Source organism: Papilio machaon, chromosome 1 (genome assembly GCF_912999745.1).
Source record: "Papilio machaon chromosome 1, ilPapMach1.1, whole genome shotgun sequence".
NCBI classification, from domain to species: domain Eukaryota; kingdom Metazoa; phylum Arthropoda; class Insecta; order Lepidoptera; family Papilionidae; genus Papilio; species Papilio machaon.
The window spans coordinates 8,308,952-8,369,899 of NC_059986.1; the positions used below are offsets into that span (position 1 = coordinate 8,308,952).

A 60,948-nucleotide genomic window follows, 5' to 3' on the forward strand; every position below is an offset into this window, starting at 1 on the left:
AGTTTGCAACAATGGACGCCGTGCAGTCGACGAGTAGACACTACTTTATACTACGTTTGCAAAAAGTTTTATTCAAAAACCCGTAAATTTAATTATAATCGTTATCACATAGCTTTGTTTTTACTTGACACCCACAAATTTTATGATAATGAGACGAAATTTGAAGAATATTCCTGTATCACAACACCTTCCTTCGCCGTAAGATGAACTTATATATTTTACGCTTAAGGAAAACATCGTGATGTAACCTGCACATATCTGCGAAGAAATTTTAAGATATATGAATTCAACCATCACTAAATAGGGTAGGCACCTCGGAGGGGACCTGTATGATGTGACAACGATGGCAGCTTCTGATAAGGTATCGTGAGATTCTAACAGTATCATCATCACCAGCTCACTATACGTCCCCACCGAGGGGCTCTGAGCCTACCCAAATTTAAGCGTGACTAGGCCATAGTCAACGACGCTGGCCCAGTGCGGGTTGGTTGACTTCTCACATATCTTTGAATTTCTTCTCAGCTATGTGCAGTTTGAATCATCGTAAGAACTTCGGATAAATGTACATATTTAAATCGAAACTCGAAAAACACATTCGTATATGGCGGGATTCGAACTCAAGACCTGCAGATTGCAAGTCAAGTGCTTAAACCCTGAGCCCCCGACGCTCCAGTATAAATGTATATTATGTTTTTCTAATTAATTTTTCTCAGAACATACTATTCGTTTACAAAGTATGTTACTGTTGTTGTCACGTATATTTCCTACTAAGCATGCGTAAGCAAAAACATATGGACATGATAGTTTGATTTCGGGAGCAACGCTTCGAAGCAAAATTGGTCTGTTCAATGCATTCAACGTGATGCCATTAGATGGATATTGCTGAGCTAAATGACAAACTCGTGTGGATGAGGTTATGCAACGTTGATGAATTGTTTACGTAAACACAAGAACATGAATCATAGAAGTAAGGTTTAGCTTTTAATTTTTTTTAAACCCTAGCGTTCTTATTACAAATTGTTGTTTTGTAATTCGTAAGGAAAGTAAGAAAGAGAAGTAGAAATTCCCTTTATGAAATAGGTATACAATTTAGTTCACGTCGTGTCGTCTGACCGGGTATCTCAAGTATGGGAATGTTATCAAAACACATGCATCACTGGCAATTAGTGATGTCAGTTTGTGGGTAGCAATTCAATTACCTACATCCTGCAATACAACGTAAAGCATCTAGCAAGCTGAACTTTGTGTTCTTACAGTTGCCCATAGTTCTGTAATTGGTGCAATTTGTTTCTTAGTCGAACCGATTATTCACTTACTGAAACACGGTGAAAAGTAAGTTTTGTTGTTTCAGAAACAATAATAATTAATAATGCCGACAGTACACGCTTACATAGATTGTCGCGTACACGGCGCGAGTGCACGTAGGCATAGATAAAGCCAGATTTCCTTTTCAGTGCATAACGCATGATTGGACAAAGGAAGGCGATAATTAGTCGTGGACGAAAATAGTAGCAGCGGGCCCTGGGCCAGGTGACGTCAGCGCGCCAGGGCCGCGGCGGGGCAAGACGGGCCCCGCGCCAGTGCCGCGCGCGCCGTCCGCCGGGCCGCACGCGACGTCTCCGATTCCGCGAGCCGCTGCCAGCTGCCACCGTCAGCCGCAACCGTCACACGAACCCTGCCCGCGTCAACCCTGCCGACGTAACGCTCTTGCACGAGCCGGACTCGCAAGCCCTAATTGTAAGTACCACAACCCCTTAACCTTTTATCGTATCCAGGACCACCAAAGTCTGCCGATTTCACTTTGTCCAGTGATGTTCCCGCGCTTTTGACAACTTATTGGTATTTATAGATTTCGTTTTTATAGTTGATTCCTTAAAGATATGGGATTATTTTTTGTGTGAGTACGAAGGAACGAAGCAACCTTGGCGCATCGTGCATTGCAGCGGGGACCTTGCAAGTCACGCGTCACAGTAACCTCGCCTCAAGCCGTGTTCAAACCGATATTACGACGTCTCTCAGCTCGGTGCCGTCACGAGCGGTCGTCTATATTATAATCCATTGCGCCTCGGTACGCGGCGTACGTTATCGCACACATGAATAACAAGCGATGGACATTAAACTTATACAAACGTTGTATTTCGTGATCAGACGGCACGTATAGGGATACGGAGATATGTTGATAGACGTGTTGTAGATCGAATACAAACAGCTGACCGAGCGTCGCAACCACGTATTTTTTACAGATAAAAAATACGAAGCGGTCACTCAAGGACGGTCAACAACTATCGTGTAGTATTTCCCGTTCAACTGAGAGTCAAAGTGACACGTTAGTGACGTGTAAGGTGCACTCGTCTACGTAAACCTCGATTTTTTTTTGCCGATGCATCGTTTATTACGGGCGAATATCACAGTAGTACACTCGCGCTCGCTACCCGAGGCCCTCTCGGTGTTCCCCGAGTTATCGCACTGGAAAAACACGCCATACTTTATCTGGTGTTTCGCCCACTATCAGCTGAGCAAGCTATGCGGTGTGTTCATGTTCAGTGACATGGTTAGTTTCCTCGCAAACCATTCGATTCTCTACTTTATTTCCTAAAGATTAAGATGTTTTCTTGTTTATTGATAATTGACAGTTGATAGAAAACAAGTCAGTTATAAGTAGAGTATATGTATATCTATAGTAGTGAAGAATATTCGCGTTTCGTTAATATAGATTAATTGATAAATACTACAAAATTAAGGATTATTTAGTTTTAATTGATTTTGTATGGCCAATGTTTTCTTTTCGTTCGTTTAATACCCTTCGCAAGTCGAATTTATTCGTATAACACGAAGCGTATTGTTTTTCAAAGAAATGAAAGGTCAGGGCTATGCATCTTACGTCAGTGAAACTTGGCGCTAAATCACTCTCGCTCGTTCCGTGGTATGCCTTATTTACATGTTTATAACATACAACTACGGCATAACATTGAGGATAGCCTCTAAACCGTCTGTAGACATATTTTTTTACCTCGCGCCGGCATTGAACGTGGTCCACAGAACCGGTAGCCGCGGTTACCCTTCGCCGAACATCAGCGATGTCAAGCCGCGCTCCTTTATTCAAATCAACCTCGGCTCCAATTAAACAAACTTTAAAATTACAAATTCCACTAATTTACAAATCGTTTTCTTTAATTCAAACTTTAATTATTGAGTCTCGAGCAAGTACTTATCCCTTTATACAATGAAAAGTGGAGCCGCAATTGACTTCTAAGTAAAGTCAAGATAATTACCGTCGTCATTAAACTCTTCGTGTTGTACAGCCGCATAATTGGATTCAATTTTAACATTGTACCATTTTACCTCTTTCAGCTCTCAATGGTCCGTAAATACGAAAGAATGAGCGGCCGTCAGTCCTGGAGCGAGGAGGACATGGCGAAAGCTGTCGCCGCCGTCGTCTCCGGTAAAATGGGCTATAAACTGGCGGCCAGGACGTATCACATCCCGCGCTCCACACTGCAGCGCCGTGCCAGTAAGGTACGCTACCAGCTACCCGACGACCCCAAGCCTCTCATGGGACACTACAGGCGCGTCTTCACCGACAACCAGGAGAAGGACCTCGTCGGTTACATAAAGAGCATGGAGAAGTACTTCATGGGCGTCTCCAGACGAGACATAAGGGAATTGGCGTTCCAATACGCAGAGGACAACAACTTAAATCATCCCTTTGACGTCAATAGCCGCATGGCCGGTGAGGACTGGGTCAGAAACTTCCTTAAAAGGAATCCAGAGCTACTGAACAGGTCAGAAAAAGAATACGAGCTGGAGCCCGTTAACTTCGACCAGTTTTATCACTTTATGTGTCAACTGTCATGATGACTAGTCGATTAGTTGCTACAACTAGATAATGATTTAATTAATTAGCCACAATGTTGTGATTCCAGCGTACCAACTTTCCTAACTCATTCCGAAACAATATTACCAACATCACAAAAGTTATGATTATGATATTCTGACGTAAGCATGTGTTTCCACCGCCGAAGGGCCATCTTTCTCAATCACTTAAAAAAAGATGGAAATATGTTTTTGTACAAAAGTACAATCTCATGGTAAAGGTTACTCGAATATGCTTGACGTCAGAAAAGATACGCCGGGTGGGAATAATTGCCAGGTATTTTATATTAACAGGAAAGTAGGAACACGGATTTTTGTTCTCAAAGGAGAATTAATTTTGGAGAAGTTTATTTTTAATAGAGAATTCTAAGAACGAGCTAAGCTCAAACATAGTACATTTATTATAGTTGATTTTTCCGTTATCTTTAAAAAGCCACATAGATATTTTGTTTGACTACTTATAACGTGTTAGTACTTACTTAAGTCTAATGCTTTCTAGTTGTTTATTTTATAGTTTAAAATTATGTTGGTTAATGGTTAATAAATAACTAAATTAAGGGCTGTGATTTCAGAGAAAATGTGTTGAAAACTTGGTGACATATTGATATGATATTAATAAAAAATTGTTCCGGTTTATTGTGATTGACAACCTTTTTATATTAATTAAAAATTCTAGTTTAGCTACCAAAGTAATTTTGGGCATTGTTCAAATAAATCTATAGAAATTGTTTTATGCCGTCCGCATTTGTCGGTAATAACCTAATGCAAGTTACCATTTGGTGTTGGATTTATATTTTTTAAAGGTTATGTTTCTTTAAAGAGTTTTAGGGTTACATTTTGCTTTTAATTGTATGTCGATTTTCATGAAAGTAAATTGTTGTGATAACGGTGATAGTAGTGATATTGCCCTTATATATTATATAGCCGGTTGGTACATAAATTTATATTTATTCTTAAAAAGATATATTGTGAGATATTTTTCTAATTTTTTTATTGTTAAGATTATATAAAATTATATAACTTATGCCCAAGTTCAAGTCGTTACCTGAAATAAGATTGATCTCTACTTAGTTTAATTGTGTTAGTAAAATGTCGGTGTTTTTGAGGTCAGTGGATATGAATCGTCGGTTGTAATGAAATTTTATTTTCGAAAACTTAAAAAAAAAAATTTGAATGCCAAACTTGTTATTATTTTGAGATTTATATTTAATTGGTATAAATAAGTATGTACTTAAGTTTCTTGCACTTAAATAAAAATTTACAAATACTTTTTGTTGTTGATTTTTTTTTTAAACCTACCCAATTTGATGGAACTTTTGAGGAGTAAAAGTCAAAAAACATATTTAAAGAAAACTCTTAAATCCCATATGCTCATAATGTTGATGAATACTTGGAAAAAGCGCTTTATAAGTAGCAGTAAATGTCAATAAAATCATAACAATAGTTAATTTAACAAACTTACCGTGGGTTTCTGATTAAAATCTCTATTTAAATCATATTATCTCTTCAATTTTATATAGAGGTTAGAGTCTCAGAAACCCACGGTAACAAACACAACAAAATTATCACAACCGCAAAGAGAAAAATCAAAATAGAAATGGATAAGTTAGGATCATCTAATGTTAAATTATTTTCTTCTTGTTAATTATTACAGCGCTTTGATTACTTTTTCTTTCATACCAAATTGTAAACTGAAGTGACAACACACGAAATATATTTGGCTCTTTGTTTCCTTCTTAAAAATAAAAGTCATGTTTCAGTATTGTGTTAAATCTCCATATAAAAATCAATATGAAATCAATAGCATAAAAACAAGTCTGTTTTTTGTTCGTATTTTTTTCTGTATACGTGACCAAACCACCTTAGTACTGTCCCTTGATAAATAATATGCGACGTACACTCGAAAGTTGCCTTGCACGTTATTATTTTTAGGGATTTATCAAAGGCCAGTGACGAAATATGTGACAATATTTCGTAAAGGCGAAATTTATACATACATCATATTATTATTTACTTATTCCTCGAAAGGACCCAGTATTCTTTTTTATCTGATCGCACTGATTATAAATGCGAATGTTTGGATGAATATATGGATGGATGTTTATTAGAAGGTATCTCAATGAGGTTTGATATAGATGTAGAACATAGTGTGGAAGAACACATAGACTACTATTTAAGTTTTTATCGTCATCAGCTGAGGGCTCGGAGCCTAGCTTAATTTAGGTGTGACTAGGCCATAGTCAACCACGCTGGCCCAGTGCGGGTGGACTTCACACGGTTAAGTATTTTTTATGACATTTGTCATGAATTCATTTGTTTTAAATTTAATTCATATAAAGTTCAGAATATCAATCGAAAAACCTTATCTATCGATTCAAAGAATCAATTATTGGGTTCGGATCTGATAAATTGCACCAAATTATCATACTTCAATAAAAATGACTCCAGCATATTCATACAGGCCTTAAATAATAGAAATATAATCATTTCGACACTTTGCTAATGGATTTTTAATAACACAACTTAACATTTCAGGAAATATAGAAATGTTATTGAAAATTACATAAAGTATTACATTTATTTTCCCAATCGTATATTTCGACCTATTTCTTGCAGCAGGCAATTTCAGGTCGCCTTTATTTATAGGTAGCCTTTATGAAAAGGTTAAAGCAAAGAAATAAAATTTTAAATTGAATTTGAAACATTTTAAACCCATTTGATGTGAAAATACTTCCACGAGATAAGAATTTAGTTTTTACTTCATCCAATTCTGTATTAAAGCTTTTCCAAAGATCCCGTATCAAGTATATTAAAACTTAAATAACTATTAAAAACATATCCAAATTAAGTGTAAACAGAATAAATAAGTTATGAATAGATTGCTTCTGTAGAAAATGTACTTTTCAGACATTTCCTTTTTCGTAGTAACTTTAATATTCTTAATAGAAAGCAATTTTTCCTCCAATAACGCACATAGTCACGTCTCCTAGAGACGCCATTTAATTTGATTCCAAGGAAAGCTTTCAAAGAACCTTTCAAGGCAAGACGGAATGTTTTTCTGCAAATTGCGATCCGCAGCGCTCTGTCTCAGATACTCATTAAAAATACTCTGTACACTTTAATTATTTACTTCGTTTCTTTAAAATTATTAGTACATATTAAAACACTTACATTTTTTATTTCAATTAATGAAAAATTAGCTTTAAATCAGTCATTTGGAAATTTCACCGAGATGAAAATCTATTTTGACATTCTGTCTCTATTTTTGGGAGATAGGAATAGATAAAGAAACTCGCTATTCTTCAGATTTAAGTGACATACACAACGAACACGAATGTGTTAACTATTGCTCTCTTTCACGTTATAAAAGGTAGAGAGAGATAGAAAGATATAGATGATAAAAAATACTGAGTCTTCTCCGAATAGTAATACAGTATTAACATTTATTGAACTAAATTATGAGTCAAAGAAAGGTACTCCTTGCATCAGTATTTTTATTTAAAAACAAAATCGAGAGAAAAAAAAAGAAATATCAAAAATCACGATACAAATATGAAAGGAAAAGAGATTTCTCGCAACTACACGGAATGCAGATTCAATCACTCGTCGTCTCTCGAGTTACATAGAACTACTCTATTTGTTTGCTTGGGTGGTTCGATGCGATCCAATTACAAGTGTGCTCCGTCAAAGGAAATGCTCAAAGCGTCTTGTCAACTCAACTGCTTCCACACCGCTGCACCGGAGCTTGGAAAGCCGTGATTGTTAGAACTCTAATGTAACTATACTGTAATGTATCTCAAAGTATACGGCACTTGTAAATAAAGCTAGAATTATTTGACTTACACTTATTTAATTTAATTAATTGTACAGTTTGTTTTACGATTTGATACCTACTGGAAGAATTGTGAATTAGGATAAAAATGATCGTAAGCTTCTACTGCAGTGGCAAAGTTTAATTTGTTATTTAATGGCTTAGGAATTGTTCTGCGATGAATTTCTTGATTCATATTCTTCCCAGAATTAGTCGTCGTTAGTGCTAAAGTTCCACTGATAATGACTTAGTATAATATGTCTACATCTTATTACATCACCCTATTTAATAGAATATTCCATGTAATACTTAAGCGCCCAAAAGTTATCCCTTCTAAGTCAGTCGGAGAATTAAATTACTGTTTGTTTTCTTGATGTATATTAAACAAAAAAAAAACATTTTAAATCGCAATAGTAAGCCGCCATCTTGGAAGTATATAATATACTTTCTTCGCTCGGAAGTACTGAAGTGGATTTACGGATAGCAATCTCAGGGATAAAGTAACGAAGACTTCATCCGCAAGAACTCGACCAAGTTCTCGAAACAATTCTCTGTATACTTTAAAAACATATAGAACTAAAGATTGCATAGACTGTGTATATATCACCTGTTTATTTATATATATATTTAGGTAAATATGTCAGGTATAAGATTAAAGGAGGCTTGTAATTAACGTAGCACTTATTGCAAAGAACAAAGTCGGTAAACAGCCAGGGATTTAGTGGAAACTTCATATGTGTTAACTACACTAAGGGAATGTTTAAGTTACCATAATTAACAAGTCCGGGTGAGGGTAAATAATTAAATTAATAATTGTGAGATTTGGAATCTCAAAAGTGTTCTAGTTGTGCTTTGTATCTTCTATATTTTGGTAAAAATGCTCGTGTCAAAAGAATCAACTTTCGTAATATAACATCTCCTTTTTTAATATCTGTTAAAAAAGTGTAAAATGATATATTCATAGTTTCGAATTAAAAATGTATATTAAAGTATGCTAATATTTTCTGTATATTTTACCACTGGCGCACCTAAAACATAGTATCAAAATGTAAATTTAATATCATCAAAGACGGGCGACGTGAAAGAAAATTGTAATGGCGGATGTTCCCATCCATTCTTCATAGCGTCTTTCCAGCATAATTTCGTTTGGTCCCTAGATGAAACAAAGAAAGTTATTGGCGTCGCGTCGCGTTCAAATTTATGTTACGCTGAAGGAAAATGTGTTACTAGAGTTATTTCTAGTATACTTGAATTTATTCAAGCGTTATATAATATGAAAGAAGAAGATAAGCGAAATTACATACGTGTTTGCTGTGTGTGTAAAATTAACAAACAAAACAGCATCGTTTCTCGAATACTGTCATCGTGGGTAAGTTATTAACAGCAACTTTTTGATAATATAGTCAAACAAGGATATCTGTCCCGATGAGAGATGCGCTGCTATCGCGGTTAGTTCTGACATAAAATATGTAAAATGAGGGCATAAAATTAAAAGCATGACATGACAGCTACAGTACGACAATACGACAAGGATCTTATGATATTGACACATATTTTTGACATTGAGAGGGGGGCGCTAGTGCGCTATTATAATTTAGTTTGACTTATGCCCACCGGATCAGATAGCTTTGTCAGTAAATTATAACTGAAAGTAAGGGGGTTTCTACTGCCTTAAAAAGATAACGAGAGAATGAAAACACATATTCTTCTAAATCATTGGTCTAAAAATTAAAAAGGTTTCATCCCAAATTTTCATCGAATTCAAATTTCGAACAAAGGAAATGTTTGATAAAGGATTCACGAGCGAACGATGTAGAAAGGATACGCTTGAAACAAAGGTTTTCAGCTACGTGCACAAAAAAAAAAAACATCGCGTCCGTCGGTCCACGTAAAAAACGGACTTTAAATGAAAAGCAAAAAAAAACTCCGGGTGTGTAAAAAGTTAAAAATATTTGAATGTGAATTCTATCATTGGATATTTAAATCTGGGAGTAGAGGTGCGGTCGGGAGGGCGAGAAGTTTCCACGGGCGGGGCGTGGCGCGGGGCGGCGGGCCGCGAGGGCTAAGGGGGTCTGCGCGGGGCGCGCGAGGGTAATTAGGCAGCCCGGCGGAGGCTGTATTGATCCGCGTCGCCTAGCAACGGCGCGTGAGATGGCACCAGAGCCTGCTCTCGCACAGACCGCCAGTTTTTTGTTCGCACTCGCTACCTAGGTGAGATCATTTTTTGTATAATTCAATTCGAATAGGTTCTGATAGCGTAGTAAGTGCATATTCTTAGTCAGATTGATTTGTGAACATCACAATCTTATGCATACATATGTTAGAATTAAAGGTGTTTTTTAATTTTAGTTTTAGATATTTGCTCACGTAAATTTTTTTCAGTTTCAATTTATCAAACTACTCAACAAATCCTAGTTATTAATTTTTGCTACAGCAATTTTCGTAATTTCTTGATCACGTCAAACTGCATCTTATTGATATAATCTGCCGAAGATGTAATCAAAAGATTTGTTAATAATAGTTTCTAAAGCGATATCCTTCAAAAATATTAACGAGAGTATTTCTACATTCTAAGTTTCGAAGGATGGTTACACATACCTACATATTTATTATCTAGAACAGTGATTCTCAAGCGGTGGATCGTGAACCTGATGTCCCGTATCTCTATAGGCGAAGATCCAAAGCATTCTTTGTGTTCGCAATTCGGTTCACAAATCGGTCGCTAAGGGAGTCGTGTCGTGGAAAGGTTGAGAACCACTGATCTAGAATATTTCCCCCGCGACCCAAATATTGCGGAGATTTTGTATATGTTCTTTGGTCTTGTTCGCTCAACTTTGACAGATGATGGGTAGACAGGACAGGGTAACGTTGATCTAGCTTACACCTCATTGCACTTTGTGAGGATTTTCTTGTCAGGATTTTTATCGTTTGAACTTAATTTTTTTTTTTTAATTTTTGATTAATACCGAATTTCTTAAGCTGATTAACAGTTCACCGTTCCAATAAAGCGTGCAGCGTGCCAATAAAGTAATTATTACAAAAACAAAACCACAACACGTTTCATTAAAGCGTAGCAGGGATAAAAACTATCTAAACGATAACAAATTCTGCATAACAATGTGTCAAATATCAATTTGACTCAAATATCATATTATGACTCAAATTCAGAACTTCTGATTGATAATGTCAATGGGTAACATAACATCAGGTGATCGTACTTATTTCCTTTGTACTAAAACATTGCCCTTTATAAAAATTAATCAAAAACGATATTGTAAGGGTGACAGTGCTCACATTTCATTTATATATTTCGTTCGGAGAATTTATGCCATTTTTAAATTGCCAATTTTTGGTGTCGTCTATTCTCTCGGAAAGCGAACAACGTAAAAGGTCGTAATTAAAAATCTCCCGCTTCTATCAATTTCCTTCGAAATAACAAAAAGCCAACAAAGCTAATTAGGGTATCTAGAATTGGTTTTTGCTACGAAACGAACCTCAGGCGGTTACATAAAGGTTTGATAATAAATATATAGAGGGACTTTTTAAATGCTATTCATTTATTACCAAACTAGCTTTTACCCGCGACTCCGTCCGCGCGGAATAAAAAATAGAACACGGGGTAAAAATTATCCTATGTCCGTTTCCTGGTTCTAAGCTACCTGCCCACCAATTTTCAGTCAAATCGATTCAGCCGTTCTTGAGTTATAAATAGTGTAACTAACACGACTTTCTTTTGTATATATAGATTATCTGGACAAAATCACAATGGACAAAGTAGACACTTTTATTGTAATTACCACAGGTGGGCACAGTTAATCGAAAAGTTAACTTCGTTAATCGTTAATCCGTTAATTAAAAAATTAACTTCGTTAATCGTTAAAGCGTTAAATTCTCGAAAATTTAACGCAAGTTAAAGTTAATCGTTAACAGTTAACCATACCAAAATTATACATACTAATTTCGCACTTATTGTGGCGACACTTGTTTAAAATAGTAATTTGACTATACATTCTATAACACATTAGTATTAGAGACAAGTATGAATGCATTATAGTATATTTCATTACGAGTGCGGAAAGCCTGTCATTGCAAAGAGTTCCGACAAATGTCTACCCAAGCCGAGGCGCAGCCGAAGGTGAGGGTTGACAGTAGGAACCAGTTGTAATGACAGTTCCGCACGTGTACTAAACAACTATTTTAATACGGTTGCGAAAAAATTAAGCAATTTATTAGAATAATAAAAAAAATACAGTCGAATTGATAACCTCCTTCTTTTTGAAGTCGGCTAAAAACACAATAAACTCAACTAACTAAAATGTTTGAAAAATGGCGCCAACCGTAAAAGAATACAAACAAAGATTTTTTTTGTTTTCTTCGCCCATTCTGGGTAGGCAAAGGGAACCATGCCCAAACAGCCAAGGTTTCAGTAGATTATTTTTATTGATATGAAATGAAAATGAAATTTAATGAGATGAAATAAAATGAAACCTAACCTAATTCATTGAATCAAATCATTAAATCTGATATTGTAACAAATTAGGAGCTTCTTTTTAGAAATATTTGCATGAATCATAAAAACTTCAATGATTTTTTTTTTGTAAAAACTTCGTGGTTGGTTTTTTCTTTTTAATAGACATCATTTTTACAGTTGGGAAAGAGAAGGCACGACTAAAAAGTGTTTTAATACAGTTGCTTAAAAAGTGGCGTATTGCAGGGGCGAAGAGCGTTCGGAATGTGGGCTATTACATACTCATGCTTTTATATACTCGTAATGAAATATACTATTTGGAACCTTCTTTTGTTTTGGTCCTGTTGGTCACGTCTTTCCCGGATGCTCTGATGCATCACACTTGCACGCGAACTTCACATATATCAATTATCAACTCGTTGGTTCACCATTCGAGTCGCCGACAGTCGCCCAACATAGTTGAACTTACGAGCGTGGCGTGGCACGTTATTTAAACAAAATGACAGCACGTCTCCAAGTTTCTAATTTAACGATTAACGGACTTTTATTAACGGAAGTTGAGTTTAACGGAAGTTAACAAAAGCGTTAACACTTTTTGAAGTTAACTTAAAAGTTAATCCGTTAAGAAAAATGTTAACTTCGTTAATTAACGATTAACGGATTAACGAGTTAATGCCCAGCTCTGGTAATTACGTATATTGCTTTGTGTTATGGCAGTGTTTACGTTTTAACGAAAATCATAATAATGCGTAGTAACAATAGTACAAACTGCTCCATAATACAAGAGAAGACCTTTACCTACAAGTTACGTATCACCATATATATCGCCTTTTCTGATACTGCACTCCCCATACATACCAGAATCAAAACAAAGAGCTGGCGTACACAACTCTGTATAGAGCTGTCATCGTATATTGAACAATTTCCCCGACATCGAAAAGTAATTACTACACATCAACGGTGTCGTGTGCAGCCGCCCAACATGGCCGAATGTACTCGCCTTCGCCTCGCACAAAGCGTACGCGACCAAACAGCCGGCGGGTACCTCTCCCCCCACGCACCGCACCAGCCAGCGGGAATCAGGTGGCACTGAGGTGATGCAATTGACATACAGAATTTATCCTAACCACCAAACAACCAATACACCATTCTGTACCTTATTCTAATACACGTAAATTCTAAATTAGATCACAAATAAAACTCTTTTCGACACAAGTCAAGCTCACGGTTGCCAATAGTTACATCCGGGCCGGTACACGAGCTCTGTATATACCTAAGTTAATGTATATACAATTTATATTATATACCATCCATCGCACTCAGACGTACAATCGATAATTTGATACTCAGTACATAACGCAGAATGCTTTAGTAATTACTGATACATGGGCTCTGATTGTACATGTGTAACGGAATAATTAATTTCAGTTGGGTAAACTGAAAGCATTAGTGTGTACAATGTACACTATACACTGTACACAGGTGCGCCGGTGTGCAACAGCTCGGCAGAGATTAATATAATTAATAATCATCCAGTCAGTAAATTAAATTAATATTATAGAAACTTTTGCTAATTAATCAAACGCCACGTTCACCTTTTACACGTTCTTTGATACTCTTGTATCTATCAAGAATACAAAAACTCGAAGGACGAACAAGAGGGCTAATAAAGATTTCGAAATAATGAACCCTTTTTAAAATGTATTCCAAATTGGATATGATGTTGTACTTTTCTTTTAGTAAAAGCTTAATTTTTAAGCTTATTTTTCGCATAATAAAAACGAGGGCGGATATTATCAGAGGGTTGTTTAACTTAACGTGCAGGGTAGTAAAACGACCTGAGGGAGTTTTGTATGGGTAAGATGTTCTTGAATTACGGTCGGCGAATGGGCCTTACTGAAGTACTCTAGCCAACGATATAAACTTGATTGAAAACTTTCTTTAATAATCATAAGAAATTTTATAACCTTATTATAGAAACTTTTTCATTAAAATCAAGGTGGTATGGAGAAATATTTTTTCATTCAGCATAATTACTTGAAAATTAAATGCTTAATAATATAAAAATTAAAAACATGTTTCAGTACTTTTGAAAATTATTCAATCTTACAATAAAAGAAATGTGTAAAGTTTACAAAAAAAAATTCCATCTAGAAAAATTATTTGAAATCCGACACTAAACTTTTCAATGATAACTAAGAACCTATTTGGGGGTAGATATCTTGAAAAATTCATCCAACACACGGGCGAAGTTGCTATATCTAGCTAGATGACAAAAGAGCTCCTCTATTCACTCATTGGTAAATTACAAATGCTTCCTACTCAATTCTGGGTCAGCACGAAGAGTCTTTACTAAAAGGGCGCAGAAGTCGTTTGGAAACGGAATAAATCATCCCTAAGATCCCGCGGTTTTTGTTCACAAACTGCGGATACAAGAGCTTTTCTTGATCCCGTAATTATTCTTAGTAAAATTATATTAAACATTTCCAATTAATTTGCAAATTCGAATAAATTGTAAAAGCAGATTCCAATATACAAAACGTTATTAATCCAGTTTGGAACACTTGGACTTAATTAAATTAATTTTTTTCTTTCAAATAAAACTAAAGCACACATAATGACACCTGGTAGTAAAACTGATAAAGCATGTCGGATAAATCACTCGCAACATTCACAGCCCTCCTGCTTGGTAAGGCGGCAAAGGATTGGGATCACTGCAATCCTGGCACATACGAGCTTTGTTAAAATTTAAAATCTATTTATAGCCCTTCGAGTTAAAAACGAAACGTTCTTTAATAATAACTTTACAAAAAATCTTGCAGTGTATACCTAATGAGTACCAAGCATTCAATCTCACATTCATACGACCATACAAACACTCATGTTTATAACATGACTTTTTTATACCCGTGAGCATGCTCTTCATAACAGCTCAAGTCTATTTTCCTACATTGAATTTTCGCTTCGTAAACATAAAAATCTCATAAGAACAAAGGCCCTTGCGTTACGCTGAAACTGGCATTAAAGGAAATAATTAAAAACCTTGTTAGTGAGCGCAATAAGACCGGCAAAGGAGCAAGCGCTTGCTGAAAATAAAACTCGACAGCCATGTTAGAACGTCGCCTGAACCTGTATAAATGCAGAACATTTTCTCTCGTCTACCCTCCTTTATTGCTTGTTCCAGACAAAAGAAGTAAAACACAGCCTCCGGAATATTAATAAGAATTTATCAAGCTCACTAGCGTTCACTATGTATGTAGTACTCAGCGCGTTCATTTTAAAATTGCAAAGCGTGCGATTTCAAGAGACTATTTTCATAAACGAACAGTAATAAAATATCATAGCCTACATACAGTTAATGCAGCATATTGCAATTATTGCATTTAATGCATAATTCCTACACTTTTCTTGTTGTTACAAAATTGCCGATGATTAGTAAAATGAAAACGTCACACGTCTCTTGTTTGGCCAGACAGAGCGAATATTTTAACAACGACATACAATTTCTGATAAATAATATTAAGATACCTATTTAATTTTCATAAACTACAGGTAACTGAACAAAGCATTTAAAAAGCAATTTTACTTAGAGTCATAGTTAACATTATCGTTGACAAAGAAGAACTGTTTGGCCGGGGTAAACAGGATTTTACGGAGAAAAAGTTTGCACACCCACGCTCCGAGGATAAACTAGTAGCCGGTGGTGGCCGGACACCGCCCAGGGAGGTAGCGCTGTGTACGTATTATACTATTTGTTTTAAGTCAGGTACACTAATGTACGAAACTTTACGATTTTTCAAAGATTTTTTTTTAATTTTTCGCCTGTGTTTTGCACAGGTAATACGAACTTGCCAGACAGATACATATTATTTTTGTTTTCTTACATATGTACGAGTATATGTGTATATATGTATGCATATCCGATGTATCAAGTGATTCTTAATCTTCTCCTGAGTGAGATTAAAACTTTTCTAACTCTATGCTTATCTTTCGTCATCTTTATGATCGGAAGACGGCATCGATGTTGTTGTAAATACAGCTTTCCGATGAAGACAGTGGAGCTTTGATTCACTGTAAATGTTTGGAATCAAATAAAAGTTATGTTGTTCACTCGACACCTACAATTTATTTATTGGACTTTATCGCGATTGAAAGAGATTAAAAAATATTTAAGCTTTTTATTTAAAGTGATATTGTGACAAGCTCAGCGTGAACGTATCCGGGGTGGGTCGACGGGTACGCTCCCGATTCGAAATGGCGCCACGCAGTCTGGAAAATGGCGACGTATTAAACAGGGAACAAACATTTTTATTGCTCACAGATAAAATAATTTAGGCTGCATTTTATTCATGAATTATTTTATATATCTGATACAAATTTTGAATAGAATGGATTTTATAATTGTTGAACAAAACTCATTTTCTTTGTTCAAATATTCCTTGTACAAAGTAAAGATATAAAGAAGTAAGTGTACAAACACTTTTAATGGCGAAATCTTTTTATAGGGTACAGCAGAGTAACATAAAACCATTAATAAGCCTCTTACCCGATCCGTCTAAGTCAACATTGGAGGATGGGGTAGGGGGAGGAGAGCGTTGCCATGACGCCCGGGGGCGCGGACCCGAATTTTATCGATTGATACAGCAGCCGGGTACAGGGAGAGCTCTGAGCCAAGCTAACACGATTCAACGCCCGTGTTTGCGTATTCCGACGGTTTAGGAGGGCTTTGACATACAGTAACACGTAGGATCCTATTTAAATAGCTATTTGCAAACTCCCGCTCACCAAATTGCTTCTTACGTAGTGTGTAATTTTCATAATGAAGTCTGATTATGTAAATTATATAATCTAAAATTTTACTTCTTTAGATCTCAATTTTAGTTAGACAACAAAGTTAAATTTTGTAAAAAGAGCACAAGTTAAATATCATAAAAGTAACTTGGTGTCCGACATCGTATTTTATCATTATTTTTAGATGTTTAATGCCATTCAACAATGCCATTAGCTTATTAAAAATAAAAAATAAGCATAATAAACAAAATCCTAAAACAAAACGTTCGATTTAAAAAAAAAAACAAAAAAGCAAACTCATATTAAAAATGTAAAAGAGCTTATAACCCAAAAGCGTAAATGGCAAATAAAAAATGGAGCAGTAGTTACAGCACATCGAAAACATAACTCTCCGAGCGATTTTTGACTGGAGATAAAGGGAGCATGGGGTCGCAAGGGTTGCCACGACTCTCTGCAACGATTCGACCCCCGCCTTTCAAAACCTCCCCATGTGAATTGTTACCAGTTGCGCATATTTTTACTCGCAAAACAATCCTTTGTGTTCGCAGCACTAACTCATGTCCGATCATAAATAAATGTGTATTAATTTATTTATGTCTTTTACCAAAGTTTCAACTATGATATATTAAAAAAAATATCATCCATCTCTAAAGATTATATATTAGGTCCTTACATATGAAATTGGCGTTTTGTATGGGAGGAACAAAAAGTCGAATATTTTTTAATATAATATATTTAATTAATCAAAGTATGAACCATTATTTTCTATGCACTTTTGCCATCTCATAGGTAGTTCATTGATCCCTTTACTAAAAAAACCAGTCGGACGGGAATCAATAAAATCTTTGAAGGCGATTTGGACTGCCCCATCGGAGTTGAATTTTTTCCCTTGCAAGAAGTTATCCAAATTTCGAAAAAAATGGTAATCTGTTGGAGCAAGGTCCGGGGAGTACGGAGGATGTCTTAGACTTTCCAATTGAAGCTCTTCTAATTTAGTAGCCGTCTGTTGCGCAGTGTGTGGTCTAGCGTTGTCGTGAAGCAGCAGTGGCGTGGAGCGATTGTCCAGCCTAGGTTGTTTAGCCGCTAGCTTTTCCATCATGGTTTGCAATTGCTGACAATAGACATCAGCCGTAATAGTCTGGCCAGATTTGAGAAAACTGTAATGAACAATACCGGCACTAGTCCACCAAACGCTTACAAGTAACTTTTTTGGGTTTAATTTTCGCTTGGGGCAGGATTTGGCTGGCTGGCCAGGATCCAACCATTGCGCTGAGCGCTTCCGATTATCGTAAAGAACCCATTTTTCATCACAGGTAATGATTCGATTTAAAATACCTTCATTATTGTGCCGGTTTAGTAATGTAACGCAACAGTCGACGCGCGTTTGCCGGTTTGCTTCAGTCAATTCGTGAGGTACCCACCTTTCAAGCTTTTTAATCTTCCCAATTTGCTTCAAGTGAATTAAAACAGTTTTATCACTAACATCGCAGCCTGCAGCTAACTCGGACGTGGTTTGCGATGGATCCGCTTCCACAATAGCCTTCAACTCTTCATTACCAACTTGAGTCTCAGGCCGTCCACGGGGCTTGTTCTGCAGATCGAAATTTCCAGAACGAAAACGTTGGAACCAAAAACGAACTGTGTTTTCTTTTGCAACACGACCGCCATACACATCATTCACCCTTCGAGTCGTTTCCGCAGCACTAGTGCCACGGCGGAACTCGTACTCGTAAATAATGCGATATTTTAAGTTTTCCATTTTGTAAAATGAGTGACGCAAACAGAAAAAAACAGAAGAAAAAAGCAAATGAATGACGGTCATCGAACCACAAATACATGAGTCTATAGCTGTACAAATTTGAATTTGAAATTCCTTACCAAAGAGGAGAAATTCGTGATTGAAGTGGCCAGTACGAAAAACGCCAATTTCATATGTAAGGACCTAATATTATATAGCTGTCGTTCGCGACTATATCCGCGCGAAATTAAAAAAAACAACGTATTATTAGCCTATGTGTTCTTCCAAAATCATACATCTGTGCCAATTTCCATCAAAATCTGTTTAGCCGTTCCGAAGATACCTTCTAACAAACATCCATCCATTTAAATTTTCGCATTTATAATGTTAGTAAGATTAAGAGTAATAAATAAGAATGAACGTAACAAAATAGGTTGTATATAATTTTCCTTATAGGTAAATTTTGTAATGTTAATAACAACATTGGGAATATTTATCAAAAAAAAAAAAGACAGCCAGATGCCGTTTTTCTCGTCTCACTATTGTACTCCGGATTAGGTATCTATAGATATGAATTAGTATCTATATCAATCTCATTTTCTCTTTGCAATTATAATAATATGTTTATTACAGTGAAAGTGCAACTTAAAATCCATAAAGATAAAATTACACGAAACAATAGAATCGAAATAAAGAACAACCACAAATAAAACGGGCAGATATAATTTTTTTCCAAACGACGCCGAAAAAATTCGTAAAAAGTATCACGGAGTCCGATTAACACAATATCCTTGAAGATGTCCCTCACAAAAAGGGGCACGAGGGGACAAAAGTCCGGGATACGGTTCCCATTGAGGCGTGGGGGCAAGGGGTGACCACCCTCTCCCCGAACGAAATAACGCTCTCGCTCCATAGTGTTCATAATGTATACTTGAGAGTGGACCGTGAAAAGAAATGAGCTTCAGGGAAGATAGTAATTTTTTAACAGGAATATTATAAAACAATCTCCATACAATAGTTGTAAAAACTATTTTAATCACTACTTTATAATATGTTTAACGAATCTAATACAAGGGTAAGACTATGTTGATGTTATTACCCCTTGATCAAGATAATATTTATGGAGTAGTTATGGATAAGATGCCAACCTTACGATTTCATACGATTTCATTTGCTAGACCATTTAATAATTTCACTTATAAGCTTAGAACGAATATTAAATTCATCAGTCGGTATCGACTTACTACTTGTTTAAAAAAAATAGATTGTATACCACACTGAGTAGATAGGGCGGACCCCGCACCTTTTAACTTGTAATTGGGGTCCTGAATGACTCGCGATTATTTTGATTGCATGTTTCCTTTTATGACTACTTTTAAATGAATTAAAGAATTGGTTGTTTTTTCAGCTTTATATTTAAACATTTTTATAGCGTAGACTTAGTCCGTGGAATTAAAAACACTGAGCCTAAGGGCTTTTTCAGACTGTAATCTAGCTTTGCCATTCTGGAGTTAGGTAATAACCAAGATCCATACATGAATCCATTCAAACTTTAGTATTTATAATCTTCGTAAGATTAATTGTGAGGAAAAGACGTGTTTACAAAAATATTAAACAGGCTTGAAATTGTCAGTGTAACAACAGCTTTAGAACTTTTAGACTTAGCACGATAGAAGCGTAGGTATTAGGTATATATTATTCTGTAGTAATCAGCTTAACACGTCACCGTGTTAAACCGAAGTGAATGCACTTAGGTTGCCTTTCAAGCCGATTATAATGAATTAGAAATGTTTTGCTGAACTCTAATATAAATAATCTTACTAATATTATAAATGCGAATGTTTCTATGAAGGTATCTTCGGAACAGCTCAACCGATCTTGACGAAATTTGGCATAGATATAGAGCGTCGTCTGGAAGAACACATAGGCTACTTATCAAGTATTTTTTCTTTAATTTCTCGCGGACAGAGTAGCGGGCGACAATTAGTATTGCTATAAGAAATATTTGAACTAAATCCAAAATAATTAACAGCTGACTGTATGACTTATGAAGCTCTGAGAAAGAATACAAATCAAAGATACTCACTCTTCAAAACCAGTCAGAATGTATTTGTATACAGGTAGTCATAATAAAGAACAGTTACCAAAGTAATTTATCTCTGATATAAATAACTAGCAGTTGCACGCGACTTCGGGCGGAATTAAAAAATCTAGTACTAAACATAACCTATGGCACCCGATGTTTATGTAGTTTTCCAACATTAAAAGAATTTTTCAAAGTGTAAACTCTTTATAACGAAACTCAAGGAACTGAGCATTTTTTGTCGTTATAGAGAGTTATCGTTATATGGAGTGAACAAAAAAACAACCAAATTAGCAAGATAACATAACAAACAATAATACCGATTATAAATATTTACTTTGTAGACAGTAAATATTTATTATCGGTATTATATTATGAACACATTACTTCGTAATAGAGAATGGCGTATCGCTATAAAGAGTGTTTCAATTTGTGGGTTTTAACGCAAACCAGCCAAGTTGGGCTCACTTCAACGTTACAGGGAGTTTATTGTTATAAAGGATAACGTTATAAAGAGTTTACACTGTAGTTTCAGTAGTTTCAGAGCCTATTCAATGACAAACAAACAAACAAATCCTACCTCTTTTTAATATTAATAAAGAAAATAATAAAACACGATAAATTCAAAATTAATATTTTAATTAATATTATATTACAAGATGTGAAATATTTGGACACTGCATGTGCAACCAACATCTTCAGAACAAAGCATTTAAAAAATAATAAAGATAAAATGAAAATTCTAGTCATAATTTTACTAAGTCTTTCTGACAAAAAGAGACCACATCATGTTTTAATACAAATATTGCAACAGTGGAAATCTACGGTTATTACTGCAATTTGTATTACAACTGACAAATAAGTCTTAATGCTAAGTACATAATGCAAACAGAAAAACCATTCTTTTCTGAAGAAAAAAATATATAAAGTAATTTTTTGTATTTTTAGCCGACTTCAAAAAATAAGGTTATCAATTCGACTGTGTTTTTTTATGTTTTTTTTTTTATATCATAAGGTGGCAAACGAGCAAACGGCCACCTGGATTCGCCGCAATAGCGAAGCTCCGTCTCAGGTGCTCAGATTTTGATAAAAAATATTTTTAAACGAAAGGTAGTGCTTCCAGATGGGTCCCATTTTTTTTTAAATAACTAGAAGACTACTAGATTTTGAGTTTAACTTCAAAATGTGTTGCGAAATTTAGGGACTTTGGACTACTACATATTATGGTTTAAATCGATTGTATAAATTATTTATGATTACTTTTTTTTGTTTAGTAATATTTTTGTACTTTCTAGGCGTTTATATTTATCAATGGTCCTTAATAGTAATTACTTTTATTTCAGACAACAACACAAATTATCAAGACAGACAAAATCCAGTTAAGCAACATGTGACGTCATACACGAAACAAACACATGAGACTTGAGACCGATGACGTCATGAAAACATACTTTTTATTTTACAGAGGAAGGGGTAAAGAAAAGGGGGGAAAGAATCACACTTCGCAAGTTTCATCTAACATATCAAAGTGAATTGAAAATTTTCTGTCTAGACAACAGTCTAACTAATTAATTGTGGTGTTGTCATAATTAACAACTTGCACAAACTAGGGAACTGTTTGTCGATGGCGTATTTGAACCAAATTGAGTTGTCTGTGGTCTCGGCTTGTGAACCTTCAATTTGTAAATAAGTGTACGGAGCAAATGCTAAATGATTCCTCAGACTTAGTTTAGAATCAGCGTTAGGGATGACTTTGTTCAGCATTGTTACAGTCTGCATGTTCAGTTTGCTGAACACATAACCTTCCTGGCGGTTGCTGAGGAAGTTTTCTTGATACAGACAAGATATAATGTCTGATGTATACGCCTTTAGTAACTGTCGATGTTCAAATTCGTGGGTATTTCGTACGCCATCGTTCTTATTTTTTAACTTTGAGAATATCTTCCTGTACCTATAAAATTAAATTAAAATAAATTAATTTACATACATTTCATCTAAAGCAATTTAAAGTTAAAATAATATTTTTTTTAAGAATTCACAGATAATTTTAGCTAATATAAATAATTTCAGCTTAGGTTAGCCCTCATTTAAAACTATTTAGTGAATTCTGCCTTAAAATTAAAAAAAAGAGAAAAGAATATCCTAAAGTGGAGTGTATCACCCTGTATACAAAAGAAATGTATGTATGATTGTACTGACGTAAGTATGAGATGTACGAGGTGGTCGAGGGTGGCGGCAGAGGGCGCCAGCAGCGGCAGCGCCAGCAGCAGCGCGGCCGGCACACTGCACGCAGCGCCCAGGCATACATCTGCGCGTGCGCAGCGCGACGCAGCGCTCAGGCAACTCGCCAGAACTAGCGCGTTGTCTACATACAACGAATACATTCAAATACAGCAAAGTCATTTAACTAAAAGATTCTTTCATTCATCATCAGCTCACTATACATCCCCACTGCAGGGCTCGGAGCCTAACCTAAGTTAGGGGTGACTAGGATATAGTCAACCACAGTCAAGTGCAATTTGACTTCACACATATCTTTGAATTTCTTCTCAGATATGTGCAGCATCACAGTTTTCCTTCATCGTAAATCGGATAAACGTACATATGTAAATCAAAAAACACATTGGTACATGGCGGGATTCAAACCCAGGACCTGTCGATTGCAAGTCAAGTGCTTAACCCCTGAGCCATCGACGCTCCCAAATATTTAAAGAAAAAATTAAATAAAAGATTAAGTTTGTAAAAACGCCTAAAATAAGTTTTCATTCATTTCTTATGTCAAATATTACAGAGTTGAATTTAATTTTTATCTTATATACTAAAATATATTTAAATATATATATATTTACCTGGATTTATTTGTAAGCCTTTGCTATACAATTGTGTTAACAATTTTGCTACTCCACATAAAATCTGTGTGTATTCTATCTGTGGTGAATTTGTACTCATGAATAATCTGCAATTTCGAACACTGGTGTACACCTAAAAAAAAAAATTGTTTCCAATGTGCAAACTGATGTTAACAACAACACTATCACGCTCGAAAACATACAAGGGTAGGCAGAGACCATGGACTTTTAAATGTCACCTCTATTAGTACTTTTATTTACTATTTAGCAGATTGAAGACTACATTTTACTAGAATAAAAAAAAACTTGTGAGCCGTCATGGGACGCCTGGCAGATGTGAAACATCGTGTGTGTACAAGTAATATGCACAAAATATTAAATATTATAATTAAATAAATAATAATGATAAAAATGATAATAATGATGAAAATGATAATAATAACGATAATACTGATAATAATGACAATAACGATGCTAATAACGATAATAATGAGTTTATTATTAATAATAATAATAATAATGATAATGTATACCTCAGCGTACACTCTACTACACATAAAATATATATATGTATACCTAAGTATAGTGTGGCGACCCGTCGCCACGGCAAGCGTCGCCACGCCAACAATTCGGTTTACAAGTGATCCTATAGATGTTTCACATCAAAACATAAAGAATATAAAATAACTCACTAAATTAGCATACATAGCTGACAAACTCCTGAGTATAACACATTGGTCCATTGAATTTGCTCTGCAGTATATCTTTGTGAGTGAAGTCATTATTGACTCAATGTATTCATAACAATCCGCACTCAACCATTCCACCAGGTCCATTATCTGTAAATTAATATAAAAAATAATCTTTAAACCAATATTATACAAAGTTTAACCTGGATAAGGAAGAAACTTGGGTTAGAGAGAAACCTCTATAAGAGAGAAAAATATCCTTTTGGGCTTTTGCTTATTTATTAAAGACTGTATATTATTAAATAATATATTTTATTGTTTCTAAGGAAATTAGGCGGAAATATGTATTCATTTTTCTACACAATGCCTACCTTATATGAATTTTGATCTATTTTTGCTTACCCAATTTTACCAGTTGTCCAGTTAATAATTTTTATCTAATTTTTGTATCTTCCCATATAATATAAACTAGCTTTTACCCGCAACTTCGTCCGCGCGGAATAAAAAAAAATGCACACAAGATAAAAAAAGTTCCTATGTCCGTCTCCTAGTTCTAAGCTACCTCCCCATCAATTTTCAGCTAAATCAGTTCGACCAATCTTGAGTTATAAAAAGTGTAACTAACACGACTTTCTTTTATATATATAGATAAAATAATTATCGGATCAATCTCAATAATCAATTATTACGCTCGGGTGTTAGAATCCAGACTTAAACTAGAAGAAACATGAGTTAAATTTGTGCAAAAAAAAGTATAAAAAGGAATGTGACATTATGAAATTACCTCACCAAAGAAGTCAGTTTCATTCCAGAACACTATAAATTGTGCAAGGAATCTGGTCACAACGGGAATTCCTTGCAGTATTGTGCGCTGGAATATTGCCAGTCTGTGCAGCAGGTATCGCTTCTCCTCGTAACTGTATGGTGATTTGTCAAAGAAACCTGAAAACAGAAATTATTGACAAAACTTAATCAATGTCAATTTAAATCATACTAATATTTTAAATGCGAATGTTTAGATGGATTGATGTTTGTTTGTAGGTATCTCCGGAACAGTTCAACAGATCTTTATGAAATTTGGCACAGATGTAGAACATAGTCTGAAAGAACACATAGGCTACTTATTAAGTTTTTTTTTAAATTCTGCGCGGTCGGAGTTGCGGGCGACATCTAGTAGTCTATATTAGCGCATTTTATAAAGTACTAGCTTTTACCCGCGACTCCGTCCGCGCGGAACAAAAAATAGAAAACGAGGTAAAATTATCCTATGTCCGTTTCCTGGTTCTAAGCTACCTGCCCACCAATTTTCAGTCAAATCGATTCAGCCGTTCTTGAGTTATAAATGTGTAACTAACACGACTTTCTTTTATATATATAGATTAGGCAATAGAGTATTTCACACTATACAGTAGTCAGGGCTACAGTGACTGGGTATAAATCCTAGTCGCGTTTTCTTAATAAAAACATCGATCACTCTTATTGTTTATTTGAAACAGGCGGAGTTTTTTTTATATTGAATAAGCCTGCATTTTAAGTTTGTTGTGTCAGGGTAATTTTTTAGTAACTGGAATACCGCGAACGAAGTTGAATCTAATAGCATTGTGAGCATGAAATCACATGTTACCGGAACGACTTCCAAAAGCGATGAAGTAGAGTAAGAGAGAAACCTTTATAAGCTAGAAATATATCGTGATCCCTTGGACTCCTACTTGACAGGTTTGACTGTATATCATCAGCTCACTATTCTACCCCAAGTTAGGGTTGACTAGGCCATAGTCAACACTGGCCGGCTGCGGGTTGGTTGACTTCACACATATCATTGAATTTCTTCCCAGATATGTGCAGGTAGCATCTCAATGTTTTCATTGACAAATGTACATATGTAAATCGAAAATCGAAAAAACACATTGGTACATGGCGGGATTCGAACCTAGGACCTGCAGATTGCAAGTCAAGTGCTTAACCCCTGAGCCACCGACGCTCTTGACTGTATATTTGAATGAAATCCAACACTTACAATGATTGAGTATATGATGCAGGTCATGTGAGAAGAAAGCCTGTTCGTTGTCGCTGGCCAGTGCCAGCAGAGTGGTGCCAGTGTCGTTGCAGAGCAGAGCGCGCAGTCGCGCTGGCCGACTGCTGGACCGGCTAACACTGTGCTTCAGCAGAGATACTGGGCTGAGGAAGAGACATAAATACCAACATCTGATCGACTAAATGTGGATTTATACTTTAAAAACAATCACAGAAAAGCTGACTTATTCTTTTCATTCTTTAATATCATCTGAAATTCTTATAATCCTTTTGGCCATGGAGAAATAGTAAAAAATTTCTTAAGAATGTTTTAATACAGTTAAAAAAATACTAGTACATTCGAACCCTGATAAACGAGAAACCTCTGTAAGCGAGAATCATTGTGGTCCCTTGAAAACTTATCTAGATTTGGTTGTGATTTTCATGTTTTTATACTTTAATTATATATATTATTATATAAAAAAATATATATGTCACTCATTGATTTATATGTTTTAAGGAAATATAAATATCTTACCTAGAAAAATCAAGATATGTTTTTTGTGTAACTTGTTCAGTATACTGCATTGAACCAAGCTTTAAAAATTCCATGTTTGGTATCAGTGGGTCTTTCTTATTTCTTCCAGAGTCCTGAAAAAACAAGCATAATATGTTATATTCTTTTATAAATTGATTTAATTTGTAATTTAGAAATGTTTATAAAATTACTTACACAATTAATTGGATTCGTCCACAATAAATACTGTTTTGTAATGCACAACAAATTTCTTTTGCTCTGAAATTAAAAAAAAAACTTAATTCAACATGTGAATGTGAGTAAAAAAAACATTGAAAGTATGTTTTGAGGCTGCCAGAGAAAGATCATGGCCTAAAAAAAGTAAAAAAAAATAAATAATAATAACATACCTGACTTATTGTGAATCGATTCAAAAGGTTTGCATTTATCTTTCTAAAAGATGTATGTATGGATATGGATGGTATATCTTCAGGTACACATTCAGGTCTATATGACTTGAACAATCCCAATAGAACTTGAATCTGACGGTATAAGTTCTGAAAATATATCACAGACATTGTTTAGAATCTTTAAATCGGTAATTATTTAAGTTGTAAAGTTTATCATTTATATTTAGACCATTTTTTATACATGTTTTATTCTGTGCAGACAATTTAATTGTGCAGACAATTAAATTTAATTTTATAATTACTAACAAATGACAAAGAATCAGATTAATACAAGTGAAACTGAATTAAAAATATACCTTTTTTGCTTCCCTTTTCTTTGCGCAGTCTAAAAGTTCTACAACTCTTCTTCTTGTGACATCACTTGGTTTAGTCAGATTGTACACCAATTTAATTGAATGAGGTGCCTAAAAATATAACAAATAGCTATAAGTAGTTGTAGTTAAATTGTTTTCTTTTCATCCCAAAATAGTTCTAAAATACCTTGAGTAAAACTATCTAAAAATCATACTAACCAGTGCTTCATATGTCAATGTTGAATAAAAGACTTCATATCCAATATTAAGTGCATCTAATTCAACAGAATTGCTGTCCATAGCAGCTATAACAAGAAAATTGAGTTAATGTATATTAAAAACATGAAAATTATCAGGACAAATGCTGTAAAAAGCAACTTTTACTTACTTACTTGATAATTAACACACAAATTAAGACAGAGGCGATGGAATAAAACTAGGTATGCCACAAACATTTTTTCTACCAATTTTTAGTAGAAATAACTTGTAAATTTCCACTTACCTGTTAACCAGTCAAGTAAAAAGCTTATATTTGAAAAGTTTGATTGATTATCATGTTTAGCGAGAAGCCAACGTAGAGCGTAGTCAATAGTAAGCTTGCCGATTTTTTCATTAGGAACTAAACACGCTCCCAGACTTGTCCATTTCGTTATAGCTATAAAAGAAATAGGCTTAACAATTAGCCTCTGGAATAGCAAGAAAGACACAAAAACATTACGCAGCATTTATTACTTACGTATTGATAAATTTAACCAAACTTTGAATAACGTTTGGAAATCATTATACTCCAAGCCTTCATTTTCCACAATATAAGCAAGTTCATCGATTTTACTTTGAAACAAATCCTTATCAAAACCCTTTCTTAATGATTTAATATAATGTATAATATCTTCTACATCTGTCATTTTGTTTGCAGTTTTGATTGAAAACTTTTGAATTGTATAAAAAACACAAATACAGAAGTTACAGCATACAATCACAATGCAAAGAAGAATAACAAATTTTGAAATAAAAATACGTTATTATTTGACATCAGTCGCCCGATCAAAGTAAAGCTGGACATAGATTAAAGATTTGTTAAAGCGTCCTGATTAGTCCCGATACATTTTTTGGCAAAATTTTACTTTCGTGAAGGAAAATTAAAATGAATTAATATATATTATTATGATATAAATCTTTTTAGAGTTCCACATTTTACATATATGTAAAATGAGTAACTTTTAAAAGATATGTCTTTGAATCTTTCCCGTTGGTAACAAGTTTGCGAAGAATGTGATTTCAATTATTTTTTGTAAATAGAAAAAAAAGTTCAATTTTTAAAACGTTTTTTTCACTGTGTACAATAGAGGCATAATATTAAGATGGGTATTTTAGCGCTAAAGAAATCTTCAATTTTATTGAAAAAAATCGTTTAAATTTTTAACTTTTTTTACTGCGTACAATGAAGGCACAATATTTTGACGGGTATTTTAGCGCTAAAGTAATCTTCAATTTTAATGAAAAAAAGAGAGACCGATTTTTATATTTGATTATATTTATAAATTAGGAGAATAAACAACAACTTCAGCCCTTAAAATACTTAATTAATTTCAAATAATTATTAAAAAAAATACTCTACATACCTTATAAATGCAAGGCTCTTGAAAAACTGCGACAGCTAAGTTCACGGGGTAACCATAATATTATTTTTTCTTATAAATAAGCAAACCAAGTTAATTTTCACATTGAGATTTTTTGTTTCTATAAGACTCAAAATACTATTAGGTACAATTCCAGGATATCTAAATGGCTTCAAGTACTTAAAAATAAAGATTAATTACAAAATCCACCTAGTTGTCCACCTCCATGACTCAATAGCCAATAACCAAAATTGGTTTGATCGTGTGGGCTACAGAAAGTCACAAGTGGAACGGGTGCTCGGTGCATACAAACTGTTATCTTCTCAATAGCATTTTCAGCTGGTTAACTTTGTCAGTGATACGGCTTTTTGTGATAACTTTCAGCTTTCACGAAGTTTCAGGGTAAAATGTAAACTATTCTGGCAAGAATGAAACCATAGACAAAATTAAAGCCATCCGTTATTTTTTGCATCTTTACTTGAAATGTCAAAATGAACGAATTGTCGTTTGAAGTAAACACAGTATGGATATTTGCCAGTATAGTATTCAATTAAAAATGGTCAAATTTATTTAGTCAAATAATTTCTAATTAGTGTATAATTTAAAGGCTTCAAAATGTGGCCCATGTTGTTAAATATGACACGGGAAGAATGTCGCCAGACGCTTAGGAGACTTGGTATATATTTAGTACTATGGCATTATTTTTCCCTCCTATGATTTTATTATACTAAGAATACTCAATAAAGTTGATTTAAAGTTTGAAAATATGTTAAGAAGTATTACTAAGTTAAATGTCGTGCATTTATTTGTAGAATTGGAAGCCTACTCGAAAATGATGAGTGTGTTAAGAGCACAAGGGGCATTGGAAGAGAATAGAAAAAAGTTGCTTGAGGAGCTCCGTGCGGTTTTACATATAGGCAACGATCGTCATAGTGCCGAGGCGCGTCGCGTGTCTAATGACGAGTTATTAGCAACGATTGCAGACCAGTAAGTTAATATTTTCCACATTTGTTTGGGCCTCTTGATTTATTTTTAAAACAGTGATCCACAAAGTCAAAGATGGCAGATATCCACAGTTCTAAAGGTGATGTTGCCTTACAATTTTTAGCATACCTTTTCTTCATTTATAGTGAGATTTCTAATAAGATTTGGAATAATTATTACATTCAATTTCTTTTTCTTTTTGCCCTGATGCATTTGATAACTTGATAATATGGTCACTCATGAAACTATGAAATCAACATTTGTTTTATATTTCTTTGAAATTAAAGTGTTGAAGCAAGTTAATGGTTGATTATATCAAAATAATTTATTTTTTATTTTGACAGATAACCTATAAGAAAGTGATTTATTATATTTTATGTATTCATTTCACTTGTTTTGTTTAATAAACTATCTTTTTAAGTAAAAATAAATATTGTTAATAATTTCACTATATTTATATACATATTTTAGAACAAAATTAATTGAATTGGATGTGTATTTAAATTATAAAGGTAATTTTTACCATTTGAAATTAATATTATGTAAAACCTTCTAGTAACAAAAAAATATGAATAAATAAACGAAATCTATGTCTTTTTAAAGAAAAAAAAAAGAAACCATTCTTTGAATTTAGAAAGCAAATACTTTTAAAAAGTGAAGTTGCGGTACCTATTGTAATGTAATACATAAGCATTTAACAATAAATATTTGCAAATTAATTTAAAATATAGATATATAGTTAAACTGAGGATATGTTAATCCGCAAATAATTAATATGTTATTAAATATTTTACATATAATTCGGAAAAGAAGAATAACAAAAAAAAATTTGAATGAACAACAATTTTAATATTTTGACCCATTTGATGAATAATTTTACATGGAGATGCTATAAAAGATTTAATATATTTAAATTGAGTATCATAATTCTGTCAGTCTTTTTCCTTACCTTATGGCTGATTGAATGTGTTAACTCTGTCAATCAATATAGATTAAAAATAATTTCCAGATTAGCAGGACCCAATACAGGTATAGGATGGATTTGCGAAGGCAGAAGACGAATACCACTCCTGCCTCGGAGTATCCCGCAAACTGCATACACAGAGATTGCGGATAAAGCCGCAGATGCTGCTGCGGCTGAGAACAAGGAGCTACAGAAGAAACTCGAAGCTGAAAAATTGATTGCACCAAAATCCAGTGAAGAGCAACATCCGGACCCTGAAAGTCAAACAGCCGAAGGAGCATCCACAAATGAAGATATGGACGAGTTATTTCATCCACCTATTGCCATGGAAGATGAAACTTTAAAAGTAATTTATTGTTTCAACTAAAGCACCCTTTTTTTTAAAGTCAGTAAATGCATTTGCGCACCCCTACGCCGGGCTGTGCAATGGCGTAGGGAGTGTGGGACTCGCCGGCCGCAGAAGGCGACCGGAATACCCACTAAAACCTGACTGCCCTCTGACGCATTAACTAAAGTACCCTGTAAATGATCAAATTTTTTTATGTTTTTAAAATTTTTGGATAAGGCTTTGTTTGATAGTTTTGTTTGATGAATATCTTGATCTAAAAAATTTGATTGTTTACTAATACTTAATTTTTTTAATACAGCAATATAACTGTTATTTAGTATGTGTCAGTGTTTATTTTTTTTACAGATGTGGGAAACAGAATTGATCTGTAGAAAAAGGAAAGTTCCCGAAGGCGGTGCAATACCAGAGGAAGGGACGACGCCTGTTAAAAACATGAGAAATATACAAACCAATGCAAATCAGAAACATGTCAATTTATCTCAAATATACTCAAAATACTCACAACCAGCTTCAAGTTAGTATAAGTAACTTTAAGTCAATAACTAAGCTTTTTCAGTTTCTTTTTTTAAATCATAAAAAAAAATTAAAAATACATTTTTTTATAATCTTATATGTATGGCTAAAATTAAGTATGAAACAATTATACTTAACTACATTGTAAAATATTTTCAGGTAAATCTTCAAGTCAATCAAAACACTCATATAATCAAGTAAGCAAAGTATCAACAAGTAAATCAAATCAACCCAACACATCTAGATCATCCCACAAGCACAGATCACACAAACAAAATGCAAAGAGTACACACGCCAAGTCAAATCAACGGAAATCACAAGACCTGCCCATGTCACCTAACAAACAGTACAATTCTAATGCGTTGCAGTCAGACTACAACGTAACTCCCAACTCATTTCAAGCCAGTTATGCTCAAACAGTGTTATCTAATAAAACCAAATCGGAATATGTAGATGAAATCAAAACCAAAGTGTTGTCATCACCCGGAATGGTCACCGATTCCCCAACAATGCAACTTCTCACGCAACCGGCGACCGTCCCCCACGAACTTGGCGTGTCTGACAACGTCCACCCTGACGACCCCGCCACCCTACAGGCGCAAAGCACGCCAGTATCCAAAACCACCAGCGGGAAACCTTGCCATCTTATCATCAAAAAACGTGGCGATACGACCACAGATAAAGTACAAATGTCTGAATTTAAAATATTGCAAAACGCCTCCGAAGGTGTTAAGGTCCTTTCAAATCGGCAAGTCGTCGTCGCGCCCACCTCGACGCAAAAGGCCTTAAACTCCGGTAAACTCGTCACCACCAAAGTTATAGGGTCCGCTGCTAAACCCAGAACGCCGAGCACAGCGGTCCCCACTGACAAAATGATCGTCGTATCTAAACCGACCTTGGAAAACAAAATTATGACAAATTCGAAAATTATTTTAACCTCCTCTGTCCAGAGCACGCCAAATAAAGAACCTTCTATGGTCGCAGTCAGTGCTAATAACATATCCAAACCTTCCGAAACTTTCACTCCTAAAGGTATCCCCGCTACGGACCTAAAAGTATCTGCCAAAACCTTTGTATTAAATCCGAAATCGGGTCACAAAATGGTCGTTGTGCCTGCCAAGAGTCGAACTAATCAAATCGGGGAAGTCCCATTGTTACATTTCAAAGGTATACCCACCGGTATGAAATTCGTAGCCGTCAGTTCACAGTCAAACAGTCAAGTTAATAAATCGACTGCGATGACGGTAGTATCAAAAGCCGGTGTCAATATCGTCAATACGATTCCTTCCAATGCAAAAATCTTAGGCGTCGAGCCAATTAAGACTGCCAACCTCGCCGATATAGTCCCAGTTAAAGGTCTCGCGCCCGTCTCCACACCGAAAATAAGCAACCCCATTGTGCGGCCGACTGTCACGACAAAAGGTAACGTGATAGTGGTGCAGAAAGGCAGTGCCATAGGCAAAGCAATTACGTTCACTAAAAACGGTAACGATGTATCAAAAATAATAATGGGTAAAAATGTCAATCAACTTCTACAAGCTACGAAACCGGATCAAGTCGATGTCGAAAAATGTCCAGGAAATGTTATCGTACTGGAATTAAACAACGAGCAGACCGCCAGACCGACCACCATGTCGGAGATACTCGACAGCCGCTCCAGCACTCCGCGGGCATCCGATCACTTTAAGAAAGTAACCCCACAAATCACACAAGACACCCCGGTACTTTTCGAGAGTCAAATAACCGAGGAATCTTGCAATCCAAACAGCTTAGACTCGTCAGCTGAAAGTATAGGAGACATCGTCCCGCTGGAACAAACGGATTCACCGACGATGCACAAAGACGAAAGCAAAGATTTCGAGAAAGGCACAGAAAGAGTCAAAGAGTCAACGAGAGTCGCGGACTGGGAAATGGAACTTGAGACCGCGTCCAAGGACAAGGACGAGGACGACAAGCTGAACTCGCTGCACCTGGACCTCGGGATGTCCAGCGACAGCGAGGGTGAGTACATGGTGGAGCCGCGGAAGGGCAAGAGCAAACGCGGCGCGCCGGAGACCTCCCGCCGGCCGACACCCAGCGGTAAGTTTTGCTCATAGTACAAGGTGTCGATTTCGCATTACGGGTGATGCTAATATTCATGCACATTTTTAGGGGAGGGCCACGAACTGTACATCGGGTCGGGGACGCTGTCGCTCGCCACGCGGACTCTGTTGAGTCAGTTGCAGGAAGAGGGCTCGTCGAGCAATGACTCTTCGTTCGCGCTGCGCTCCAAGCTCGACAAGGCGAAGGACTGCGACATAAAGCTCGACAAGTCGGAGTCGGATGCGCTGACTAAAGCGAAGGAGAAGCTCAGCGAGAAGGTGGCGGAGTCGCAGCAGAAGAGGATAGACATCTATAGTACGGCGATCACCAGCTCCGAGATCAACCTCGACTCGTTTTCGTATCTGGACGAGGGTATGCTGGTGGGTGACGACGTGTTCTCGTCGGCGGAGGGCAAACGCGAGCGGCGCGGAGACGCGCTGGACGACCAGCTCAGCCGACTGCTCGCAGACGACTCCGCCAACTCCACGGACTCACAGACCGTAAGTGAAAGTTTGCCTTCAAACAAACCATGAGCAATAATTTAGTGTTTAAATATACGGTGCGGTGTTTTAAAGTGACATAACATTGTAAGAACGTTGAATAGTGAGTTTGAAAACGGTGCGATGGCGAAGGTTGACAGACATGCAGCAAGAGGCTAAGAGAAAACTACGTCTGCGTTAGTTAAGGAAGCGATCGAATGTGAAAAGTAAAATCAAGATAAGTCTTACATTAAATTTCTAACAAAACGCAAAAATGTACATAAGTTAATAACAAATAAAAAAAATTCAAGCATCAATTAAAATTTCTTTAATTGTCCAAAGTTCACTTAATGAGGTCGGCTTTATGTCTCACGATTCTCTAAATATATTGCGATGGCAATTTATTGTTGTATGATAATTGTGTGGCTTAATGTACTAAATTTCTTATTTTGATAATTTTTTTACATGCTTTTAAATCCGGATTTGTGATAGTTAAAAAAAGATGTCAAGTTTTTAAAATTATATGTATAGACGAATAAATTAAAAACTCAATTTATACAATTGATTGATAAGCAATATAACATATATATGTACTTGTATGTATATATAAAATTATATACCTCACATAATTACTAATTGTAATATTTAGTATCATATACAATAAAATTTACAGCACTTTAATGGAAAATAATCAAATATATGTTAATAAAATTTCAAATGTAAATATAAATTCCCATAATAATAATAAGTTTTGTGTATATATTTTGTTTAATTACTCATTACAAATAAGAACCTATTTACTGCATACTAACATAATTTATAGTTTATTCCAATTGAAGATCTAAACTTTGTTACAATATTATAGCAAATAAACATTAAATTATCTTTTTTATATGTCACCGACAAATCTATGTGCCTAGACGACTTACAAACGGGCGGGATTAGTGATGGGTCGTTGATGACTTAGGTACCAAGGACACGTTAATTTCTTTTCTTAACTAGTCCATTTAACAAGTTGAATTTGTTGAAAAGTGGTCAATAGTTGATTCAACTAATTTAAACCACACCCATAGTTACATAGAAAATGTAATTTTGCACAAATTATGAGATAAGTGAAGTACATATATCTATCTTATATCTTTATATATATAAAAGAAAGTAGTGTTAGTTACACTATTTATAACTCAAGAACGGCTGAATCGATTTGACTGAAAATTGGTGGGCAGGTAGCTTAGAACCAGGAAACGGACATAGGATAATTTTTACCCCGTTTTCTATTTTTTATTCCGCGCGGACAGAGTCGCGGGTAAAATCTAGTAATTATATAAAATGGACAAAATGTTGGTTTGGATAAATATTTTGAAATTTAGTTAACAAACTTTAAGTCTTGAGTTGAAATACACTGTATACTCGTTACATCATAGATTTACGTTGCGTCGCACAAACTGACAAAATAATTGAATCATTACATTGTGTTTATGAATTACTTTGTTAATAGATTAAGACTTGTATTTTTGCTTAAAATATATAGTTAAATTATGTTATATAGTTTTTTATATATTTAGCAAAAGAAACATATATATATATATATATTGTTATTTACTAGAGAAATATTGCATAATACGATGCTTGAATCGTAAAGAAATTTGACGTATTAACTCCTTGATTTACGAATGGAACTGAAAAAAAATATGAATGAAACATAAGTCCCTGTCTAAATGCGAACGTATCTATAGAACCGTGGGTTCCTGATACCGAAATCATCGTTTAAAACGTGTTGTTATCTCTATTCTGTCAAAGATAATGACAGAGATGACGATATGTTTTAAACAGAGATTTTCGTCTCAGAAACCAACGGTTAGTTATTCATAAAACATGTTTCCAACAACTTCAAGGTTTTTTCCAGTAATTTTCGTTCTACCATTCTCCAGTACATTTATAATTGCTTGAATGTGTTCATATTTTTTAAAGTAATAAAACGTATTCAATGACAAATTAAGTATCTAAAGTTGTCATTGGATTATCTTTTTATATAACTAACTTTGTATATTAATACAATTTTTTAAACTGTAATGGTTTCGGGAGTATTTTGACGCTTTTGTCCAAATTTTCATTATAAAAACTATTAAAAAGAATTTGCTGTTAACATTTACAACAAGATGTTAATCTTTTTGTGACAAATTTGTCCTGTGATATATGGCAATATATTAAATTTTAAAGTTACCTTAAAAGTAATTTTTTTATATGTAACTTTAACATTAATAAATAATTTCTTTCGGATAATAACTAAATTTTGTTCTGATACAAATTATCTAAACGTAAAAAATTATAAAATTGCTTTGTTCAAATAGCAGAAAATATGTATGTATTACTTAACCAAGAATATAAAAATGCTAGCGTGAGGGCGCTACCATCGCCTGTCACTTAACTTTCTAATATTATATATATCTATAAAACCATAGTTCCATATTTTTCCGTAATATGAATGTTTACATATAGCTGTCAGGGTTCATTAATTAAATCTGATTAGAGTCAGTTTCACTTTACATCTAATATATAAAATTCTCGTGTCACAGTTTTCGTTCCCGTACTCCTCCGAAACGGCTTGACCGATTCTCATGAAATTTTGTGAGCATATTCAGTAGGTCTGAGAATCGGCCAACATCTATTTTTCATACCCCCCCCCCCCCCATTTTTTAACTGCGCGCGGACGGAGTCGCGGGCGACAGGTAGTTAGTATATAAAATGGTTACTTTTTTTAAAAAAATAAAATTGAAAATTTATTTGCCAAGTTTGACTGTAGTGGTAAATTAGTACCGTCCATGATTTAAAAGACATAACTCCAGTATTATGTATCACAAATACGTTGAGTTAAACGGTATTGCATTGACCATTATACAATATGTGCAAAACAGTACTAGTAAATTTAAAAATTAATGAACCCGACTATGACAGTCTAGGAAGGATTTATGAATGAACATAAACACTTAAAATCAAATTTAAAATTAATTATTGTCTCAATTACTTGACAATGAATAATACATATCAAGGGATTTCTTTGTCTTTGAATAAAAAAAAAATCAGAACAATTATTGTTATACAGGCGGTGGAAATACAAAATATATTGAATTTGTTACATCACATAAAGACATATATAACATGTATTTAGTTATTGTTAAATGTTTGTTTAACGTCCGATTGTGAAGTCAAAAAAAAAATAGATTTAAGCAAATAAATCGCATCACATCGAGAATAGGAATTTTTAATTCAAATTAAATCAACTAAAATATAATAAAAATGATCCGTATTAACAGTACGTATATTTTGTAATTTCTTTAAATATTATTTATTAACGGAGGGGCCTATTATGAATATTTGCGATATGTTATCGTAGTCTTTGTGAAAATTTGTATTAGACTTATACAGCATAGAGTACAATGACTAATCCCATACAAATTTTCGTTCTAGGCCCTCTATTGTTATCTTGACAGACCTTTTTTTTAATATCTTTTTAATCTATGGAATCTGGACTTTGGTCATATACTTTTTGTTTTGTAGTCTATACTAAAATATAATTTTCTGTAAAATAACTTTTAAGGTCACCCCGTTGAGTGTTGCCCATATTCTGCAGGCGGGGTCGGAGTCTTGTCTTAAATTGTAATTATCCATATAAATGTGAATATTTGCAATGCATGTAAAAGATTGGAACGATTGGAACGAAGTTCTTTATCGCGCGTTGTGAAAGGGGGCTAGACGGAAAAAATTCTTACGAAAAGTTGTCACGACACTTTTTGTTATAGTAAGTATGTCAGTATTAACGACGAATGAGCGCTACTTCACCATGGCAACGACGTGACAATATATAACGAAAATTCATAGAAATAAAATGTACTTTTTGTGAAGACTAAAATTTTTTATTCATAGAATAAACATTGGTTCCTTCACTAATTAATCGAAAGGAACTTCGTTCCATCCGGGTGTCCCAACACACCTCTCAAGTTTTTTTAAAAACATTGCTTTTGTATTGTAATTTTTTATGTACGTTCACAATTTGTCGAACTTTTAATGTGGATGGAGTTTGGAGTAAAAAAAAACTTGTCTGATGTACAATGATGCAGTTATGTTTGTCACCTTGAAAAGGAAATAAACAAAGGTAGTGAAATCGCATGTCCTAAATTTATGGTACATATATCGTTATTTTCTTATTGAATGATATTTTTTTTTTCATTCATAAGGAAATTGTGCCATGTATAAGATTTTATCTATGACGAATTTGTAAATATTTTTAGTATACATTTTTTATCTGTGGCAATTTTTGTCATTGTATACATTACGTGTTGTATAAACTGCGATGTATAATTCACATTTTTTTTGGATGTGTTACATATAATGTTAAGTTTCATTTTAGTTAGATGTTTTAATTTTAGGAGCGAGATGCAGGTGAATATGTTCACTCTAATGTAGGGTGTTTGTAAAAATTAGTTTAAAAAAAAAACAATTATTCAACCTGCATCGTTTATTAAATAAGCCATTTATTTTGTTTGTCAGCTGTAAATATTTTGCGTAGTATTTAGTTTTCAGTCATAGAATCTGCGAAAATGTTCAAATGTCTACGTTTTGGCATCGAGTTTACTTTACTTATATTAACAATAAACAGTTTAAATATACAGATTAATATAGTTTTTTTCTTGAAAACCTCTACTAAATAAACCTAGTATTTTTTTAAAGATAAAACTTAATTAAAAAAGGGGATAATGATAGTCTGTTATATAATTTAGTATTTATTATATAAACACTAAAATGGCATAGATATGTATAATTTAAAAATAAAAAATAAATGTTTGATTGCTAGTAAAATAAAGATTTCGCAATAAATACTGCAGTCCGGTACCGGATGCGTGATGTGTCCTATCTATATGGCAGTAAGGTCGACATTCGCTTACGCGGTGACCTTGTGAATGGCTTCAGCGACGTACTGCACGTTCTTTGAGGACACGCCCGCCACAGAGATGCGCCCGTCCTTCGTCAAGTAGATGTGGAAATCTTTGGTGAGACGCTCCACCTGGAACATACATTTATATCATTTAGTAATAGCAAATGGCCACATGAATTCGCTGAAATAGCAAAGCGACCTATCTATAATCGTCGGAGGTGGACAGAAAGAGGATATTTCCCCTTTCTAAACGTCCTTTCCATTAAATCTACTGTCCATTCCCATCCTTTCCGTATAAGAAAAGGGATGGGAAGGGAAAACGGACTAGAATTTTAGAATTTTGCCTCCAGCACGAAGAGTTGTTACCACTTGACGCCTGTCCTATGTGTGGTCGTGGTATTTCACTGAGCGAGCAGACCAATTAGTGCAATAGATGTTGCTAACGTCTACCAATGTTATCTAATTTTTGTGTTTTCTGATGATATAAAATATCAGTAGATGGCGTTGACATCTTGCGTACCTGTTCAGGCTTGAGTCCGGTGTAGCAGAACATTCCGATCTGGTCTGTGATGTGCTCCCAGCGGTGTGGGTTGCCAGACTTCTCGATACCCTCGCGCAGCTGCTTCCTCATGGAGATGATGCGGTCCGCCATCAGCTTCACATCGCACAACCTAAACACGTAGAAGGGTAGTTACAAATTATTAATTTGTATTATATACGTCCTTAATATCAAACTTCTGTAAGAACTTAAAATTTATACTTCTTATATCACCTATTAGTATAGAATAACGAGTAGTGGGTCCTCTGCAAGACCAACAGAACAGAAAATATTGCCAGTCTTTTAAATGTTTAAATGAGGATTAAATTTGAACCTAATTTTTCTATAACATGGCAAACAAATAAGCAGTCACCTAAAAACGCCGAAACAGCAAAGCGACTGTTGCTCATAGACATCCGCAATTACAGATGCGTTGCCTACCTTTAATTGATGGAGGAGACACACAGAAAAAGAACATTTCCCCTTCCCATCCCTCCTCAGACTCGGACACTCATCAGATACTAGAGAATTCGAAAGAGAAATCGTGCAACGTATACTAACCACATCTGCTTGAGTTCTGCATTGTTGAGTATCTCCTGCACGATGCGTGCTCCATGCAGCGGCGGGTTGGAGTACATTGTGCGGATCATGATCTTCACCTGCGACATCACCTTGGCCGCAGACTCCGCATCACCACACAGAAACGTCAGCGCACCAGCTCGCTCCCCGTACAACCCTAACACGGACATATTCACTGACTCAATAACATTCAGGGGAAAAAATACACGTCTCATAAAAATGGATTTAGGAATTTACTTACAAAAAAACCTCAATACAGATAAAAAATTCCCACATTCTGACTCAATCAGGTAAAAAGCAGCACTGAACCACAATTACATCTCATATTAACAGATGAAGTGGTCAAAAAGATGGTATGCACTGCTTTAAGTGCCTGCATTATATAATACGAAAAGACCATAGGAACCGAATACATGACTTATTACCACTAGGTAACATGTCTAGTTTGATTTTTCCTTTCCTATTAACGATTATAGTCAAGTTATTTAACTAATATATAAAATTACGCCATTTTGTAACAAAAACTAACGCCAACTAACGATTACGAGTTTAATGGGTTTATTAAATACTAGCTGTCGACCGCGACTCCGTCCGCACGGCTTTAAAAAAAAAAACGTAATAAGTAGCCTGTGTTCTTCCAGACTTTGTTCTACATCTATGCCGAATTACATCAAGATCTGGTGAGTCATTCCGGAGATACCTCCAAACAAACATTCATCCATCTAAACTTTCGCATTTATAATATTAGTAAGATAAACAGTCTTATGGCATTTTTAAAGATAACTAGACTATGCGCTTACTTATTCTAGATAACTTAAAACAAGCATTTTGAAGCTCAAATTCATTATTTGATGCTCTTGTGGTCAGAGATTTTATGATTACGTTTTTACCCATATTTTTAGCGAAGCTCTGCGCCAGAGTGACCTGATGTCCGTCCTTGACGAACTTGCGCACGGCGAAGGCGTCATTGTCCACGCTGCCGGTGGCGAAGCCCTGGTACGCCATGTCGAAGAACGGGAACAGCTTGCGCTGCTTTATAACCTAATAACATACACATTAACATTATAACATTTGTATTGTTATATTGAATATTTGTTTTATAATTCTGTCTACCTCCTTTTTAAAAGAACTTCTGTCCAAAGCATAAGTTGTTTTTGACAGATTTCGTACAATTTATTAACCAATTTGGTTTCATACACAATGCTGAAAGATTTGGAAGAAATATTAGAAATCATTGCGTCGTTTACGTAAATATATTATTGCTTCCGTTCTCGTTTAACGTAATCGTGACCTTTGAAGTTCATTATCAAAGTTCGTTTATCTAATCAAAGTGATAGATACTAGGAGCAATGAGGCATCAAAGAACAAATTACGATAAGAAAAAGAGTAAATCCACCGAAATAGCAGCATGTTCAAATACATCAGATACCGGCGTTTTGGGTCCCAGTAAAGTTGTCAAATGTGGTTTCTTTTGTGGTTCATTTGAGCTGTATTGTACCACATACCTGGGAGAGTTGTTCCCAGTCTGCGGGGCGCGGGTCAACACCGGTGGGGTTGTGAGCGCACGCGTGCAGCAGGATTATAGATCCTTCCGGAATTTTCTGCCAAACAAGTCATCAATGTTTACAAAGCTGATGAAGAAGAGTACTCTCATTTCTTATTATTAAAACCAAGATCACATAACCTTATTTGTCCTGAAAATATATACTTTTAAAGTGTAATGGACTTTAACGTTTAATTTACGTAGTCATAATTTGAGGTCAAAATCATCATCATCAGCTCACTATACGACCCCACCAAGGGGCTCAAAACCTACCCGAAGTTGGGGTGACTACTTAATAGGTAGGTAGGTCAAAATACTTTATCAGTTTAACCATCCATTCATTAGTAATATTAGTAATAAAGTCCAATAAAAAAGGCTATCAGTGTTAAGACTAGATACTTATTTGATAAATATTAGTGTACGTTATTACGAGATTATTATATAAATTATTAGATATTCCGTTATCAATCATCCGACGATCACGTAGGAGCTGTGTGTCAACTATCTGAAGATTATCTGCGATACGGCGCGAGAGTGGTCCGATTTACTCGGTTTATTACTAGTTTATCATACGACATCTAATAAAGGTTTATTATTAAACTAGTAAAATTTACTAGGAATTAATTACATTGTCTATAAGCATTTGTTTAATATGGCTACAAATAAAACCATGGTATGAGTAAAAAATTGTACCAGTATGTGGTGAAGTCCATTCTGTTTTTTTAAGATAAGTTTTGACCCCAACATAAAGACCTAATTTATTATCTTTTATATGACGTAAATATAGTTCGCGTAAACAATCACACATTTACGACAACATATTACGTTATAATTATATTAAACCTGTTTTTATTAGTCTGACGAGCATGGAACATGTAACTGAGTATTTTGACTTAATTAAAAAATTCCTTCTCAATTGTTACAGATTTCATTTCAAAGTACAAAAATATTGTAGTCAAAGCCAAACTATAAATACACGTTTTTCCTTTTACGTTTCAAATTAATTCCATGAATAAATAGAGACCATTTATAATAGGAATGTTTAAGATTTTTTTAGATATACTATTATGAATACGCACATCATCGTTGCTTTCATAAAATTTAGCCAATCACGATTACGAATAAAATCATGAAAGAATATTAAGTGATAATGTATATTGAGACGCACTATAAAACTAATATGGTGGGGTAGTAATCAGAATATTACGAACATTTCCATAAAAAAAAAAACATAATACATATTTTTAAATAATGATATTTTGACTTTGGGAACACTGTGATATTCACGAGTCAGTATTTGACTGGAATTCTTATACAAAACATAATTACTCACGCAGATATCTTCGAGAGCTCCATTAAGGTCGAAGCCGTGTGTCTTAGCGTCGTAGTAGCGGTACTTCTTGTGCGGGATGTTCAGCATGTTGCAGATCTGAGGGTGGTTGCCCCAAGTCGGGTTCGGCATCCACACTTCCTTGTTCTTGGCGTAGTGCTTCATTATGAATTCAAAGCCGAGACGCAGAGCGCCTGTACCGGATAGGGTCTAAGGAGAAAGACAAAATAAAATGGTTTAAGTTAAAAAAAAAATATCTCTAATTTTGAAAGTCGTGTAATTTGTATACCAGAATTTGCTGCTGCAATCTTCTTTTTCCATATTCTCACGTTTAAATAGAAATACACTAACAATATATTTCACTTCTTCACATCTTTCACGCTATTTTTACTCCTATCTTAAACATATTCCCTCATATCTAAAATTCTTCATATAATTCTGTTCTTTTATCTATGTAATTTCAAATAGCACAATACTTTGATATATGTTTACTTTACTATACATATAGATTATATATTATATAGTAATAGAATCAAAAATAGTTTTGGCTTAGTGCCCCGTCCGAAATAGTGCTGAATGATCGTCAAGGTAACCCCGCGTTATAATGATACAAACGGATGCACAATTAAAAACAATTTTAGACTTGTTACCATGTCTCTATTAGGACAAATATCCATGCAAAATAAGCGTGTTTTTTTTCCAGTAGACGTTTCTTGTTTTTAATGCCAAAATTAAGGCACAATAGCAAAGCCAAGTGGAGTCTAAACGACCGAGATATTTTTTTTTTCCTTTATAATTTTACTAATATTATAAATGCGAATGTTTAGGTTGATGGATGGATGTTTGTTTGATCTTCATGAAATTTGGCATAGATGTAGAACATAGTCTGGACGAACACATAGGTTACTTATTGTTTTTTTTTAAATTTCGCGTGGACGGAATCGCGGGCGACGTCTAATTATAATTTCCAAATAGCTTAGCTAATATTTTCAACATAAGAATGAGATAATCTCAGAGGAGTTGTAAATCATACCAAGTTATAATTAAAATTATTAGAGAAGATTTATTTGAATTACATATTAAGTAATAATAGCAATGAACTCAAATTAATAAAATAATTATATTTATACTAAATTCAACATAAATTAAAAATTGATGATAGTTGAAAAATATGCTACGTAAAAGTTGCATAAGTTTCTTGTGCAGTGGAGCACACGTCACATCATTAAATGACGTCTTTCGTTACACCGAAAAATCTTAGGTAAACCATTAAAGTCATTGCTAAGCCATTTAATAAAAAACTTGCCCATATTATATAATGTATTGATATACATTTTTTTGTTGGTCACATGACAGTACTGCAGAAAGGAAATCATATGACTACAAGTTTCTTCTTAGACAAGAACATCCATCTGCTTGCATGATTTAAAATTAACCGTATGCCGTGAGTTCCAAAACACTTGTCAAAAACACATTATTAACTCTCACATTTTAATTGAAAGAAACAAAGACAATATGAGAGAAAAAAAAAGGAATTAATTTGTTGCGTGGATACCACAAGGCCAGTTTTCAATTAACTCTATGATTGTTTATGAACATGTTTTTCAACAGTGGAAATACAAAAGACGCAATTATTTTCAACTAATTTCTTAAATAAGATGTGGCAATAAGCAACAGCACTTTTTGCATAGTAACAAGTGATATAAACTTTGTATGTTTTGAATTATCTTGACCTATGAAATCTGGATCTAATCCAACATCAACCATTGATATAAACAGATCATTGACTTATTACAAATAAACATTCATGTTACATAACCATTGTAAAATATCACTAGTTATCGCCCGCGACTACGTCCGGTGCGGAATTAAATACTTAATAAGTAGCCTATGTGTTCTTCAAGTCTATGTTCTACATCTGTGCCAAATTACATTAAGATCCATTAAGCCGTTCTGGAGATACCTACTAACAAACATCCATCTATCCATCCACCCATCTAAACTTTCACATCTTACTAATATTATCAATGTGAATGTTTAGATGGATGGATGTTTGTTAGAAGGTATCTCCGGAACGGCTCAACGGATCTTAATGGAATTTGGCACAGATGTAGAACATAGTCTGGAAGAACACATATACTACTTATTACGTTTTTTTTTAATCCCACGCGGACGAAGTCGCAGACGACAGCTAGTTAAAATTAGTAAGGAGCAAGATTATACAACAATGGTATTTATATACCACACATTTTTGCATGTTTCCAAATACTTAGAAAAAATAACATTTTGATATTTTTGTCTATAGAGCCTGGCTTCTTTCCAAACATTGCACTAATGAAAGTAATCTAACAAGTAAACATAATACTTATTTTCCCTTTTAATTGTTCTGATTGTTTAAAAATAGCAAGAATTTGTTAGTAACAAGTAAATGGCAAATGTAAACCCATACTGGAATGCAATGTCTGGGATTTTTTTACATATCTATTAAAATGGAAAAATTTCATAAACTGATTAAATCCTTTTTTTTTCTTCTTTTTACATACCATTTTATGATTGCACTTTATATTTTTACTAGCAGTCGTCCGCGACTCTGTCTGCGCGGAAATAAAATCAAACATAATAAGTAGCCTATGTGTTCTTCCAGACTATGTTCTACATCTGTGCCAAATTTGATCAAGATCCTTTGACCCGTTTCAGAGATACCTTCAAACAAACATCCATCCATCCATCTAAACATTCAATCTATATATATAAAAAACACTATACACTATTTATAACTCAAGAACGGCTGAATCGATTTGACTGAAAATTGGTGGGCAGGTAGCTTAGAACCAGGAAAAGGACTTAGGATAATTTTTACCCCGTTTTCTATTTTTTATTCCGCGCGGACGGAGTCGCGGGTAAAAGCTAGTTTATAATGTTAGTAAGACTATTTGCACCAAAGACCTTCTATAAGTAAATATCACTGCACAAGTTAATACAACCTATTGAAATATCAACAACTACATTAATAACATTAGAAAGTATAAAAAAAAAGGTTATAATAAAATTTACTTACTTGTACTGTGCAATTTGATTTTTCTTGGAATATGGGACAGTCTTCACCGAATGCAAGTTTTGCAACGGCATCAGTGAATGTTGCCTCTCCGCCGATCGGTGCATATTCATGATTCAGGCATTTGTTGTAGATGATCTCCTCTGCCTGTACATAAAATATACTTATTTATTATAACCACAAGAATTTTATTATAATTAATTATTTACCAATCTCGTTTAGTATCAATAAGGGCTACCCTTACTTAGATGAAGTGTGCAATACTAAATGTTTGTTAATTTGTGACTGTTAATCTTTCAAATATCCAAAGATAAAGAGCAATTCTTTGATATCTATTAATCCAAATCTAGTCAATTGCAAAAAAATCACTAACAATAGATTAGATAAACAGATCTACTATAAAAAAAAAAATGAGGAAGAAGCATATGTTATTTACAAGTAATATATTTGATTTCCAAGAATAATATCACCATTTACATAAGTAAATATATTGTTTGTGTTTAACAACTTTATCATCAATATTATAATTAAACACACAGTCAATAAATTATTCAGTAAAAAGATAAAATGTGTCAATTTGCTTTTATAATTAGTCTACAAAATTAATTTAATTACATATCTTTATAAGTAATAAATTATATCTTAAGTTAAAAAAAATTACTGCAGATACAGTGGAAGTATTTACTTGATAATAAAAGAGAAATGGAAAATGCATACTAAAATATTATATATTGCATGTCAAAATACATTGTATATAAACTATGTAAACCATAAATATGTTTGAAGTATAACACACCTTTCTTACTGAAGGCAATACAAAAGGTTTTCCCTCATCATCTCTATAGGCTCCCACTCCTAAGTTAACTTTATTTGGGTTATCATCCCTTTTGTATGCTTCAGTAATGCCCAGAATGACGTCAGGTGGACCCATTTCTACATTGTTCCACCAGGTACTAAAAATAAAAATATCATGAAAACAAAAGTAAGTAAAGTATAAAAACGCCTAGAAAAAAATTTAACTAAACAATTAAAAAATAGTATTAAAAATGCGCGTACATAATATCTTTAAACTCCAGTTTATTTGACAACCATTTAACACTTTTCGGATAAAAAAAATCACCCGAGTTCTTGATTAAGAATTTAATATTTTTCATATTTTATATTCTGTATATTACTTCAGAATAATATAAAAGAACTAAACAAGAATATTTTTACTTTCCATGTCATACTTTTTATGTCATTTCATATCACAAAATCTTATTGAAATCTTATAAAAATAAAAAGGAAACAAAACACGTGCTTATGCACGCCATTTTTTATTCGCAATAAGTTTCTTAAACAAGTATTTGTTGCTAAAATAAGACTGTATTAACTTTGTTACGTAAATAATCATAAATGCCGGTACCATACCTGCCAGCTCTGACAGCCAAGCCTCCAAAAATATTATCCACATTTTTGTTTTTCAGCACTTGGACTGTTAATTTTTTTAGTACTTGACTCATTTTAATACTGGTCGACCCTCGTCAGCAGAGTGTGGAATTGAATATGCCCGTCGGCGACTACTAGGAATTTAAATTAGATTAACGCAACTCCAAAGTCTGCAAGTTTGCAAATTTCTGAATGAATGTAATATGGTGGAAAATAGTTTCAGTTTGACTGATAAGAATTATTGCCAGATACTACAATTTCGAATACCCTAATTGAACTAGACAATTATAATTTTTCATCAGCATTAATTTCATTGTTTCATCATCAATTTATGTCGATGTTTCCTTTTTTTGCATTAATCGTTTTAGTAATTGTGGGTTTCGCCTGTATTGATAATTGTATATATTAATACATATTACAGTCTCTGTTTTGTCAATGAGACTGTAATGGATGACAAAAATGTAATAGGCAAGTTTCAGGGCAGTGGAGTTCTGGGGTATGGTAAACAACTTTATAAAAACCAACACTGTTGTTTTGCAGTTTACTTATTTAATCTTAGGCTCTTCCCAAAAGTAAGGAATACATTTAGTTATGGCAACATAAAAACTTTTATCCTGTGTTTTCATTTCCAAAACATATGTATAAAAACATAGTGTCATCTCCCTTTTTATGAAACAAAAAGAGAAGGATACGTAAACAAGTTCAATGATATATGGCTTCCTGTCATGTGTATAAATACATTATCGGGATTATCGGCAATGCGACAATGTTACCAAAAGGTCGATATTTTGAAAATTCGCTACTTTGAATACTAGTTTTACCTGGATTAAAAATGATAGAGCTTGATACAATAATACTTTCGTTTATCTATCGTTTAACTATCGTTTTAAGATTAAACTGCTAACTAATGATACAGTTAACTTCAACTCAACCAACTTATAATGCGCTTTACCGTTAACTAGTTGTATAAACCAATCCAGTACATTTAAACTATACCTTTATCACATTTTAAATCAAAATAAAAATAAAATTCATATAGGGTAGTAAGTAGGTAGGTAGTTTCTAAAATAATCATTATTAAAATAAAAAAGAATAGACAACTCTTATTCAATTTTTATAACCTACATTTACACAAAACACAACCATAGATTAAGGCCAGACAGAGTGACGGATGTCAATTTTATTATGACGTTTACTTTTCCACAGAATTAGTGACGAATTAAGTGTTTATTTGCCGTAGTAATTGAAAAATATGGCTGCTGAAATTAAGCCTGCACCTAGAACACCCAATGATAGATTTTCTACAACAAAAAAACCAGCGCTTTTGAGCAAACTCGAAGGTTGCACCGACGATGTTAATGCTGCAGTCGTGATACCTGGCGAGGATGGAGTTATTAGCGTTTGTGATGATAAGTAAGCGTATCTTTTAATTGCTCCTAATCATACTACTTTCATGTCTATTCATGCACATCTTATAAACATATAGTGATAATTAAATTGACGAAAAATAAATAGGGTACCCTCATAAGACGACCTATTTTCAACCGGTGTTAAGCATTTAAAGCCTTATTCTACATGAAATTTTCCCGATCATGTAAATGTAAGAATGAGAAAATATTTACTACTCAGAAGTGAATTAGATCATCAGGCAAGTCAAAGACAACTTTTAATACTGTAAGAATATTAATTTTACTAGAAATTATATTTATAATAGCAACATTACATCTCTTAAATTAGTATAAATTATGTTGAACTTAGTATTGCTGTAATATTTTATAGGACTGTACGAGTATGGCTAAAGCGTGATTCCGGGCAGTACTGGCCTAGCATCTGTCAATACATGCCGTCTGGCTGCACATCAATGTTCTACACTCCAGAGACTCGGCAACTATTCATTGGCCAGGAGAATGGAACTATTTCAGAGTTCACACTGGCGATGGACTGTAATAGAATAAATCCTGTGAGTTAATATTATAACCTTGGTATAAAACTAATTCATTTATTTCCAAGACATGTTAAGATGTACTATATTTTTATCTAAAAGCATTACTGTGTTGCAAATTGAATAGCACTATATTAAGTTGATAAGACAATGTTAGTCCTTAATTTCCTATAATTGTAGCTTTACAAACAACATTGCATTGTATATTATATATGTATAAAAAAAATAGTCACTATATTGTGTATATCTTGATAAGTAGACTAAAAATGATGATGAATGGCACATATTTATATGTACTATACTCATGCAGTTATAAACATGTCACACTCAATGTTAGAGATTGGCCGTAAATATTATAATAAATTTTTTTTATACATTTTTGTATACTTCTTTTTGACAATTCTTTTTTTTTGATGTCAAACTCAAAAATTTAAATATGTTAAAAAATATATATACGGTCTGTATTGGATCGCAAGGACGAAATAAGTATTTCGTTTTAGTTAATTCAACATCTGGTGATGCAAGATTCAAGGATTTTACAAAGTCCGATAGTGTGCTAGATCCAACACTCTCTGTCAATAACATGAGTGCATTTATTTTGTATGAACTTTTCCAGACACGTGAATATCTAGCACATACAGCACGGGTGACAGCTGTGGTGTTCTCTCTGAGTTGTGAATGGGTCCTCTCTGTGAGTCGGGACAAGCTATTTGCATATCATTGTAGTGAGACAGGCCGTAGGATCGGCGGGTACTCCTTTGAAGCGTGGTGTACCACTTTGCAGTATCCTTTATAAATGTTATGTTATTTAAGATAATGGTATTATAGGTATGATTTAAAAATTGCTTAGATTTAAAATTATCTTGTCAGCATTATGATTAGTGCAGTATAGTGGGTCCCGTATTTTGGAAGAATCATTTTTTTTTATTTATACTAGTTATCTCACAAAATTAACAATTGTTTACTTATTTATTGTCAAACATCCGTTTTTTTCCTTAACGCGTAATTCAGATTTGATTCTCAGTCGAAATACGCGTTTGTTGGCGATTACAGTGGCTTGATAACAATGTTGAAATTGGACAATAACGGCGCAGCACTAGTTACTACTTTAAAAGGCCATACAGGGTGACTAGTTTTCCATACTTATATTGGCTGTTATGGAACTTTATTACGTAAAATACTGGCAACATGTTTATGAAAAGTTTTATAAAATATGTATATTTTAGCTAGCTTTTGAAAATATTAAAAATATGTGTCCTGTAATTTTTTTTTTAATTAAAAATCTTCTTTTTTCAGATCAGTTCGTGTTCTAAATTGGGCGCCAATACCTCAGTTGTTGTTTAGCGGTTCTTTCGATCAGACTATTATAGTATGGGATATCGGTGGTCAGAAAGGAACCGCCTACGAGTTACAAGGACATAGGTGAGTGTTTGTTTTTGGATTTCAGCATACATGTCTGTTATCAATATTGTTTCTTTTTCTTGCACCATTCTTTATTTTTTCAGTTATCAATTTTCACTAAATCATATGACCAATATTCAGTGGCCAGGTCGCCATCTTTATTAGCCAAAGAGGTTGAATATGTCCAACTTTATCAAGCACTGGTTGAATAAAGTTTGATTTCAACTTTTACTATGTTACTACTGCAAAATAGGTTGTAGGTTGTCGTTATCAACTTCGACATACTTAATGCAGTTGTCTATGGGCATCAGTCACTTTGGTGAAGTTTAAGGTTGTGATTGCAGTAACAAAGTGACGGGGCTGTGGTACGTGGGTGGGTGCGAGCGGCTGGTGTCGGCGGGCGAGGACGGGGCGCTGGGGGTGTGGGAGATGGGGGTGAGACGACGCGAGACTCCCGCCTGGCGCGAGGCCGACCTCTGCCAGCTCTGTCGCGCTCCCTTCATATGGAACGTGCGCGCTATGATGGAGAAGAAGCAGATAGGTAAGATTTCAAGCTTACGACGATGACTTATAAACATTTTAACCATAGACAAGTTTCGCTTTTTTCACTTAAACTTGAAAAATTCGAATGTGTTTGTGATAAAACTCCTTTTTTCATATAGATATCTTTTAGTAATTTTATACATGCGAATGTTTAAATGGATGGATGGATGTTTGAAGGTATCTTCAAAACGGTGCAACGGTAGAACATAGTCTGGACGAACACATAGGCTACTAATTAAGTTTTTAATTCCTCGCGGACGTAGTTGCGGTTGACTGCTAGTATACAATATTAGCTATACCTTTACAAGATCACTTCATTTTATCTCACAATATGTAATTTGAAGTTTATTTATTTTAATTTACACTTACAATATTCTAAGTATTTTACACGTCTTCTATCGCTGTATATTTGTGGCAGGTCTCCGTCAGCACCACTGCCGGTGGTGTGGTGCGGCGGTGTGCGGGCCATGCTCTCCACACCGGCTGCCACTGCCAGTCATGGGGTTCGAGTTCCCGCAGCGCGTCTGCACCGCCTGCTATGAAACATTGCGACATGAACCGTGAGTATACCTCGATACCTTTCTGTGGACACATTTAAATTGATCTACGTATAAACCATTATAATAACCATTCCCATTCCATATGAAGTATAACCATTTCATATAAAAGCCTAAATGTTATTGATAAATGATTGAGTTGAAATTTTAAGCTAAAATTCGTAAATATTACTATAGTCGTCACCCGCGACTCCGTCTGCGCGGTATTTAAAAAAATCTTAATAAGTAGCCTATGTGTTCTTCCAAATGTTCTACAACTGTGCCAAATTTCATCAAGATCAGTTGAGCTGTTTCGGAGATACCTTCAAACATCCATGCATACATCTAAACATTCGCATTTATAATACTAGTAAGAAGTAAAATTAGTAAGATTTTGTATGATGGCAAATAGCTTAGTTATATCGAGTATCGACCTACGTGATGAGTTACATCTCATACACATAAGATGTGTAAAACTTTTCATTGATTGTATGACAATGTTGACAAGATAGAACTCTTTTCGACATATAATTTTAGTTGTAAGAGATGTAAGTCTTTTCATCGGACATATGACCTTATGAGTTAGACGTAACTTTTTTTGGACGGGAACATACTTCATATTAATATTATAAATGTTTGGGTGGATGGATGGATGTTTTTTTGAAGGCATCTCTAGACCGGCTAAACTGATCTTGATGAAATTTAGCACATATATAAATAGAATATTGGAAGAACACATAGGCTACTAAGTTCTTTTTTTTTAATTCCTCGCGGACGGAGTCGCGGGCGACTGCTAGTAATGGTGGTATATTGTACCGTTTGTAGTCGCGAGTCCCTAGCATCGTTCCACGACATGAAGCACGCGGTGGCGTCACTGTACGTGGACGAGGCGACAGGACGGCTGTGTACGGCGGGCAAGGACCGCGTTGTCAAAGTATGGGACGCGGCCGCGCTACTTGCACCTGCGCCACGTCCCGGCACCAGCGAAAACTAGCCGATATTCAACCTTATTCATATGGGAATAAAGTCCAAATTTGTGTGCTGAGTGATGTAAGTGTTTGTAAAGACACATTATGGTTCGTATTTATCCTGTCCCTATCGTTTATGTAATTTGTCACTTAATCAGCTTTTCATTTAATGGTTTTTTAGTTAAAATAAACATTTCTTGTTTTTAAAACTAAAAAGCCTACTAACTGTAGGCCTTTGATGCTCCGGTGAAAAGTACGAGTGGAATGTAATTTGTTAAAATCGACTCTAATGTTTAGGCTACAAGGGTCATAATAGAATTCAAGAAACATAAAAATCCAACAAAATAAAAGTTTACATTTAAAGATTTTTTTTTCCTAATGTGTGTCCGCAAAAAAAATCGGCATTCTTCTAACATCGACTAGATCAGGGATTCTCAAAGGGGTCGATATCGAACTTAAAGCATTGCTAATTCTCACTCTGTCTTCTTCAATTGACTTAAATCAGAATGAAAAATAATAATAATAATTGATCTTAAAAGTAGGTAATTTGGTCATAGGGGTCTGATGTAACAGTTCATTTTGGAAAAGGGGTCACTTGTCCAAAACAGTTTGGGGATCTCTGGCTTAGATGATAATTATTTCAAAAAAATGTCTGGTATAAAATGGATTTAACAATTTTTAATGTATTAGTTAAAGATCTCTACGTTTAATCTTATATTTATGAGCATTCATACAGTAATTTTCATTTTCGTCCTGATAAATATATTTATATAAAAGACGCATTTTATATGAAGAGCCCTTACGGAGACGAAACATTCCAAACGTTTAAAGTTTCTAAATTGATAGTTTATTTGGGAAAGTAATAATTTAGCTAACAATGTCTTGAGTTATATATTAATTCTGAAATTTTGTTTACGATTTTTAATAGCTTAATTATAAGTGTTGTTTTGTTCAGTCAGTGCTCATCATATAAAATTTTCTAATATTGTAGGCAATTTGAATTGCTCGTAAAATAAGTGCTAAATTATTGGACCTTAACGTCCATATGTTAAAAGTGTTATTAATATTTAGATCTGTATAGTACTTGCGTAGATAAAATATACAGATGTGTAAAAAAAAATCCGACAATATTTCATACGAGTTCATACAATATCATTTTATAGTCATTAACAGACTTACGGCCACCACATTGAGTGTGGTGTTAGGCTCTTCGTACACAGAGATACTTAAGTCTTGGAAACTTGAGTCAAGAGTATCGAGTAGCGCAGACAATGTGGAGTCGTTAACGAGAGTCAGATTCGGTTAGTACAGGCATAGCGACTAGATGTTAACCTATAAAAGATATGCTCCGCCATCTTGAAAATCGCAGCGACTTTTCTGAGGACTAAGAAAAAGAGGTTGCGACAACTGGCTTTAGCGACAAGGAAACAAATGTCGGCGACGCGTGCCTTTATGAACCTCTTTGACATTGTATTGCGTAAGTACTTACCGAATAAAATCGCCGGGTTTCAAAGATTTACGTTCTCTTATGTACGAAGGGCCTTAATGTTATTTTTTTTATATATAGTGTTAAAGTTTATGGTCCAACGAAGGTTTTTCTGTAAGGTTAATTTTTATTTATCTATTGTAAGACTGAATCTTTCAGGATAATAATGTTGAAGTCTTAATGTTCGTGTAGACATGTGTGTAGATAAATCAATATTATTATGACGAACATGTCATAATATACTTCCTTTTTTATACAGTTGGCAACACTTTACAGCTTGTTATGGCAACACTGAAGTGACTTTGTTCCTGAGGTGTAAGTTTCGTTTATAATTTAAATCAATATATGTTACTTTTATCTAGCTTTTCCTCGCCATTAAAGAAAACAATATTATTACTGAAAAAAAAAGTTTTTTTAAGTTATTTCAATTATATATTCACAGTCATATTATCTTAATTTAATATTATATTTCATAACATACATAATTCAAATATTTAGATGCCAATCATAGCTATAAATTCGTTAAAACATTTAAAATGTTATATTAAAATTGTTTGGCAGTAACTCGATTATGATTCAGTCGATCGCTGTTTCTCTTTTTTTTTCTCTAAATTAAATATTTACATAAATATGTCAAATTTATGAATTGTAATAAGGTATGTGCTAATGCCGTTAAAGCATAGGTTAGAAGGTGACAGTTATGAATAAAATAAAAACCTTCTGATTAGCATATATATAGTCTTTGATCGTTATATAGTATATAAAATTCATAAATGTTTCTGAGCACATCCTTGATTGTATGGAAGGCAATGTCGCAACGATTTTGCAAGGCTTTTTTGTATGAATCTTTTAAATCTAGAATTATCTAGTAAATATATTGAAAACATATTAAAATGTTCGATTTGTTCAGTATGTTTTTTTTATCTTAGTTTTTTTATTTATGAACAACTAAGCTAGTTTAACGTATTCGCAGCATTTAAATATTATAAAATACCTTTATCAATAGTATATATAAATATTATGGATGAATAATTTCTAAAGACACATAAAATAAAAAAATAATTTCAGAATATCAACAAAATTATTTTTTGTATTTATATATAAAATTGTAATAATAGGATTTCATTTTTAATTCCAAAAATATTAAAAACAACTGGCAATATTTATTTATCAAATAACCTATATTTTTTTTCAATCTATATATTTAAAGAACAAATTAGTTCATATTTTCCTCAACGAAAATAAATAAAATAATTTAATATTATGTGTAAGCATGGCTATTAATTGATATGCATAAAAGGATTTTCTACATTTAATTTTAGTCTCATTTTATAATAAATAAAAAATATCATTTAAAAAAATATTATTCAAAAAAGTAATTTAATTCGTAAAATATATAAAATTACTTAAGTAATATTAATTTCTTTACTATTATTCACTTTTTCATAAATTTAGGCAACTTTTAATTAATTATTAGTTATTAAAATTAAGAGGAAATTTTAAATTGAAATTGGTTTTTTTTCGTCATTAAAATATTTTATAATAATATTATTATAACTAAAAAAATGTAACGTTAAAATTTTACAATTTTATATTTTTCGTCTTTGTATTAGTGCATAGAATTGTTATTTTTTTTAATTAGTGTTAAATGTTATTGGTGTTAACTTTCAGTAGATGTGATTAAAATATAAGCGTGTATATTATAATATTATTTTAATTTATAATATTTAAAATACTTCGATTTCATCGAGAAGATTAAATATTTTTTTATTCACTGAGCTTAATTTGTGTGTTGTAAAGGAACACTGTAAGATATAGTCACTTTATATTATATTATGTATACATATAGGTCGCTTAAAGTTTATATGCAAATAAAATAAATTAAAAAATATATTGCTTTTTTATTATTACTACGTTGAAAAGTAACATCCTGACAACTATAATTAATTTTTATAAAGTTCTCTAATGAACCAAAACGGTAACAAATCTAATTAATAAAATTAAATCCATAATAAAAACAAGAATTTTGAAGAAATAAAAAAAATATATATAATGTCTTTATTATTCATTAATAACTACAAAATATTTATTAAATACAATTTCTATTGAGTCATATTAATGTGAAAAACTCGTAAAATTACTATGGAGGTAGATAGAAAAAACTTAACAAATTTAACACTTGGTCACTGTCTTTTCAGCGATATGTTTAAAAAACTCTTAACTATAGTGCTGTAGATATGTTAGTGATATTCACAGCCTTTTGGTATCAGGTACATCGTTTAATCGCGAATCCTTCCACGGGTCCAGTTCCACCAGCCGTGGGCAGCAGTAGCGGTCAAAGGGTTACCGAAACACTTTCAGCCCGGGCATGTATACTGATTTTTGGGTACGCACAATTGTCCATTAAACACTTGGCCTGCGGGGCAACTAAGGTAAGTCCTAGAGCCCAACACACAGAAATAGTAACTTTTGCACTCGGTGCCCGGTTGAAGGAAGAAGCCTTGTTCGCATTTTGTGTCACTATTTTCGATAATGTCCGTCCTTTGGCCCCCGCACTCGTGACGCGAGGGTTCAACGCAAGCATGACCGTCGAAGATTTTGCCTCCGAGACATGACAGAGTCGCCAATCGGTCACCCCCTTGACAGTAGAAATATCTGAAACAAAAATAATCATTGCTGAAGAATATTCGTAAGTACTCGCATAGAAATAGACTTGTTTAAAAATATTTCATTACTTATATGGCAACGGTTTGATATTAATTTGCGATCTGGTTCTATATTTGTATTCTTTTTATATTTCGGTTTTCTTATAAGTACTTCCTTTATCTGATAGTGCAAAATTTATAATGCTAATTTTGATATTTGCCTGTATTAATTATCAATATTTTTTATTGACGTTATTTTTTTATTTACATTTGTTACTGTATATCTATGGGATAAATTAGTACACTATTTAAAAGTTGATCATAGAATACGGAATTGTCTTAATTTACCTGTGACAGCTAGTTTCGATCTCGGCGTGATAGCCGTCGGAGAGACCGAGGCAGGAGTAGTCCTCGCTGGGGCAGAGGTGGCGGCGCGCGGGCACGCAGCTCTCTCCGTCGAACACGAAGCCCACTGCACACGCGTACACCGCCTTCTCCCCGCCCAGGCATGCGTAGTAGCCGCGGCAGCCCGTGTCGCCCGCGCGGTATCGCCCGTCTGCGCGCCCGTAGCAGGAGTCCCGGTCCAGGCTCGGGCACAGGTAGCGCGCCGCCGGCGAGCACCGCGCGCCGTCGTAGATCAGCCCGCTCGGGCACTTCAGCACCGTCCGCAGGGAACCCTCGCAGTGGTAGTATTTCGTGCAATTCGACTCGAGATCCTGGTAGGTCCCACTTGGCATACCCTCGCACGAGGGCGACTCCTCTGGCCCCTCGCACGAGAACGTGTTCGGCGGAACACATTTCGCACCGTCGAACACTAACCCTGAATCGCAAGTCCCGCGCGCCACGACTCTCTCTCGCCTGCAGTCGTACCAGGACATACAGTCGCGCCAGTCCCGGTACCTTCCGTCCTGCCGGTTAAAACACTGGCTTCGCGCTGGCGGTGGACAGGAGGCGCGTCCCACGGGCTCGCAGCCGCCGTTCGAAAACAGCAGACCCGTTTCGCAGACTCCACGTCTGATCACTCTCCTCGCTTCGCAGACGAAGTATTCTCGACAGCCCGTCGAGCGGTCCGCGTAGGCGCCGTCGGCCGCGTGCTGGCACAAGGACGAGCAAACCTCATCGGAGCAGAAGTCCGCATCGCCTGCCGGCAGTGGGATTGCGGCCGATCGCGGTGGCGGACACGGGTCAACGCAGGTACCTCCGGGCCACGAGGCGACCGCTCGCAGCTCCGCGCCCCGGCACACCATCTTGCGCCTGCATTCATGCGAAGAGTCTGGGTAATCGCCATCCGGCAGGCCGGCGCACAGCGGCTCGTAGCAGGTGCCGGCGCCACGCGAGCATGCCTGCCGGTCCAGATCGAACCACGAGCCCGAGGGGCAGGTGTGGTCCACAGCGGTGCCGTTCTCGCAACGGTAGTAGTGCCGGCAGGCGGTGCCGGGGGTGGCGTAGGCCAGCGTGTCGGCGGGGGCGCACTCGCGACGGATGCAGGGGTACCGGCGGCGCGGCACGCACGCGCCCGCCGCCTCGCTGAACACCCGGCCCGGCCCGCATGCGTATCGTCGCTGCACGGCGCCCGAAGTGCATCTCACGTACTCCCTGCATCCTGTCTCGTAGTCGGCGTAGAGCCCGTCGCGGGCGCACGTTATGTCATCTCCGCCTGAAACGGAAACCAGAACGATTCACCGTGCGCTCGTTTAGACGTGTCGATTATTACAAACTTGTTGCACACATGTCTTATTTACATTCTAGAACTAAGTGACTCATAGTCGTATATGGTTGCTATTTTAGACTGGGTGATAAAAAATATTTAAAAAGGTTGAAAGTATTGCGCAAAAAGTAACTTTTGAATCGTTCGTGAATATTGAAAGCGGTGCTATAGTCGGGGTTGTTTCGCAATATACTCACGAGCGTAGTGCGCTACTACTGCGAGGGCCAGGAGCAGGCGCAGCGCGCGTGAGGCGCGTGTGGCGTGCGCGCGCGCAGACATGTCGGCTGCGACTGAGGCCGCGGCCGAGGGTTCCTTGACATTCGCACGCCCCCTGCCCCGGCGTAACTCGATCCCTGCGGTGGCCCGGATGCAGCCTCCGAGTTAGGAATCTAGACACGCCTCGTTGTGCCGAACGCCCGCCGCTCGAGTGAAAACGACCGCCGATATCGCGACCCTGAACTTTATCAATGCAATAAAATATGAAAAGACAGCGATGAAACCGCACAGTCAACTAAAGAGAATAATTGATTAGTCAGGAGTTAAAGCTCGCGCTTTTGGAAGTGCAAAGTATACAACGTGAGCGAGTACGTCCTGGTTGCTATGAATAACAACTTTCGGCTTCAACAATAGATATCTAAGAGGAATTTAATTCGATTGTTCGCTGAGTAACATTGGTGTCTTGTTGCAATATACGGACTGGGCGAGTATGTTCTTGGTTTTTTTGTACGTATAGAATTGCTCAATTACTATTCCGCTGCCGTGTCCGTGGGAAACTGTAGCAAAAAGTACGCGAGAAAAAACTTTGTGAGTATCAAAGAAAATAAGTACTTGGTATTGAGATAGAATCTCTGAGAATAGAGAGTGATGCGTTGGTCATTAAACGTTATCAAAGGTACGTTGATTATAAAAGCTGAGGATTGTCCGCTACGTAATTCATTTATCTATGCGGCAAGAGGAAAAACTTCAATGTTTAAGTAAGATTTAGTCAATTATCTTAAGAACATTAATTTACATTAAGAACATAGACATTTCATTCATAAAACTTACAACTAAATTAAAATATTAAAATAGACAAAAAAGATCCTTTATTAATGGTTTCATAGCTTAGTTTCTATGAAAACTATAATGACAAATAGATTAGACTAGTTGTCGCCCGCGATCTTATCCGCGCGGTATTAAAAAAAATAATAAGTAGCCTATGTGTTCTTCCAGACTATGTTCTACATCTGTGCCATTTTTCATAGAGATCCCTTGAGTCGTTCCGGAGATACCTTCAAACAAACATCCATACATCTAAACTTTTGTATAAAATATTAATAAGAAAAAAAAACTTTTAACAGCCAAGAGTCATGCATCAATTGGTTATTTTATGAGTATAATCGATTATCGTTGGATAGTTATATGAACAATAACAATGTCGGCAGACAGTTCCGCCATGTTATAAGGACGATACCAATCATGACAAACGCCCGTGCAAATGTGTTTACGAACATGACATGTAGTAATGGGATGCCACGATGGTGTTATTATGTTTCTTATTACCAATCCGTAATGTAAAGTAAATAAAAAGATTCTTTAATAATATTATGACGATCTTAGGAATAAAAACTTGTTTTTCTACAATAAAGCTGGTCAACAAATTACTACATATAACCATAGGTGGGCACAGTTAATCAAAAAGTTAACTTCGTTAATCGTTAATTCGTTAAATAAAAATTTAACTTCGTT

General features: G+C 34.9%; 6 protein-coding genes across 6 annotated transcripts; 3 read left to right on the plus strand and 3 right to left on the minus strand.

The window, feature by feature from the left end:
• Nucleotides 1-2,357: 2,357 nt before the first annotated feature.
• Nucleotides 2,358-4,329, plus strand: LOC106713743 (chaetoglobosin A biosynthesis cluster protein C). Its single transcript, XM_014506591.2, has 2 exons — nt 2,358-2,551; nt 3,352-4,329. The coding sequence occupies exons 1-2, from the start codon at nt 2,381-2,383 to the stop codon at nt 3,853-3,855; spliced, it is 675 nt and encodes a 224-aa protein (XP_014362077.2). The 5' UTR covers nt 2,358-2,380; the 3' UTR covers nt 3,856-4,329.
• Nucleotides 4,330-22,210: 17,881 nt separating this feature from the next.
• On the minus strand, nt 22,211-28,500 carry LOC106718826. The gene is made up of 13 exons (XM_045678707.1): nt 28,332-28,500; nt 28,098-28,250; nt 27,815-27,900; nt 27,599-27,706; nt 27,243-27,389; nt 27,049-27,111; nt 26,854-26,966; nt 26,320-26,480; nt 25,087-25,244; nt 24,306-24,452; nt 23,614-23,746; nt 22,964-23,129; nt 22,211-22,715 (listed from the first exon to the last, which is right to left on the minus strand). The coding sequence occupies exons 1-13, from the start codon at nt 28,498-28,500 to the stop codon at nt 22,325-22,327; spliced, it is 1,995 nt and encodes a 664-aa protein (XP_045534663.1). The 3' UTR covers nt 22,211-22,324.
• Nucleotides 28,501-29,720: 1,220 nt separating this feature from the next.
• On the plus strand, nt 29,721-35,114 carry LOC106718847 (BRCA2-interacting transcriptional repressor EMSY). The gene is made up of 6 exons (XM_014513042.2): nt 29,721-29,890; nt 30,027-30,201; nt 31,208-31,508; nt 31,857-32,025; nt 32,184-34,103; nt 34,176-35,114. The coding sequence occupies exons 1-6, from the start codon at nt 29,830-29,832 to the stop codon at nt 34,637-34,639; spliced, it is 3,090 nt and encodes a 1,029-aa protein (XP_014368528.2). The 5' UTR covers nt 29,721-29,829; the 3' UTR covers nt 34,640-35,114.
• Nucleotides 35,115-39,498: 4,384 nt separating this feature from the next.
• LOC106718813 (aspartate aminotransferase, mitochondrial) lies at nt 39,499-48,199 on the minus strand. Its single transcript, XM_014513000.2, has 9 exons — nt 47,974-48,199; nt 47,360-47,516; nt 46,567-46,710; nt 43,512-43,718; nt 42,141-42,236; nt 41,526-41,676; nt 40,618-40,792; nt 40,039-40,189; nt 39,499-39,647 (listed from the first exon to the last, which is right to left on the minus strand). The coding sequence occupies exons 1-9, from the start codon at nt 48,063-48,065 to the stop codon at nt 39,525-39,527; spliced, it is 1,296 nt and encodes a 431-aa protein (XP_014368486.2). The 5' UTR covers nt 48,066-48,199; the 3' UTR covers nt 39,499-39,524.
• A 971-nt stretch (nt 48,200-49,170) lies between these two features.
• LOC106718803 (WD repeat and FYVE domain-containing protein 2) lies at nt 49,171-53,880 on the plus strand. Its single transcript, XM_045678074.1, has 8 exons — nt 49,171-49,404; nt 49,771-49,951; nt 50,550-50,716; nt 50,945-51,058; nt 51,230-51,355; nt 51,679-51,875; nt 52,296-52,437; nt 53,239-53,880. The coding sequence occupies exons 1-8, from the start codon at nt 49,244-49,246 to the stop codon at nt 53,405-53,407; spliced, it is 1,257 nt and encodes a 418-aa protein (XP_045534030.1). The 5' UTR covers nt 49,171-49,243; the 3' UTR covers nt 53,408-53,880.
• Nucleotides 53,881-56,991: 3,111 nt separating this feature from the next.
• On the minus strand, nt 56,992-59,549 carry LOC106718824. The gene is made up of 3 exons (XM_014513011.2): nt 59,418-59,549; nt 57,861-59,169; nt 56,992-57,522 (listed from the first exon to the last, which is right to left on the minus strand). The coding sequence occupies exons 1-3, from the start codon at nt 59,497-59,499 to the stop codon at nt 57,225-57,227; spliced, it is 1,689 nt and encodes a 562-aa protein (XP_014368497.2). The 5' UTR covers nt 59,500-59,549; the 3' UTR covers nt 56,992-57,224.
• Between the last annotated feature and the right edge of the window lie 1,399 nt (nt 59,550-60,948).

Bases quoted from the DNA above. Each gene is read 5' to 3' on its own strand.
- LOC106713743 (XM_014506591.2), top strand. From the start codon at position 2,381: ATGCATCGTTTATTACGGGCGAATATCACAGTAGTACACTCGCGCTCG. The intron at 2,552-3,351 runs GTTAGTTTCCTC...TACCTCTTTCAG, and splicing joins TGTTCATGTTCAGTGACATG to CTCTCAATGGTCCGTAAATA.
- LOC106718813 (XM_014513000.2), bottom strand. From the start codon at position 48,065: ATGAGTCAAGTACTAAAAAAATTAACAGTCCAAGTGCTGAAAAACAAA. The intron at 47,517-47,973 runs GTATGGTACCGG...TTTTATTTTTAG, and splicing joins TTGGCTGTCAGAGCTGGCAG to TACCTGGTGGAACAATGTAG. The intron at 46,711-47,359 runs GTGTGTTATACT...TTTTATGTACAG, and splicing joins TATTGCCTTCAGTAAGAAAG to GCAGAGGAGATCATCTACAA.
- LOC106718826 (XM_045678707.1), bottom strand. From the start codon at position 28,500: ATGACAGATGTAGAAGATATTATACATTATATTAAATCATTAAGAAAG. The intron at 27,390-27,598 runs GTATATTTTTAA...ATATATTTTCAG, and splicing joins AGAAAAGGGAAGCAAAAAAG to AACTTATACCGTCAGATTCA. The intron at 22,716-22,963 runs GTCAGTACAATC...TTAATTTTATAG, and splicing joins CTCGTACATCTCATACTTAC to GTACAGGAAGATATTCTCAA.
- LOC106718847 (XM_014513042.2), top strand. From the start codon at position 29,830: ATGTGGCCCATGTTGTTAAATATGACACGGGAAGAATGTCGCCAGACG. The intron at 30,202-31,207 runs GTAAGTTAATAT...AATAATTTCCAG, and splicing joins TTAGCAACGATTGCAGACCA to ATTAGCAGGACCCAATACAG. The intron at 32,026-32,183 runs GTTAGTATAAGT...AAATATTTTCAG, and splicing joins ATACTCACAACCAGCTTCAA to GTAAATCTTCAAGTCAATCA.
- LOC106718803 (XM_045678074.1), top strand. From the start codon at position 49,244: ATGGCTGCTGAAATTAAGCCTGCACCTAGAACACCCAATGATAGATTT. The intron at 50,717-50,944 runs GTATCCTTTATA...CGCGTAATTCAG, and splicing joins GCGTGGTGTACCACTTTGCA to ATTTGATTCTCAGTCGAAAT. The intron at 51,059-51,229 runs GTGACTAGTTTT...TTCTTTTTTCAG, and splicing joins ACTTTAAAAGGCCATACAGG to ATCAGTTCGTGTTCTAAATT.
- LOC106718824 (XM_014513011.2), bottom strand. From the start codon at position 59,499: ATGTCTGCGCGCGCGCACGCCACACGCGCCTCACGCGCGCTGCGCCTG. The intron at 59,170-59,417 runs GTGAGTATATTG...TTTCCGTTTCAG, and splicing joins AGTAGTAGCGCACTACGCTC to GCGGAGATGACATAACGTGC. The intron at 57,523-57,860 runs GTAAATTAAGAC...TTTTTGTTTCAG, and splicing joins ATCGAAACTAGCTGTCACAG to ATATTTCTACTGTCAAGGGG.